The following is a 72,089-nucleotide window of genomic DNA, read 5'->3' as shown; positions in this document are numbered from 1 at the left end:
AATTCTTTGGATCACCAAAACAATGTGGGCCCATTGTATTTTATGCCGGCGGTGTAGCTTCACTTTCCTCATATATATATATATATATATATATATATATATATAGAGAGAGAGAGAGAGAGAGAGAGAGAGAGAGAGAGAGAGAACGAACTGTTGGTGCGCTTAAGCTCACCATTTTTTTGGTGCGCTTAAGTTGTTATAACGCCTCCCATTCGTTTAAATGTTTGGGTCCCGCTGGGTCCCGCTTAAGCGCACGAATGGGAGGCGTTATAACAACTTAAGCGCACCAAAAAAATGGTGCGCTTAAGCTCACCAACAGTTTTCTCATATATATATATATATATATATATATATATATATATATATATATATATATAGAGAGAGAGAGAGAGAGAGAGAGAGAGAGAGAGAGAGATTTGTATGGTGAATGGTCATGTAGCTACACGTGCACTCCCAAAAAGTATACTGAAGCCCACATACTTGAATGATCTGAATCATTAATTTGTTGGGACGTCCATGTAGCTAAGGTAATATTGAGTTTGCTCCCTCCGTCTCGATCCGTTCATCAACGGCAAGAATATTGATGCCTATGCTATTATTTGTGGTTGGTGTCTGTTGGGATTGATCGGTTTCAAGTTCACTTATAGAAATCGAGGTCTGGGATAATAGAGTTTGGAAACCAAGCCATAGGGTGGATGGTCGATTGTTGGGTGATAATCTAGTTAATTGAAGGAAAAAATCTCAATATAAACACATACCTGGCAAACGAGTCGAAACTAACATTTAGGCATTTCAGTCGAAATGTTGGCATGCTGACCAAAATCGTGAAATACTTATACTGCAATCGTAGTATTTCTGTTGACATGATCAAAACCCCAATAAAACGTCACCAAAATGATTGACATATCGACTGAAATTTGGCAACGATATAGCTTCCGATGAATTTTGTTATGGTGGGCCGGTGGCAACCAAAACCAACATGTTTCGACCAAATTTTGAAACCGTGATGCCGCATTTGTAGCGTTTCGGTTTACATAACCGAAACAACTCTGAAACATGATTTGATGCATATTGACTTAAATTACCTCATCGTTGAATTGACTCTCTTAATGCGATCAGATGGATGAACCTTGGGACCTCCTAACCTTGGAGGTTTGTTGATGCGATTGAAGAAATTCAGGAGTGCATTGAGGGGGCTTAGGATTCTATTTCAGCATGTGTGGTGGCCGTCTGCCAATAGTGATACCGATCGATTGGCCTACTCTGGAGTCGATAAGCCTTATCTCGATTCTTTTTTATTTTCTCCGCCCTTAGTACTCATCGGAATATGGTGTTTTCTAGCTTTGCCTTTTCCTTTTTTTGAATGGTCAAAAATTTCATCAAAAGACCGAGATGGTCAAAAGAAGATACAAAGAGAAAAGCAGCAAATCTATATAAAAGCAAATCTCAACGAGAAGAAAGGCAAAATCTAGGAGGAAGGAAATTGTATTGCTCCAACTCCTCCAAGCAAACCCCTCTCCTAGCCTTTGCTTTTTATTCGCCTCACTTTGTATTTTGACCATCTTGGTCCTCGGGTCTCTCTCTCATTCACACACACACACCCTCTGTTCTTTAGCTTAATAAAATCTCTCATTGCCATTCAAAAAACAAAACAAAAACAAACAGAAATGGACTGAGATCTAGAGGTGCAACTCGGGTCGGGTTGATGCCAACCCGACTCGACCTGATTTCCATCCCGACGAGTTTCAACCCGACCCGAGCTCAATCCGACCCAACCTTAGTTTTTAAGCCTACAAAAAACAAATTTCATAAAAAATGGGTTTCACTCGGGTCAGGTTGCCCAAACCCTCAACCCGAAGCCGACCCGAACTCAACCCGACCTCGACCCGAGTTGCACCCGTACTGAGATCTACTGAGTGTTCACATTATATTTGGTTATTGTAATGAGAACGGTAATGGTTGATTCCTCTTTAAGTTCAACGAATGAAACATGATCTATGATTTAGCCGACACTTAGACTTTATTGAAAGCCTTGTCGACACATATTGACATTTCTTTTGACACTTACAAGCGTACTGGTAGATGTGTAAAATGTAATGTGAGCATGTCGACATGTTTTTGTACCATGTCAAGTGTGATATACTGTTTTATTATTGAATATTGTGTTTACCTCCTCTTTTGTTATTAAACCTTCCATTTACTCTACTTTAATTAATACTTATTATATCCCCCCCCTAAAGCTAATATCCCAAACAAACTCTTCAAATATTATATTCATTGTATCCTATTGGTCTCTCTTTGTCGCTGCAGATTGGAGTCTAAAGAAAACTAGATTAGATTAATCAATGCATTGTTATTTCATCATATCATGTTTATTTTAGACTTATAGATGCTTAATCTTAAGATTTATTACTTTGTTAAATGAATACCATAATTATCATGTAATAAATTATGATTAGTAATCAATAATTTTATGTGTATGTACATGTATGGCAGTATGGGTGTTTCCCCGTTTCTATATTTTTAAGAGTTGCCGTGTTGATACCTCGTATCCATGTCGACACTTGACACATGAATCCGTATCCACAATTCATAGAACTCGATTCACTAGTTAAGTTCCAAAGCGGTTACATCATTACTATCAGAATATAGAAATCAAACCTAGTCATGAAACAAAATGACTTCAAACAAGGAGTTGCCAGTTTGTAGAGTACATCTTACCCCAACTAATGGGAGACAGCTTTTCACAGTTACACAATTCATCAGCTTTACTCATTGCTGTACATGCAGATGTTTGGGCGTGAAGCAGCGGAGATTGTGGACTACATTGAGTGCTTCCCCACAGGAGTCGGGAGAGGAAGAAAAATAGCCGAGGCATGCAAGGATGTTGGAATTGAGGGTTTCCCAACTTGGGTTATCAAGGGAAAGGTAGAAAATCTGTCTTCATGAAGATTTTATTTGTCACTATCACTGGCCAGTCTCCAGTCTCCAGTCTCCATTCCATTTCCATGGGTCGGAGATGTTATTAACAGATCTCACTGATTTGCTCTAAAAAATGCAGTCGTCTTTACTGGGTTATTTATTCTCTATTTTCGTGGACATATTCCTCACTTACTTCATCAGTTAGAAGTACCCAATTCTACTTATTTCTATGTACAGGTCCTCCATAAGATCAGTGCACATGCTTTTCTCGAAAGATTTTGGTTCTTTCTCATTTGAAGTTTTTTCCTTGCAGGTTTTGAGTGGAGAGCAAACTTTTTCAGAGCTCATTGAAGCATCCGGTTTTGTTCTTGAAGATTTTCAACCCATGTAAGCTTCCTGCCTGCTTCTAGTGTTAAATGGGAAGTTCACCATATTATTTTGCTGGTGCCAGATACGGAGTTTTAGAGACATTTACTTCAGTTCGGGTAGCCGTTTTATTCCATTCCCCGTGGCTTTTGCTACATGTTTGCTTTGAAATGTCTGTGCTGGATATTCATGTATAGCATTCAAACTTATGAGATTATGTATGACATTGATTGTTACTTTAGTAACAATGGGAGCTTTTATGTTCTATTACATATACAGTTCAAAGACTTGGGTTGGAGATCCCGATTCACCGGACGTTTGTGAGTGCCTGAGTGGACAATCTTCTCATTCTATATTTTCAATCTGTGTAGACTGTAAATGTGATTAGAGAGATGCAGTTGATTCCATTTTCATTCTGGAAAAAAGCACGTATGTATCGCCAGAATCAGGTGCCTCAATCAGCATCTTATTCTGATTCTGCCCAAGCAAACATAGATCAAAGACCATTGATTTGATAGCTCCTTATGAATTTTCCAGGGCATGTTTGACAACCATGAAAAATTATTCCATGAAATATTTATGGGCCCAATTGTGAAAGAAAAGCTGACAAGGAGAGGGGAGAGACTCAAAGAGTTAAGAGGTACATGTGGAGAGAGCCTAAAAACCGAAATATATGCTACTTCGGGCCGTTTCCAAACGCGGATTTTATAATCCAGGTTTTTAGTTTGAAAACATTGTAAAAGAGGGCCATCATCAAGCTGTTGTATGCTGTCCTGACAGAGTTTATTGAATTTTAAGCGAGAAAATCAGGTTTTAAAAATCTATCCTGCATCCTAAGATTTCTAAAACCTGGAAATAGGGAGGATCTGCTACTCTCTCGCTGACGGGAAGAATGGCGAGAAGTAAAAAATGAGTCAAAAACGACGGCCGGTCCGCTTCTTCTCGTCTCTTAGCTACAACTTTGAAGAAATCCCGGATTCTAAAATCCTCGTATCCAAATGGCCCCTTCATATTGGGGTTTTTTCCTTTGTTTTTTAGGGGCTTTTTTGTTCCCCTCACTCCCAACTTATCAAGCCTCTCCCCCTCATAGACCTGGCAAACGGGGTGGGCCGGGTCGGGTTTCACGCAACCCGTATGGGTGGGTGGTACGGGCCGGGTCATAAATGACTTAGAATTTTACGGGTCACAATTTGGTGAACCCGGACCCCACGGGTCACCTAGGGATTTCTTTTTTGTTTTTGTTTTTTGCTGTTTTTATTCCCACACTATAATAGGATGATCCAAACCGTCCATGTGATGGGCCATAACGAAAATAGGTTGTGCCCAAAAATTCATTTCCATAGGATGATCCTAGCCCTCTGATCTATGGAGGAATTGCATATTATTTTTTATGGAAACCTCTATAGATTAGAGGGCTAGGATAATCCTATGGTAATGATTTTTGCCTTTTTGGGGCACAACCATATACGTTGTGTTCCTAGACGGTTTACCTATTTATGTTGTGTTCCATCACATGTTGTGTTTCTATACGGTTTACCTATTTATGTTGTGTTCCATCACATGGACGATTTACATCATCCTTTAATGAGGTCTCTACAGACTTTCTGAAAAATATGGGACTATAATGTGGTTCGTACAGTACTTTCAATGGCTAAAAGTGAGCCGCGGGTCCGGGTCACTTTTAGCCAGGTCTACCCCTCAGCCCATCTCTCTCAACTGGGCCAACTAATATTCCATGGAATATTTTTTAGGCTTGCCAAACATGCACAAAAACCAATAGAAATCAAATAAATGATAAGCTTGGATAGTCACGGGCAGAAACCCCTAAGCTATTTAAGACCTTATCCATATATCGGGATTTACTGGGCAATTTCTTAAAGTCATTTCAAGGCTCACTTTTGCAGGAGAGAACAGCCACACAGGCTCACATTTTTGTATTATTCATTTAACTCATCTGAGGTGGCTGTTCTCTCATGCAAAAGTGAGCCGCAAAATCGCCTAGCAAATTCATAGTCCAAAGCTACTGGACCAGATTGATTCCAACTGAACTTCAACTTCTCTTCCCTTTCTTTACAGATAGTGCAGTGATGCAACAGACCATCCGTGAAATGCCTCCTGCGACGGACGCTAGCAAATCCCTCTTTAATATTAGTGGAAATAAATAGGGGAACAGCTTGGGTTACGGTGCTCACAGGCCCCAATGCTATTTAAAACTATTTACTTCTATATTATACATATAACTCAAAAATTATGGTCACGAACTTCACATGAGCAATCCTATAATCTTGAATACCAATGGAAATAAATAAACCAAAAGGCTTGATCTGTCATGCATTTGCACAAGCTCCTATGTCTTTTAAAACCTTATCCTGTACTACAAATAACTTGAATACCAATGTAAATAAACAAAAGGGAAGCTTGGGTTGTTATGCCCACAAGCCCCCCAGCTTATTTAAAACCTTGGAAATATAAATTGCTCTATGTGCATTAAATAGTTTATATAATAAAACAAGGTTACTCAAAACCTTATCATAAGGGCAGTGATAAATCGACCGCCAATGTGTCTTTGTCTCTCCTCTAGGTTAGAGGAGAGACAAAGACACATAGGGGGTCGATTTAAGATATTTGGCGGTCGATTTATCACTACCCTATTATAAATGTAAACTTGCAATAGATATTAAATACCCGGGATTTGCTAGCATCCGTCGCAGAAGGCATTTTGTGGATGGCCTGTTGCATCTGAGAGCAGCCACACGTGCTCACTTTTCAGCAGATTTTGTCTTCATTCATGAGATGGCTGTTCTCATATGCAACAGGCTCACTTTTCAGCAGATTTTGTTTTCATTCATGAGATGGCTGTTCTCAAATGCAACAGGCCATCCGCGACATGCCTTCTGCAATCGTGCAGACACCCAATTTTGTCAAGGTACCCGGCACCACAGATGGATGCTAGCAAATCCCTAAATACCCTACATAGCACATAATAAAAGTGGATATATATATATATATATATATATATATATATAATAAGAAAACTTAGATGCACAAAATCACTTATTTTTACATTGTATTACAATATTTATAATGGGAAAACATGGGTGTTCCCCAAGTTTATTCAATGTCAATTTAATTTTGGGAAGCGATATATCAGCCTCTTTTGATTACTAGGGACACCCAGCAGCAGAGTAAGTGGCAATCAGCCACATTGAATATTCTGACATGAAGTACATCAGCCCCTCCAAAGTCAATGATACAATGCTGCTGGGTGTCCCAAGTAATCAAAAGGGGCGGATATATCACTTCCCTTTAATTTTTCTTATGAATGTAATTTTTAAGTTATTAAATATCTTATAAAGATAAATTTTTTATAGGAAAACTTGGATGGTCCCTGAGGTTATTTAAAACGTTGTAAATATAAATTTTTTTATAGCTATGAAACATATTGTGAGGTTTTTAAAACCTTGGATGGCCCACTGTCGCATGAGATACCTTACAAATGTAAATTGTTGGATAAATGTTAATGCTCTGTTTGGTTGCTTGAAGTTGAGTGAGAGATTAGTAGAAGTGGTCAAAGGGGAGAAGACAAGCATGGAAGAATGGGAGAAGAGATGCGGAAGATTGGTACTGTGGTGTTTGGTTACGCGGCAATCTGCCAGAAGATTAGCAGAAGATGTAGCGTGCCATTACCAAAATGGGGAGAGAGAGAGAGAGAGAGAGAGAGAGAGAGGAGAATAAGACAAGAACTTCTTGAGATCTTCTCCTCAAAGAAATTTGGAGAGAAGATTATGGGGGGAAACATCTCCACCACGTAGGCGCCACCTAGGATGAAAAGCAATAATGATTTCTAGAAGTTGTCTAGTGTTCAAAGGTCTAAATGACAACCAAACATGCTCTGGGGAGATCTTTGGAAGATCTCAAGCATTTGAAACTCCTACAATCCCCCAAAATGAGCAACCAAACCGAGCATTAAATGTCTTGTACATAAGAGTATTCCCCCTATGGCTATTATATACACAGGCACACTGGCTCACACATAAAAGTATTCCCCCCTATAGCTATAATACAAACACAGCACACTAGCATTCTCGGCCCATGCTGTGCTTGGGTGAAATTGGTGGGCCCCATCCTATGCATGGGCTTGCGTGGAGATCATGGGACCCACCCAGCAAATCATGAGGTAAAATAGTAGGCCTCACACCATATGCATGGGTTTGGGTAGAAATGGGCACCCTACTATATCTAAACACTAGTAGGCCGTGCAATTTACAGGCGCGACAGAGGAAAACCCCCATTCATATGAAATGCAAACAAACAGAAACCCAATTCAGAGCAAAAAAAAAAAATTAAAAAGAAATCTATTTGCCCTGACAATCAATAAGAAAGAACAATTTAAATTACCATGTTGTATAAATACCGGTATGTTTTACATCAATATCATCCATGGGCAGCGTTTTCATGGATTATGTACAGTTAGTTCAAGATAAATTATACTGAGAAAAAACAGGAAATACATGCAAATCAATTCCAAACTGGATCTTCAAAAATGAAAACACAATTGGAGACTTTGGCCTCTTAGTGTTCGGATCATAGGGTGTAGAAGGTAGGGTACCTGCAAATCAATTCCAAACTGGATTTTCAGAACCTTTTATTTGGAAAAATATGCATACTGATTTTTCTTTGTAAAAAACTTGTTCTACTTGGAGAAACCTGCATATAATCTACGAAAAAAGACAGGAAAGAAAAGAGATTTGTTGTCCCAGTGTGGTAGGAGCGAATATGTATTATGCACACATAGCTCATTGTCTCCAAAGTATATCAAAGGACCAAGTTTTGGGTTTAACATTAATCCTAAGTGATTTAGATAATAAGAGTGATTAAGTGATTAGGTGAGATTAGTGTTTATTATTTGATTTATTTAATTATTTAAGCTAGAGAGGTATTTTGGTAATTTCACTAGTGGCACAAGTGTAAGGGAAGTGATATTTACGCCCCTTTTGATCACCAGGGACGCCCAACGCCAGTGTACGGGGCAATCAAACCCACTAAATTTTTCTGGATTTTTCTGACGTCAAGTACATTAGCCCCCTTTAGTCATTGATGCACTGGCACTGGGTGTCCCTAGTAATCAAAAGGGGCGTAAATATCACTTCCCCAAGTGTAATTAATAAAAGGCCAAGTCTAATAGTCAAGGGCATTTTGGGTATTAGATATTAGCATGACTGGGAGAGAGAGGGGGGAGTGATACTTGGAAGTCTAAGTGCCATCTCTCTCTCTCTCTCTCATGCAAGGTTATAAATCCATTTTAATTCATTATAGTTATGATAAAATCAAGAGAAAAATGAGGAAAATTCAAGAGAAATTCGTGCAAAAATTGGAGAAAATATATATGTTATTTAATTAGTGATTTGGAAGTGTTTGAGACTAAATATTGATAGCAAAGAAGTGGAAAAAGAGAAGAAATTTCTTAAAATTTGGAAGTTTAATCTTGTCTTTCTTGATTCTTTTGATTCCTGTGTGATTTACACTCATTTTTAGCAATTTTGATCAACTACAAAGTTGTAGATATTTTTGATCTAGTATGATTACATATAAATTTTTCATGATTTGGTTTTGAATTAAGAAAGTTATAGCAGTTTTACTAAACTGCAGTTTTAAAGACATTAAATGGTGATTTTCATATTTTTGGGTCACCTCCGGCGAGATTTTGCCTGAGAGATGAACATAAAAGTTCCTGGAAATAATATGTAGAATAAATTTTATGTTTATGACTTATCTCAGTTTTGAGTTTACAAATAGATACACTAATTTTAAGATTTCAGTTTTACTTGAAACCCTATTTCAAGCATCATATTGTAAAAGCTACTTTTCCGGAAAGATTTGGCCAGAGGTCTCAACATGAAAGTTTTTTAAAATGTTTTACCTAACAACTTCTATGTTTTGAGCTAAGCCCAATTCGAAAGTTTTTAAGAGTAATAATTATTGCAAAATTTCAGTTTTGGAACATTAAGAAAAGGTTGAAGGTCAGGAACAAGGAAAGCTTTGGAAATATCTTTCAAAAAGTGAAAGAAGTTGAAGATTTAGTCCTCCAAGCTGAAACAAAATTTGAAGTTTCTCCATCTGACGAAGGCCTTGAAAGAATGAAATATGCAAATGCGAAGTTAGATGAGGTGCTTAAGCAAGAGGAAATCTTTCTGAGGCAAAAATCAAAAGAAAAATGGTTACAAGAAGGTGATAGGAACTCAAATTTTTTTTCATGCCGCTAGTAAAGTTCAGCAGGCCATTGGTGGCATTAAAAGAATTTGGCATGAAGGCGAATGGACAGATGATATAAATATCATTAGTAAAGCTGCTAAAGAATTTTATGAAATCTTCTCACTGATGAAGGGGCAAATGAAGACAATGAGCTATTTAATCTTATACTGCCTCTTATCAAGGATGAAGATAATGAAAGTCTCCTAAAAGATCCTAATGAAGAGGAAATTAAAAGTGTTGTATGGAGCCGTCCTAAAGACAGTGCCCCTTGGCCCTGATAGATTTAGTGGATCCTTTTTCATTAGCTGGTGGGATATCATAAGCAAAGATGTAGTAGATGCTGCAAGAGAATTCATAAAAGGTGGCAAGCACACAAGGCACTACACCTCGACCTTCATAACACTGATCCCCAAAGTTGCCCAACCTAAACACTTTGCAGATTACGATCCAATTAGTTTATGTAACTTTTGCTACAAGATCCTTTCTAAGCTACTAGTTAGAAGGCTTGCCCCTTATCTTCCCAATATCATTTCTCAGGAACAAGAAGCTTTGTCAAAGGCAGAAGCATTACATAAAATATTAATATAGCTCAAGAAAAGATGCAATACATAGACCGGAAAAGTAGAGGAGGCAATATTGCGATGAAGACATGGAAAAAGCTTATGATAGGCTAAATTGGAACTTCATCCTGAAGGTTCTTGAGAGGTTTGGTTTCAATGCCAGATGGCGGGATATTATTAAAGAGACCATTCATGGCTGCTGGTACTCAATTCTTATTAATGGGGAGCTGACGCAGTTGGATCCGGAAGCGATATTCCACGATCTCGAAGATCGGATAGATCTGAAATTGTTCCTCTCTTTTTTTTATATATATTTTTTGTGTAGAATGATAGATCTCGATTTACGCCACGAGCGAGGGGACGCACGAGCTCGATCAAGCACGGAATCATCGGATGCTTTGATCTACGCCACGAGTGAGGGGACGCACGAGCTCAATCAAAAGCAAAATCGGAGTGATGGCATTCTTGCATTCAACAAGAAATTAAGAAATGAAAGATATTGAATCAAGGTTAGAACACTAATCTCTAAATCCCATGATCCTAAGAGAAAAGGTGGATGATAGAGAGAAGAGCCAAGCTCTATCTCAAATTTCTCCCCAAAGAGAATCTTTCCAAAAATTTCAATTCTAAAACTCATTACAAATGAGAAGTAAGGGCCTTATATAGGCAGTCCCTAATACAATATAAAATTCCTAAACTACCCCTAATGACACAAAAGATCATTAAGGACAAGTAAAATGACAAAACAAGACATCACATGAACAAGCAAAAACTCATATACTAAGATCCATGTAGGAACCGATGTGCATTAGGGGATGCTCCTGCATCAGGAGCCACATGGTTACTTTCAATCATCGAGGGGTGTTAGACAAGGTGACCCCCTATCTCCAAGCCTCTTCATTATAGCTAAAGAAATTCTAAGCAGAGGTCTTCAGGAGCAATTTCAAATAGATTATGCCCAATTCTATTTGTTACCTAGAGGTACACTCCCTATCACCCATTGCTTTATTCAGATAATACAATTATATTTTCTACTGGATCAAAGTCTTCAATTAGCGCTATCTTGAAGTTTGTGGGCAGATATGAAAGGGCTTCAGGACAAAAGGTTAATAAGAATAAAAGTTGTTTTATATGCTCTCATAAGGCATCTATATCTAGACAAAGAATTATTGCCAATGCCACAGGTTTTTCCCATAAGGACAGTCCCATCTATTATCTTGGAGCTCCCATTTTCAAGGGAAGGATGAAGATAGAAGACTTTGATAAGTTGGTAGGAAAAGTTCAGAAAAAAGTGGAGGGATGGAAAGCCAAACTTCTATCTAATGGAGAAAAGCTCACTCTCATCAACCATGTTCTGTCTAGTGTGCCCATGTACATTTTGGCAGCATTAAGCCCACCTAAAAAATTTTCAAAAGAATAAAATAGTATCATGGCCAATTTTTGGTGGGGTCATTCAGAATTTGGAAGAAAGCATCATTGGGTATCTTGGAGTGACATATGCAAGACTAAGAAGGAAGGAGGCCTAGGAACAAAATCATTGTATGATTATTGCATTGCTTATCGGCTAAAATCATTTCATAAGCTCCATGAGAACACTACCCTTTGGAGCAAATTCATGAACTCTATCTACACCAAAGATAGTCATCTAAATGTTGTGCCTACTAGAAAGACAGCATCTAGGCAACGGAGAGACATACTAAGCATCAGGGGAAAATGGCTAGAAAATAGTAGATGACTTATAGGGAATGGACAAATTCTTTTTTGGGCTGATAAATGGATAGGACATCAGCCTCTCATTGAATATATAGTCAACATAACAGGAATCAATATTAACACCAAGGTTATGGAACTTATTGATAATAGAAAAAACTGGAATTTGGGCCAAGTAAGGAACCTCCTTCCTCCCCAGGTATGCACACATATTATCAACACTCATATTCCTTTAAATTGTAGCAAGGATATGTTGGTATGGAGCCCATCTAAATGTGGAAAATTTCAAACTAAGACGGCACGGAAGGTTGTGTGTGAGTCAAGCTCAACTATTGAATGGGCGACTTATATATGGGATGAAATCCCCCCCAAAATTAGTGTTCATATCTGGAAAACATTCAAGGAAGCAATAAGTGTAGATGTCAGAGTTAAAAGTGCTCAGAGCCCTTTCGCATCCATGTGCAATTGTTGCAAGCACCCGAAAGAAGAAGACATAAATCACTTGTTTGCATGTGGTAACATGGCAATTGAAGTGTGGAAGGCTTTTGCGTCAATATTTCAGATTGATTGTGATATTTGTCATACAACACTTCATAGAGCCATGGTATGGTTTCGCATGGCAAAAAAAAAAACAGATACAAGAACATGGGAGTCATTGTGAGAAGCATTCCTATGTTCATCATGTGGGAGCTATGGAAAGAAAGGTGTGTAAGGAGATGGGAAGCAAAAGCTAAGAGTGCTAATTACATTATTTGGAAAGTCAAAGAATGGCTCACAAGCACATGTAAGAAATTTACATTACATCCCAATAACATGTTTGAATGTGAAGTTCTAAGATGGTTGAACATTACTCCCCAATATCACAAAGGTAATAAGATTAGTCTTATTCAGTGGAGGAGGCTAGAAAAAGGAAGGTTCAAGCTAAATGTTGATGGAGCATCTAAAGGTAATCCAGGAAAGTCGGGCGGAGGGGGCATTATCAGAAATGATAAAGCAAAGATGTGTGTGGCATTCTCACATTTTTTATGGTGAAGGATCCAATATGCAAGCAGAATGTAGGGCCCTTGTAGATGGATTAAGACTTGCTAAGTCTTTGGATATAAAACTACGTCAGATTGAATCTGATAGCAAAGTGCTAGTAGACATGGTCCTAAATAAAGCACAAATTCCTTGGGTCATTCAATACTATTGGTCAAAAATTTCCTGCCTAATGCAAGAGGTTACCCCCACTATTTCTCATGAATATCAAGAGGGCAATCAAGTTGCAGATGCTTTGGCTAATGAAGCATGCCAAAGTCAGACCAATCAACAATTCTTCTTCTGGAGGGATCTTCCTAAAGAGGCAAAGCGAGCATTGAGATGCGATAGTGTGGGGATCCCTAGCCTCCGTCGTAAGGGTTGATCATGTTTCTTGTTTTTAAGTAAGCTTTAGATGCACATGTCGTCATTGTTTTGTAAGCCTGTTTGGGCCTTGTTCTTTGGATTTTTCTAATAAAATCATCGGGTCCGTCCCGAGACCTCAGTGCAAAATTCCGGGCTAAAAAAATCCAGTTTTGGAAGAAAAAGTCAGATTTTCTGCGTTTTGAAATGTAAACTTTTTCGGCCATTTCTAGTAGGATTTGGCCAGAGTTTTCAACTAAACAGATGTTCTTTGGTTTATAATTTACAAGTTATATGTTTACAATTTTTAATAATTGTGGACCCTGATCTGAGAGATGATGAGGAACGAGTCCTCACCATACTCTAGACCTCCATGTGTGAAAGAGAGCTCTACCAAGGAACTCTCGAAAAAGGTGCCACCCTCATAGCATAGCACAAGTGACGATATAAAATGAGATACCTCTTGATCCGGAGATAAAAGCTTCGAAACCAAGACGTACCTAAAATAACTCAGAGTCGACATCCATGGATAGGCCATGGAACAAAAAATAAATGCTCTATGCAATGGATAACCAGACATAAAAGTGCTCGTGCCTGATTACGAATGGGGAAGGTGTTAAGCATCCCATTCGCTCGAGCGCACTCTGTCTCTTATGCCATTTTATATTATTTTCGAAGAATTTTTAGCAAAAATCATGTGAAATGGGAACGAATATCCCCGAGTAAATATCTACCTAAACATGCATGACCCGGGGATGAATAAAGAAAAATAAACATACAAGTCCTATGGAGAGTTGGTGTCAGTAATACCTAACATCAGAATAAAACACCAGAATCCACCGTCACTCAAAGAGGCAGGGGAGAGTAGAGCCAATCCAATGTAAGATAACCCTGCTACATGTTCTCCTCTAATCCTATCACATCCATCTAGCCCTAACTCAACTCATCTAGAAAGCAGTAAACAATCACATGCATAGCTACAGCTAAGCAAGTAATAACAATAATGATGAGCAAATATGATGAACTATAATAGCAGGAAAGCAGTAAATGAGCTACAGTTAAGGATGCGAATAACAATAAAGAAAGCAGTAAAGAGCTATAACTAAGCATGAGTATAAACAATAAGAAAAAACAATAAAGAACTATAAGAACTACAGTTAAACATGGTGAAGCTACAGCTAAACAGGTCTATGATAAACAAGTAGAAATTATAACTAAAACATGTGAATAACAAATTAAAAATAATCCAACCAAAGAATGAAAGCACACTAACATGATCTTATGCAAGAAACGATGTGGAATAACATACTCAAATCTCAAAATGCTAACATCAAACCCTAAAACTCTAAGTGTTTTCGCCTGAATCTTGAACATCCTTTCATCCATCCAAGCCGCCTCCGTATCCCCGCCTCTACAGGAATGAAGGCCACGTAGTTCTTGCGTGCCTATTCTAAACTATGATGCCTAACACATCTAAGACCGCTATCCTAGACTCGACTAATTGTTAACAGCTTATCGAATGCGATTAGTTAGGTTCAAGTGGATTGTAAATTTTAAGACACCTTATATGCCCTAACTAATGCAAGTTTAGCCTTAAGCTAATGCAGGTAGTTCCTATATCCTATGTGCAACTAGGCTGTGTGTCCTAAGAAAAATAATGGGATCACTAACACATCATATTCTAGCCATTAGTCGGCAATGTGGATCACCAACTGACCGGACAGACTCCTAACTCTAACACAAACACAAAACACCCAAAACACTCAACACGTCTAGGACCAAACTCCTAACTCTAGAGGAAGATCTTTTCGAAAACACGATTTTAAAATGGTTTGAATGATTTCTTTTTGAAGGTTTGACTGAACATGGGATGAAAATCCCAAGCTGCCTACGTACCTCGTGGAAGAGGATCAAGCCAACGTAGTCCAGAAACAGATTTTCCTAATACGCTCATAAAATCTTTTAAAGTATTTCAAATGTTTTGATGTTTTAAAGTTTCTAATGTTTTTAATTTTAAAATGTTTCAAATATTTTTAAATTTTCAAAGTTTCTGATGTTTTTGAGTTTTAAAAATGTTTAAATGTTTTTTATTTTCAAAATAAAAGTTTGACCTTTTAGCCAAAGGGAACATACAAAGCAACACACTAGGGCAAAATTCCTAGGGCTAAAAGGGAAACCCTAAACGAGTAAACTAGAGTCCCAAAATAAAATGAAAATGATCACAAAACAAGTAAACTATTGTCCCAAGTAAATGAAATGATATGATCCAAAGTGGTTAAGCTCTAATAAGACTAAACAAGTCTATAAGGAAAAGAAGAGTGACAACAACACTAAAGGACAAACGCTTAAGCTAGAGGACAAACTAATGGTCTATGAGACAGACTCCTAAATAATCAACACTAAAGAGGCGTGCAAATAAGTCAAAGTATGACTAATACTCTATAAGGGGGTACAAATAAGTCAAAACATGTTTAACACTCTATAAGAGGGAGTGCAAATAAGTCAAAACATGTTTAACTAAATGGAGACAAGATAAACAAGAGTGCTAGTGAGACTAGGCAAGTTTCCTAGACATGGAGGTGGGATCCAAGTATCCCTATCATTGCCCTTGCAATGATAAATAAGGGATTAGGTAACTAACAGACCAAGTTGGTCTCCAACTAGTACGAGGTACAAGTTGGGGTACAACTTAAAGAGGGTTCTATAAATGAGGCCAAACATGCCTCCTATGAGTAACTTTCTAATGTAACTGAGTTTGCTTCCTAACATCTTTTAGTTAATCATTTTCACATCTTTCATTTCAGTTTTGATTTTCATTTGCATGCATTTAATATTTTTGCATCACAAAGCATTACACAAAGCATGGAATTAAATGCATCCAAACATAGCAAAACTTAAGACAATTAACTTACGCATGAGTTGAAAGCCTATAACATGTATAATATCAAAAAATAAACTAAAAACATTCAAAGCATTTCATCTCATCCATCACAAATTAGGCTAAGCATGAATCAAGCATCAAAAGCATGCATTTGCATTCTACATGGAAGCTGAAAATTTGTATTGAAAATCACACTATTCATATGAAAAAACTAGCAAAAGTGATACACATCAAAGTTGTAGGGGACACATCAGGAAACATTTGATTACTTATGCACTTCGGCCGGTTCTTTCCAGAAGTGGCCAGAAAATGGCCATCTTTGAGCTGATTTCAGATTTCATTTATGCAGTTTTGTTTTGAAAAGTTCCAATTTTGTTTTGCAAAACCGAGAAACCAAGACGCATTTTTAGGAAAATTGTTTGACACCAAAGTTTCAGAAAATTCATTGAGAAAAACTTTCGGAGTTGACAACTCCAGCTGGATTTTGCCAGAAGTAGCCGGAAAATGGCCATCTTCGGTCAAGCAGCAAGTTGGAAATTGAGTCTTTTGGCTGAAATCTTAAAAATCTCATAACTTTTTCATTCCTTGGCCAAATTAGGGCCATGATATGTCAAATTGAAGGTCTTGGAGTGTTCTACAACCTTATGTAGTCCATTCCTTTCAGATTTGACCAAACAATATGAGAAATTGTGGAAAATAAATCTAGACATCATGTAATTTTGAGATTTTTCAAGACATTTCAAAGCCAAAATTCACATCTAAGAAGCCTAGCTCTAAACCTTTACATTACATATGTTTTCAGACTTGAATTAATGAATTTAGGCTCAAATTCCAAGCTTAAGATGATAGAAATGAAAAAAATTAAGGAGATTTTCCATTTGAGTCTTTGAAAATGGCTGAAATAGTAAAATCACCACAACTTTTTATTTCTAACCCGATTTTAGCATAAAATATGTCAAATCGAAGGTCTTGAAAAGCTCTACAACTTTTACAAGTATCACTTTTGCAAATTCTAATCAAAATTTAGCGAAAAAGCACAAATACAAATCTGGACAACATGTATTTCAAAATTTTCAACATCTTACAAGAGCATTTCACATCAAAACCTTAGATCTATCATGGATTTCACTAGATATTCACATTACACATATATTTTTGAATTTCAAAGCCTGACACATCATATCTAAAGATTTTCACAAAAATCATCCAAGAATTCATCATTTTAACCTAAATTTTCAGCTGAAATATTAAAATTGGCATAACTTCTTCATTTTTGGCCAATTTTAGTCCATAATATGCCAAATCGAAGATCTCAAAATTCTCTACGACCTTACAAGTGAGATTTTACTCAGATCTGGCAAAAAATTAATGAAAATGGGCAAAAACTGTCTAGACAATATGTAATTTCTCCATTTTTGCATCAAAATTCAACCAAAACTCAAAATTCATGGAGAATTCTCTTAGATCTTATTATAAAATATGATTTTAGACATGTTTTGATGAATTTTAGCCCTAGATTATTAGATCTAACCATTTCCATGCCTATTTAGCTTAGATTTGTCATTTTTAGGCCAATTTTCAAGAGACTTAAAATAAACTCAAGATTTGCCAACCTTGTGTCAAAAACTTCAAATTCTAGCAACTCTTTGATTCGTCTCTTGGATCTCTCAGTGAAAGCTTCTTCTCCTCCTTCTTTCTCTATCTCGATCTCCTTCTTTCTCTCTCTAAAACTCTTTCTCACTCTAGAATTCTCTCTCTCCCTCATTCTCTAGAATCTTCTCTCTCTCTAAAAAAAGATTAAAACCCTAATTTTCTTAAAATGAAAGCTCAAATGCTCTATTTATAGAGTTTTTCTTAGTTTCTGATCCCCATATGTTTATATGACAGCTCATTTTTAAAAATTTTGCTTTGATTTTGGCTGCAAAAGAGTGGTCATTTAAAAGAAGCTTAATGAAAAACTAACTAAAAGAAACTTTTCGCCCCTTATGTTACCTTGGACAACTCTTATTCTTGTATATGTTATATTTTAACTAAATGATGGGTATTTTCAAACAAAACTCTTCATGGGCGACATTTCTAGGATAATGAACCCCAGTCTCTGCTATAGTGTAAAAACTGGCTGGCTTACAGGATATTTCACTCCCCTTCTGCTACACTATATGACAAACTACACTCATTTATTGAACAAACCTCGACGAATTTCGACGAAATTTTAGAGGGACCTACTTGGGATCTTAACCTACTCTAAAGCACAATTTGGGACTCTAATTCACCTATTTGATAGGATTTTGAATCAAACATGGTTATTGGGGTTCGGTCAAAATGAGGTGTCTACAATCATTCATGCATTTGATTAGTGTTTTAGATGGTGCAAAAATCCAATAATATGAATTTCTACTTTAGGGCGGTATACTGATGTTACCAGTATACCACTACCCCTCTGAAGTTACATGGTGCAATTGTGGGGCCGGTACACTAGCAAGGCCAATATATCGTCGCCTAGTATAAGTGTAGTTTACACTTAAAAGTGTGTTTTGGGGTTTGAATCGTGGTTTCACCACCTTATATGAGTTGATGTTTAAGACCTACGAAAGGCATTGATTTGGAAAACCCCAATATTGTAGAGTTTCAAGAAGAAAGAGAGAAAGAGGAAAGAAAGAGAAAAGGCAAGGATAAAGTGATTCCCTGATATGTAACCTAGTATATTTCTGTGTTACATTATCTGTTATGCAAACCAAATGAATAAAAGACATTAGTGGATTGATTGAGATATAGTATATATACGTATATACATGTATATATGGGTGTACATGAATGTTTCCGTTTATGATTATTTATTTATCCAGTATGTATATATACATGTTATTATGTATTAATATGTGTTCTAACTATACTCGTATGGAACAACATAGTTAGGTTGTATATCATACCATTCAGCATGCATGGGTGTGTTTCTTCCCTCAAGAGTAGCTATTGGTGAGTTCTGTGCATTCTCACATACTTAGCCACACCAGCTAAGTCCTGTAAAAGATACTGAAAAGATAAGGATTCTGAAAGCCTATGGGCGCCAATTCTATAAATGCCTACGGACTCTGTAAAATAAGCGTACTCCCCTTGCACTCTTGGGTTGTGATTCTGATTATGATTATGAGCATACATATATGCATTTGCATCTGATTCTAATTCTGATTTCGATTCTGGTTCTGATTCTGATAGTGCTATATTATTGGCCCAATTCTAATATGTTATATACCATTTTATTTACAAGGAAATAAGTAAGCATATGATACATATATTATAGTCTATGATTTATGGACATGGACACAGGTGTGACGTGTCAACACGGACACGGAGAACCCCAAAATTTAGAAATGGGGACACAACTAAAATAGAGAGTATATATATGATACAGGAACAAATACTAGTTAAAAAATAGCTAAAAAGAGTTTATAATAAAAGAAGAGTTAATAATAAAACAGGTATATACAATATGCAATAATAAAACAGAATGCTATACTTGAAATGGAACAAAAATGTGTCCACACATCCACATTAAGTTTAACACTTGTAGCAGTGCATTTAAAAGTGTCCAAAGGAGGGTCGACACGGGTGGACACACGTGTCGTGTTGGACACGTCAGTACACATGTGTATGCAATAAATTCGAAGTGTCAGCTAAATCATAGATTATAGTACATATTACTGAAATTTATAGCATGTAACAACTTCTATTTATTTTTCCTTCTTTTCTTATTCTTCGTGCCTTTCTCTCTTTTAGGTTCCCCAATTGTTCGCTGGCGCTTCCGCCGGCGGTCCGGATGATACACTGTTAGCATACTTTGTTGCTCACAAGCTTTATGCTTATGCACGATTAATTTATTCTTTTCAGATAATAAGTAGCTAACCAGCTAGAGGAGCTGGTTCTAGTGTTGTTTCTTTTGAGATATTATTGAGACCATATTATAGAGTGAGTATGGGATTGTTTGTTTTTCTTCTTTTGTCAGATGTACTGTGACTCAGATGTTCATGTATACATTTGAGAGACGGAGAGTTTCCTTCATGTACTTCTAGATCACTGTGGATATTATGTTTGTTACCATGCTTATCTAGATAAGTTATTTGATTCGGAGGCCTTGCACGCTTGCCGGGTTCGCCTAGCGAGTGTGCGGTGCCTGCTACGTGCCTGGAGGGTCGGGTCGTGGGCGTGACAGTATAGATACATGATAGATATTTGAGCGGGAGAGAGTTTTGGTAAGGGATGGGGAGTAGAAAAGGAAAGCAGGAGCGCCAATTTTTGTAAAGCCTTTAAAAAACCTCCCTCTTGAAGATCATCATCCCCCATGAAGATCCAATAAGAGAGTGTAAATGAAGATGAAGAACCTGATTGAATTGGTGTTGGAGAAGGGCGTCTCCTTCTAAAAATGAGCTAGGCAACCTAAGAGGGGGGTGAATTAGGTTTATAAAAATTGTAGTTTAGAAAACCCTTGTTTTAAAACTCTTTTCTTCTTGATTTATAAAGCTATTATCTAAGCAAGTATTTATAATGTAGAAATGTTAGAATGTTACCAATGTGATTGCAATAAGGTAATGAGAAAGAGAGTAGAAGGCACACCACAAGTACACGGAGACTTATAGTGGTTCGGTCCACAAAAGAGACCTACTCCACTCTTCTTGAGGTCGCACTCAAGGTTGTCTACTATCCGAAGACCACACAACGCCTGGTGTCAAGGCTCCTCACAAATACGAGTCTTTAAACTGACCGAGTCTTTAAACTCACCAAGGGTAACAACCCTTCTCTTACAACGGTAGATGAAAGAATAAAAGCTCTCAAGCTTCTTGAATAGGCATATACAAATGTAGAAGCTCAATAAACACTCTTGCTTGTCACTCAATAACAACAACCCTAAAAAGATCTCTCTTGGAGGATTAAATGTAATGGCACACTAGAGAAATCAATAGAAAAGGAATCTCACATTCAAGTAGAAGATTAGAGTAGGTGAGAGTTATTTTTCTTTGGAAGATGATAGCTAGGGTTTTTGTTACAAGAGTTCTTGTTTTAGGATTTTCCAAAAAGTGTTTAAGTAGAGAGTCACAAAGGAAACCCTAATTTTTGGCATTTAAATGCGTCGCGGATGAAGTACCGGACGTCCGCCAATTATAGCCGTTTGAAATTAAGATGCGCGCCAAAGTCCGTCCACGGACGTCCGCAGGATCCTGGACGATCGCCGTTTTCTCAGTTATTTTTATCTACCCCATCAGGGGACAGACGGACGTCCGCCATATTCTCGGATGACCGCCATTTCCTCAGTTATCTGCTTTGAAAATTTTAAGTGCAGACGGACGTCCGCCAATATCCCGGACGTCCGTAAATCCCTCAGTTATCCAGATTTGAAAAATTCAGACGGATGTCCGCCATAATCCCGGACGTCCGTAATTCCACTAGATATTTTAACTTGTGTTTTATGAGGAAATTTACTAGGGACTTGAATCAACTAAAGGGAGTGTGATTCCCATATATGTCTAATGTTAGTTTTAGGACTCCCTAGGTGCCAAAAACACAATCACCAAAGAGAGAGCATACAATCTAATATTTCAAGTGCGGCTTCCCTTCTGGATGGCTTGATTCTTCAATCTTCTTGTTGGCTTCAATCAGTTTATCTTGAATCTTCAATTTGTGTTCACTTTAGTTTCGAAGATCACTTGTAATAACCACAATATCTTGCTTCGATGTCTCTCTTGCTTTCTTGAATAGAACCTGTTCAACTCATATATAAGCAACTTGCAATGTTCAATCAATATGGGTTTGGGTTCAAACAAAACAAGAGTGATCGATAGCCGTTTGGCTTACAATCTCCCCCTTTTTTATTGATGGAAAAAACCAAGATTGATTGCGAGGACGAGCTACACAAATAACATGAAGTATTTGTTCCCCCTCAATAGAATGTCCCCCTGAATATTAGCAACAATTAAGTATGTGATTTGGGAGACATATGTAATTTGGGAGACTTCTATGCAATATATGACAGGTGTACGCAATCAACTAATATCTTCTCCCCCTTTGACATAAGCAAAAAGGAAACATCGAATAGACAAGATCATGGTTTAGACGTTCAACCAAAACAGTTACTGACTACAATGCCTATCAACCATCTAGTTTTAATAGAAGAGTTATGTAAGCAACTCATTTAATCCATAGTGAAATTAGCAATGGTAGAGGCATTCATATCAAGTGTGCAACAAAATAAGCATTTAATATATCCATATCATCCACACAGTAAATATCCAAATATAATGTAAGCTATGGTATCCAACAAATCCATAGCGACCAAAATACGGAGCTATAAAGCCCTGAGAATAGTATCAAGTGCAGTGTGGAAAGTGTAAAAGTAGTATGGGAAACCTGAATAATACATGCCAGAAACATGAAAATGAAAAACACTAAGCAGGCATGCAAAAAGGACTCCAAGTCCTAAGCCTCTGGTGGTGGTGAAGACAACGACGCGGCACTAAAGCGTTCCTCGAACGCAGTGAACTCTTCATGAAGATGTGTCACGTACAGTGACAGGTCCGCGATAGAGCCAGTAAGGGCATCATATTGTGCCTTGTTCTCCAAACGAAATTGCTCCACAGAGTACCGGAGTCTATCATAGTGATGAATGAAGGAGCCCTGGAGACCACGGTAGAGGATGTTGAAATCACGTGTGGTGCCGGTGAAAGTAAGAGGAACAGGACCTCCAAGAGAGGGATAAGGATGTGGAGGTACTGGTTCAACAATAGGAGCATCGGGAGCATCGACACTGTCCCATGGAACATCAGGACCACCATGCGCAGGAATGTTCTCTAAAAATTGAGGAATGCGCATTTTACAGAGAGTAGTTTGGTCGATATCTATAGTGGCAGCAGAGGATTTGACATTCTCAATATGAATGTCAAGGAATTGAAACAACCTGTTCAAAAGAAGACTGTAAGGAAGATGAGTGTGTGCCTTCGTAGGGACCTTTGCCATATGTCGAAAAATGATATAGGCGAGACTCACATGGGTGTTCGTAAGGAGAGCAAATGTAAGAAGCACCTCTAGAGGGCGTACCTCATCCTTACACCCGGCCCGTGGGATGCTGTTATTGTAAATGATCAGGTGGGAAATACGGGCAGTCTCAGAAAGGTCATGGGTCTTGACTTGAGTGGATGGATCATAGGCTTTACAAATGCCTGAGAACACGGTGAGAGATGGGATACCGGTGGAATCAATGTCGTCATTTGGCCAAAAAAAAACTTGGGCTCAATCATTGGAAAGTTCAAAGACATTGGCAAATTCGTCTAGTGAAAGAGTTACCTTTTTATGACGAACTTTGGTAGTGAGGGTTAGGTTTTCAAGGGAAATCCTAAGGTGTGTGTAAAATTCGTAAACAAGAGCAGGGTAGATACACAAAGGACTGTAAGAGAGAATACCTTCCCAACCAAGAGCGGTAAAGTCGTTGACGAGTGGAAATCGTTCGTAGGCCTCAGTGTCGACTTGTCGTCCGCTCAAAATCTTTATCTTTGGGATTTGTTGAAGCATGAGCTCCACATAGGTATGAGGAGGCGGCGGCGGAGCAAAGGGAGATCGATCTTGGTTGCGAACACGTTTTCCTTTGTTTCTTCCTCGTGAGAGCCTTCGCCTTGAGCGGTGCGAGCTTTAGGCATCATGCAACGAATATAGAGCGAAAAAGGAGATGAAATACACGAAGAGGGGAAGAGAAATGACCACCGGATGAAGCACGCACGTCGGAGGAAGCAAAACTCTGGTCGAATCGGTGCCGGAAGGACAACATCTAGATGAAAGATAAATAGCCTGCACAGAAATACATTATCGTAAAAGAGTAAACACTTAAAAAAATCGCTAATGAATGAATAAATGTACGGGCTGAAGTCATAGTTACTCACCATAGTGTCAACGTAACCTTACTTACTCCGCCCTTCTCTACAGAAACAAAATCATTGCAGTATGTGAACATATGTTATACCAGAGTAGATGCATACTAAAGACAATAAAATATAGACACTTCCAACCACTAATTACAGATTTCAAACAATAAACCACTACTACACCATTAATTACAGATTCCAGCCACTAATTTCTCATTATATACAGTTTGCACAAGTATTTCGACACTTCGGACCACTACATTGACACTTTCAACCACTAATTACATATTTTAACTACTAATTTATCACTATAAACCACTATTACACCTATTTGGACTACTATAATAACTCTTAACCAATTACAAATAATAATTACAGAGTTCAACCACTAGTTGGACACTTTCAACCACTAAATAGAAGATTTCAACCACTATTACCCCTGGTTGTGAATTATCATACACTATTTACACACTGTAGAAGCACCAAAAAGACACTTTTAACAAGTAATTATAGATTTCAATCACATTTCAAACAATAATTACAGAGTTCAACCACTATTTGGACACTTTAAAGCATTAAAATAGATTTAACCACCTGATTTCACATTTTAACCATTATTTTACACACTATAAACAATTTGAATCACTAAAAGACACTTTCAACCACTAAACAGACACTTTCAACTACTAAATACAGACTTTCAACCACTAAATACAGAGTTTCAACCACTAAATACAGAATTTCAACCACTAAATAGACACTTGTAACCACTAACTTATAACTGTTAACCACAATATTACACCTGCTTTCTCATTTTCAACAACTACTGGACACTATAGATCTTTGAACCACTATTTACATATTAGTGGTTCAAACAGATACTTACAACCACTAATAACATTTTCAACCACTAAATAGACATGTTCAACCACTAATTACATATTTTAACCCGTAATTTATCACCATTACACCTATTTCGACCACTAAGGACACACACTTTGAACAAATTTCAACCAATAATTTAAGATTTCAACCACTAACTCCTCACTGGAAACCACTATTTCAACACTATAAACCACTATTGGGAAAAGTGAGCGTACTCGGTCGAGTAGATAAGCTTATATACTCGATCGGCTAAAAACAGTGAGGGCCCACAATGTTTGGGTGATCCAAACCAATCATTTGAAAGGTCCTGACCTAGATAGGGTGTCTACAAAAAATCAGCACCATAGGATCATCCTAACCCATCCAAAAGTGGAGGGAAAAAATGCTCAGATTTGTGACTGTCCATTTTTTTCATTTTCCCTCCATTTTTGGATGGGTTAAGATGATCCTATGGATCTGATTTTTTATGGACACCCTATCTAGGTAAGGGCCTTTCAAATGAATGGTTTGGATCACCCAAACAATGTGGGCCCGCACTGTTTTTAACCCGACCGAGTAGATAAGCTTATCTACTCGACCGAGTATGATCACTTTTCCAACCACTATTTTATAAATTGAACCACTATTTAGGAACTTTTAACATCTATTTGAACACTCTAAACAACTAGGATTTTCAAACGTAGAAAAATCATAACAGAACCCTAAACAGTGGTTGAAATTGGTTTTGCAAAACCCTAACAAAATCTTAAAAAGTGGTTCACATTTGCAAAACCGTAACAAAATCCCTACATAGTAGTTGAAATTGGTTTTGCAAAACAAAAATAAAATCCCATAATAACTATTGAAATTTGTTTTGCAAAAAGTAATAATAAAATAATGGATGTGATTGAAAAGGAAGAGAGATGCAAAAGAAGAGAGAGGTAAGTTTCAAAAAGTAAATAAAATAATAGATGTGATTAAAAAAGGTGAAGGGCATTTTTGTCCTCCAAAATCCATGAACAATGAAAAGCACTTTATTCTGGTCATATTCAACTTCCAATTATTTTTTCAGTAATAGTGCAAAAAATAGCTTTTTTTTTTTTTGTCATTTTCCCAAGAAACAGTAGACAATTTAACTTAAAAACACAAGGAAATGATACTCGCACTAAAATACCCTTTTGTGTTCAGTTGCGTGGATTGGGGCGGATTTCCGGTAGAAACGGAAAATGGTTTTCGTGGGTTCTGTTGCGATTTGGGCGTATGTAAAATGACGTGGATTCCGTTGAAATAAAAATCAGTCGGAAAAGGCGCAAAATCGGACGGATTTTAGTTTATCGGGACTCTCGGCTTCGCAGCGCCCAACAAAAAAAAAGTCGATCTCGCCTCTCCATCTTCAACCTTGCCCTAACCATAGAAACCCTCTCCATCTTCTTCCTCCTTTTATCCTAACCCTAGAAATCCTAAGTTGTCTCCCATATTCAACCTAGCTAGAGAAGGTAAGCATAAGCTCTCTCTCTTACACGTTCTCGTAGAAAACGAGTCTCTGTACAAGTTTTTTGATTTTTTCCTCCATTTTCAGATTTTTTGAGTTTTGAGTCTGTGTACATAGATCCTTTTTTAGGGATTTTACCTCTCTCTCTCTCTGATTGGGTTTTTTGGGGGTTTTCTTGAGATTTTTTTCGTGGCTACCGTGGGTCTTCCACCACATTGATTTGGTTGGTTTTGATTTGCTCTCTCTATCTCCCTCTGTCTTTTCTCTATTTTTTACCCATTTTCATGGCTTCCATTTTCGGGGTTTTTGGATTCACTCTCATGGATGCTTCAATCTCTCTCTCTCTCTCTCTCTCTCTCTCTCTCTGCATTCGAAATAGAATAGTGGGCTAAATACTGATGCTTTCTTTTCTTTTGTTTTGGCTTAAAATCCGAGGGTTTGGGGTAACAGTATTGGGGATCTTCTTTGGGGTTTTTCTGGTTTTAGTGTTCTTGTTTTGGGTTTTGGCTGAAAATCCAAGGGTTAGGGTTCTTGATATGGGGCTTATTGGTCTCGTTTGTTCTTCTTCATCCTTTCATTTATTTTTGCTCTCATTTGTTTTGCAGGTGGTTGGTGTCCTCATCTGAGCTTCCTTTTCAAGTTCAATATCCATCATTTGCAAGGTAATCAATATTAACAGTTATTTTTTCCTTCCATTTGTGTTAGATAAATGTATTTAGGTAGATGTGTTTGCATGTGCTTGGATGTATGAATGGTTTATGGATGGATGGATGGTTTTTGGAGGGAAGGTTTATGGATGGATGGTTTATGGAGGGAGGGTTTATAGATGTATGGATTGTTTGTGATTGTGTTTAAGATGCCTTCTTTCTGATTGTGTTGTATTTTCTATTGATTCAAGTTCAATATTCATCTTTTGCAAGGTAATCAATACTCACATTTTTTTTTTGTTGGGTTCTATTTGTGTTAGATAAATGTATTTAGGTAGATTTGCTTACATGTGCTTGGATGGATGGATGGATGGATGGTTTTTGGAGGGAGGGTTTATGGATGGATGGATGGTTTATGGAGGGAGGGTTCATGGTTGGATAGATTGTTTGTGATTGTGTTTAAGATGCCTTGTTTGTGATTGTATTTAAGATGCATTGTTTGTGATTGTGTTGTATTTTCCATTGATTCAAGTTCAATATCCATCATTTGCAGGGTAATCAATATTCACAGTTTTTTTTATTCTATTTTATCAGATAAATGTATTTAGGTAGATGTGTTTGCATGTGCTTGGATGGATAAATGGTTTATGGAGGGATGGTTTATGGATGGATTGTTTATGGAGGGATGGTTTATGGATGGATGGATGGTTTATGGAGGGAGGGTTTATGGATGGATGGATTGTTTGTGACTGTCTTGTTTGTGATTGTGTTTAAGATACCTTGTTTGTGATTATGCTGTATTTTCCATTTAGTTAACGACTTCTTATTTATACCAGGATGCCTCGTCGTCCTACAAAGAGGAAGAAAGAGTTGAGGCGAAGAGATGAGTTGACGCGTAGGAATGAGCTAATTGGGCGAGCAGTCGCACAACTAATGGCTGGTGCAACTGCTATGCTAGTACTTTGTAAAGTGTACTAAGAAAACTATCTTGTTAGAGCTCCCTATGAAAGCAATTACCTCGCGTGATGTACGTTCATTGCTTGGGTCATCAAATCAGACGATCATTGTCATAGCTTTGTATGGATGAACGTTGACTTCTTTCTCAAATTTGTCCAAATATTTAGACGGACAGGAACCCTCGAGGATACAATCCAATGTAAATTGGAGGAGCAAGTTGCAATCTTCTTGCATTAATGAAAGGTGGATGCCATATTTCAAGGATTACATCGGAGCTATAGACGGGACACACATCCGTACCAAAGTCCCAAGTGAAGAAAAAATTAGGTTCTTTCTCCGTAAGCATTTTGTGTCTTAAAATGTTTTGGCAACATGTGACTTTGACCTAAAATTTACATGTCCTAGCTGAATGGAATGTTCGACATCCGACTCGAAAGTATTAGTGGATGCTTTGATCTCAAGATTCCACTTCTTCCAGGTACCTATGTTTTCTACGTAGTCCCATTGAAATATTAGTGGAAGAACATATTATATGTTGTAAACTTCATTTCTTGGACTGGAAGTCCAAAAAGAAGTTGAAAAAATTTTACTAGCTAAAATTAAAACTAAGTGAATTTTTAGAATCTGAATACTTTCCGACAAATAATATCCCAGACCGATATAGAGCACAACTTTTTTAAAATATCCAAACCAGCAGCAAATAAAGAAAAAGAGGACACATCACAGGGCACGAATTGAAGAGGAAATGACAACATAAAAAAACAAAAAAACAAAACTAAGCGTTGGAAACTAGAGCAAAAAAATATATTACAAAATGTGAAAATAACTGTTACTGGAATCCATATATAGACCAAAATTGCACTACTACTTAGACTCAAAGTGGTAAATTACCCAAAAGCATCCCATTCTCCTCTTATCGTTGTTGTGCATCGCATCCTTCCCTTCATCAAGTCCAGCCTCGGTTGTGGACTTATGTATTGTCCCCAAGTTCATATAGATAGCTTTGCTTACATAGATGTGGATATGACCAGATCAGCTACTGACCGTAGAGCACCTTTGCTCTACTAGGATATTGTGCCTTCCTAAGAGGAACTTTAGTCATATGGAAGAACAAGTTACAGTCGGTTGTCTCTCGCTGTAATGTTAAGGCACGATACAGAGTTGCATTCCATGGCACATGTGAACTCCTATGGCCATGTTCCATAATCTCCAAGTTGAGTTTATCTACTAGTGCTCGAATGACATTTCATTGTGACAACAAAGCTGTGATTCACATTGCATCTGACTCGATTCTTCATGTAAGAATGAAGCAGATTGAAGTGCATGTTCACTTTGTCAGGGGAAAAGATATTTTATGGTTCCTCTGACGCTTCATTATGTATCCTCATCAAATCATTTGGCCAATATGTTACGAAGGTTTAGGGCCTTTTTTCTTTGGGATACGAGTACTAAGCTAGGCATGTTGGAATAATATATCCCATCTTGAGGGGGAGTGTTGTCATGTGATGCATGTAATTATTTTTACTATGTTCCCTTCACTAAGGGTACTTTAGTCTTTGTAACATATTCTTTCAAAGTGGAAGTATGCCCTTGATCTACCGAAGAATAGTGGAATGTTGGGATATGCACCCTTTAGTTCACTCATGGATCTAGAACACACTCGCATGCTAGTGTTCACCCATGGATCCAAAGCACTCTCCTCATCTTGATTGCTTCATCACGTTCAGCCCGAGCTGAGGACTTGTTTATCATCGCCATGGTCACCCTGATATACCCTGTGGGCCCCATAGGGTGCGATCATACCAACACAAATGCACTGGATCCCACCAGAACTCCAAAGTTAAGCCTGCTTGGGCGAGAGTAGTACTGAGATGGGTGATCTACTGGGAAGTTCCATGTCTCTTTTTACCATTAAAAATTAATGGACCCCATACAATAAAACATGGGATTCAAAATGATGGACCCAACCCATGCATACATCGAGTGGAGTGGTGGACCCTACTGTACAACTAGGGAAATTACAAGAACAACCCCAATTCGGGTAAAAATCACCAGTAGACCCAAAATCTGGCAAAAGTGACCAAAACATCCCCGATTCAAGGGAAATTATCAAAATACCCACAAATCCGGTAAAAATTACTAGGAGACCCAAAATCGGGTAAAATTGATCAAAATATCCCCGTTTCAAGGGAAATTATAAGAATACTCCCAAATCGGGTAAAATTAACCAGGAAACCTCAAATCGGGGAAAAGTGACCGGAACATCCCCCATTCAAGGGAAATACCAGGATACCCCCAAATCCGGAGAAAAATCACCAGGAGACCCCAAATCGGGTAAAAGTGACCGGAATAACCCAATTAAAGGAAAATTTCAAGAATAGACCAGATATGACAATTTAACAAGAATATCCCCAATTCAAAGAAAATGGTCAAAATACCACCAAATCAAGTATAAAAAGACCAGGAAATCCTCAGGTCAAGGAAAATTGTCAAAATACCACCAAATTAGGTTAAATGACCACAATACCCTTAGGTCAAGAAAAATAGTCAAAGTACCACCAAATTAGGTAAAATGGCCATCATACCCTCGAGTCAAGAAAAATGGTCAAAATATCACCAGATTAGGTAAAAAAACTACAATACCCTCGGGTTAAGAAAAATGGTCAAAATACCACCAAAGCAAGTGTAAAAAGACCAAAATACCTCGGGTAAAAGAAAATCAAAATTATTAAAATAACCTTTTATCAAAATCAAGTCTTGCAGGCCTTAGAACCCCTTCACTTACAAAACTTGAAGGGTATTTGTTGGACGCGAAATTTTACAAAAAAGGGATAATAGTAAAATCCCTTTGTAAAATAAGAAGAGAGAAAAAGGGTAGTTATACGTCATGCTAGTCCTAAAAGATAAAAGAATAAACGTAAAAGTTAAAATACTTTAATTTACGACCAAGGGAAAGGAAATTCCTAAATTTAAGGAAACAAAATAACTCTCTTGAAAAGGGAAATAAGTCACCCATGTTTCAAAAGGGGAGGTTACGCAACTCCCCATAAAATGGGAAGTGATCGTTGGATCCTGGATAAGAGATGAGGTGGCACTCTCAACGGTTCCAAAAGGAGAAAGTTGAGATCGTGAAATTTAAGATAAGGGATAAATTGGCAGTAACCAACTAGTCTAAGTAATCTCTATAAATGGAAATGTCCTTTTGAGAAAGGATCTAATCCAAATCTGGCGAGAAAAAGCTATGCAAAGGGGATCGGATCTTCGGGGAGAAAAAGCTACGCGAAAGGAGAAACAGAAGAAAAAGGAGGGAAATGTGAGAAAAGATTTGGTTTTTCCCCAAAAGATAAAGACGGCGGTTTCCCCAAAAGAAGGAAGACCTTTCTCTTTCATGAGAAGAATGAAGAAAATTCCTTTAGAGTTTCTTCCAAGGACTTTCTAAAGGTCTCTTTAGAATCTCTTCCCAGAGACTCCCTAAAAGGAGAAGGCGTTTCTCTTCCGGGAGAATGATGATAAAGACGGCGGTTTCCCCAAAAGAAAGATGACCTTTCTCCTTCGGGAGAAAGAAGAAAATCCCTTAAGAATCTCTTTTAAGAGACTCTCTAAAGGTCCCTTTAAGATTTCTTCCCAGAGACTCCTTAAAGGGAGAAGACATTTCTCTTGGAGGAGAAATATGATAAAGATGACGCATCCCCAAAAGAAAATGAAGAAAGTTTGAGAAGATGAAGAAAATCCCCAAGACAGAGAAATTCCATCCGAAAAGATCTATCAAAAAGGATAATTAACTAAAAGTTGTATTTAGATAGGGAACCTCTTTGATGGATAATTAGAGGTATTTTCTTTCTTCAAGAAATGTAATTAACGGGCAATAAAGCCGGAAGTGTACGATCCCTACCAAAATTAATAAAACCTCTTCTCGCAAGAGGGAAATTTGATCCTAATATATGTGTGATTTCCCCTTTCATACATATGAAATTTGTTGCGAACAATCACGGTGTAGGATTTATGTGAACAAGTATTTTTTTAGTTGCTCTCTAATAGAAAGTCTTTGTTTTGGTTTAGTCTTCTAACAAAAGGACTTTAGTTTTTGTTTTAGAAAAGGGCATTTGTAGGAGAAGAGGACAGAGACCAAGTGAACATTCTTTGACCCGAAGGGAAAGAGAAATAAGACTTAATATCTTTCTATTTTATTTGACTTGAGAAAATTATATAATAACTTTGATTTTTAAAATTGTGATTAATGGTTGGGAGTTGGATATTTGGATTTGCATATAATTTAATTTGGTAAAGTTGGTTGCCATTAGGGATTAGTATTTAATGTTTGTGGGAATTTTGATTCGTTTACAGTCGATTGTTTCAAACTGCTAATGTTTTGAATTTACCTAAAATTTTTTTCATTTCTTCAAAATTTTCAAGCTTCTCTGTCGCTTCCCTTCATTCTTCCTACTTCCCGTCTTCCTGAGAGCGTTCACTTCCCACACTAGCAACTATGTTCAACTATGATTCGAACCCTCTTTGGTGCTGAAACTAGATAAATACATGGTCAAATTTTGGGTCGTAGACCGTAATCTAGGTGGTACTTGAAATTTGGTTTTCTCAACCAGAAAACCACAATCGTTGGTGAGGAAGCCTACGCTATGTTATCCAGATATATATAGTCCAAACTAATCTTTTGAACAGGATACAACACCCAAACAAAAAATAGGGCGATGATACCCCCCCGCCCTGCAGTACGCATTCGCCCCCTTTTAATGTGATTTGATGTCAAAAGCGCTAAACGTTGCCCACTGTTCATGTTATAAGGGGGGTCGAATGCGTACTGCAGAGGGGGTGAAAATATCATCTCCCAAAAAATATTTCATGGATACTTTTTTTGTTTCAAATTAACTATCCAATTCAATCATATGGTGACATCATTAAATTAGCTGTAATTCTTCTCATTTGCTGTTTGTAATTTAAATTCTGAGCATGTGTCTTGTAGATATTATATTCAACATATGATCAATTCCATTTTCTAAAGTTAATTATAGGTGAAGTTTCTAATTTTGATTTATGCCTTGTTTCCTTTCTCAGAGTATGGGATAGTTGTAGTTGTCTTTGTTCCAAAGATTTCAAAAAGATTTTTGTTTGATTTCAAAAAGATAGTCGTATTTCCACTAAAATATCCATGTAAGTCTCTGTATCCATATCTAGATATCATAGGTTGTGGTATGTGGATCTTAATGAAAATTCAAGTGGTGAATTAGCTAGTTTTAACTGTTTGTAAATAATATCTCATATTACACCATTAGCTATAATATATGTAGAAAAATATTTCTCAACATTAATTAATTAGTTACAGTTTGTGAAGTATATGATCCAATGTAAAATTGCATTTGAAATTATAACATCAGTTCGATAAATCCATCAAGTTTGAGGCTGGACCAAGTAATGTCCTAATAGTTCCATAAGCATCCAATGAAACCATAGTTTCGGGTTCAAAAGCGTTGCATTGCTCCTTTTGTTATATTGTGTACTATCCTCAATCCAATTTACATTGTTATATATTATTTGAATATAAGCCATTGAGCCTTTCAAATTGCATCCAATGAAATAACATAAACCTATCTTGTATGTAAAGAAACAACTGAGCATTAACATTGATCGGTCCAGTTGCATTTCAAGCTCCTTTACATTCAGGAGATGCTAAAATTGACAACTTCCAGAGAAAAAATGTGCATTTTATTGAAGCAAGTTCCCCTGTTTTGTCAGTTGAAATTCACTAATTCATGCAATTTGAAACAACTATGTCACGTAAGGAAATAAATACAAGCTAATATGGTCAACTGGTAAACCATGAAAGGTAAATGCAATTAAATATGATAAAAACAATAAAAGGATGTCAAACATGACATATAAATGCATTCCAAACAATACCTGTCATTTTGAATTGCAGATAAAAATGTATTCGTAAATGGCGGAAGGAGCTTGGATAGGACAGAAGCACAGAGGAAAACAATGAGAGAAATGAAGCCGGATACAAGAAAAATCAATCCCCTAAGCGCACTTGTTTCCGAATCAATATGCTTAGGTGAAGTTGTCATGTTCAATACTTCCTTTTCATCCATTTAGTAACTTAGGTGGCTGAAGCAACCTGAAGACCCCAAGACCATCACAAGATTATACCATTAGTAGTGTTGATATTCCATGCCCTGGAGGTATAAGAGAAGTTATTGACATAACATTGTGTGATACAATTTTCAATAGTCCATCCCTGCTGGCAATAGGATGGACTTGGTATGCAGATATAATCAAAGTCGTAAGGAAAAGGAAAATAATTGTAGGTTTTCAAAAAAAAAAAAGTGTTTCATTGAACAAAAGCATGAAATATTTTACCATTAACATCATATAGTCTTACATGTTTCTGTCAAAGCAGCAATCTATCAAGTGAGAATAGACAAAGTTGCAGACATAATGAAATATCTTTCTCCATAACTAAATAGATATAAACCTACTATAAACATTACTTTCCATTATAATGTGGTACTTTCTTACCTTGGATGCTTTCAAATGCTTTGGTCATAACAATTTTATATGACTTAACCAGAAATAACCTTAATTGCAAATAAAGACCGAATTTGATGGAGTTTAATCAATGGAGTGCTTTGCAATCTTCCGAGGAGTTCAGAGGAGATTTCTCACGCTGGGCGAGATACTCGGGATCCCTAAAAAAGCATTCTAGAAATCAATTGATTAAACACTCGCTGAAAATTCTAAACTTTCAACTTCAACACCTAAACTTGTAAGTTTTAGGAGAGTCTCTAATGAATATAATCTTTAATAAATTTCAGGAATGTATGCAGTCTCACATTTCTGAGAAATTCTGAATTGAATAACTTCAAATGTAGGTAAAGACTTCAAAGGGAACAACTATGAAATTAAAGAGTTTAAGAGTGAATAATATTGAAATATCAGTGAAAGAAACATATTATTAGATGTTGGAAATTTCATTTCTTGGGATGGAAGTCCAAAATGAAGTTGAAAACATTTTACTAGCTGAAATTAAAATCACGTGAATTTTTAGAATTTGGATACCTTCCGGCAAATAAAATTCCAGACCGATATAGAGCACAACTTCTTGGTATATCCAAAGTAGCAGCAAATAAGGAAAAAGAGGACACATCACAGCGAACGAATTGAAGAGGAAAGGACAACATAAAAAAACAAAACAAGCATTGTAAATTAGAGCAAAAAAATATATTTAAAAAATGTGAAAAATAACTGACTAGAATCCATATATAGACCATCTTGAATGACAAGATCACATTTCCTTTTCTCCAGAAACCGTAAATCGATTATTATTATTATTATTATTATTATTTTTTAATAATAAACCTACTGACAGTGTATCTTGCGTGTGCTGGTGTATTCCCGTATCTTTGGTTTGTATCTTTGGTTTTCCAGGTAAGTATAATCTTTATTATTATAATAAATGCTCTTTAATTTATAATAATGGTTTGTATCTTTGGTTTTCCAGGTAAGTATAATCTTTATTTTTATAATAAATGCTCTTTAATTTATAATAAATAACACAGTTAGAAATCCACTCTGTTCATTTTAAATAGTGTGCGTCTCTACTTTCTGTTCATTTTACATAGTATGCGTCTCTCCTTTCTCCACGTCCTCATCTTCCGACCTTTACCATAGATCTCTGGTGTACTCCCTTTACTTGGGTCCCACCTTATGGCTCCAAGTAAGCTTAGCCACCTCTTTGCAAGTTTCTGCCAATGCAGATTTTTTTCAAAACGATCCAAATCTTCTAACCAAGTCATTAAAGATGAAGCTCTTATAGGACAGAGCCGAAGGTTCATTAGGAGCCCCAGGAAAAAACCCTTGTTGTATCCGTGCTTGATATGTAATAAGTTAGGAGGCTTCACCTCAGCTAAAAGTTTGGACATGCACAATAAGAAGCACAGCCATACAAAGTACAAGTACAGATGTGTTTGTTGTCGGAACTTACTGGAGTCTGTGCAAGATTGTGAGGTTCATTTTGGTCCAACAACTGTGCCCAAGTGGACTGAGAATCCACAATTTCAAAAGTCGTACGTTTTTGCTTGGGTCACGTCAAGTTGAGTTTTTGCTCAAAATTAAACTGGATTTGACCCGAATCCAGCCTCATTTAAAGCTTAAAGCTCAACCCAAAATTCAAAAAATTAGCTACCGTACTAAATAGGGTGATAAGATTAAAGATTTGATATACCTTTGTTAATCTTTATTAGCAATAATCAGTGCTTATATTTAAGCACTCACAGATAAACATAATAGAAGATAAGTGGGATTTGCTAGAGTCCAATGCGAAAGGCATTTTGCGGAGCATCTGTTGCATGTGACAGCAGCCACATAGGCTCACTTTCCACATATCTTGTCATTATTCATGAGGTGGCTGCTGTCACATGCAACAGACATTCCGCAAAATGCCTTTTGCGATGGACGCTAGCAAATCCCAAAGTATAAACATGATAATCCAGCCTCATTTAAAGCTTAAAGCTCAACCCAAAATTCAAAAAAATAGCAACCTTACTAAATAGGGTGATAAGATTAAAGATTTGATTAATCTGCATTAATCTTTATTAGCATTAATCAGTGGTTATATATAAGCACTTACAGATGAACGGGATAGAAGATAAGGATAAACATGATAATCCTAATCTAAACGTGCCTAAAAGAGTTCATTAATGTTGACTGGCACACACAAATGGGCTCAAAGAAACTGAAACAGATTCATTAAACAGTTGAAAATAAGCTACATAGGTTTGACCCAAATACCCACAAAAAAACTAAATTAAAGAACAAAGAGAAATTCAAGTAGAATCATTAAACAACTGAAAACAACCTACAACATCCTAAACCAGACAACATCTCAATCCGAGTGTTCGGAACGAATAGTGTCGTCATCCTCGTCATCCCCTTCTGGCTCCTCAGCACCATCCAGTTCTGGCTCTGCTTGTGGTAGTTGTGCTTGCGATAGCTCTGGAGGTGCGAGTCCCCGTCTTCTAACCTGGATATCACCCCAGGTGACTATTACCAAGGATTCTCTTCCTTCAAAATGAACAAAATATTAGATCAAGACGTTATAAAATAAAATAAAAAATAATAAAAAATAACAAAAAAAAAACGTACGACTTTTGAAATTGTGGATTCTCAGTCCACTTGGGCACAGTTGTTGGACAAAAATGAACCTCACAATCTTGCACAGACTCCAGTAAGTTCCGACAACAAACACATCTGTACTTGTACTTTGTATGGCTGTGCTTCTTATTGTGCATGTCCAAACTTTTAGCTGAGGTGAAGCCTCCTAACTTATTACATATCAAGCACGGATACAACAAGGGTTTTTTCCTGGGGCACCTAATGAACCTTCGGCTCTGTCCTATAAGAGCTTCATCTTTAACGACTTGGTTAGAAGATTTGGATCGTTTTGAAAAAAATCTGCATTGGCAGAAACTTGCAAAGAGGTGGCTAAGCTTACTTGGAGCCATAAGGTGGGACCCAAGTAAAGGGAGTACACCAGAGATCTACAGTAAAGGTCGGAAGATGAGGGCATGGAGAAAGGAGAGACGCACACTATTTAAAATGAACAGAAAGTAGAGACGCACACTATTTAAAATGAACGGAGTGGAGTTAAAGCTTCTAACTGTGTTATTTATTATAAATTAAAGAGCATTTATTATAAAAATAAAGATTATACTTGGAAAACCAAAGATACAAATCATTATTATAAATTAAAGAGCATTTATTATAATAATAAAGATTATACTTACCTGGAAAACCAAAGATACGGGAATACACCTGCACACGCAAGATACACTGTCAGTAGGTTTATTATAAAAAAATAAAATAAAAAATAATAATAATAATAATCGATTTAGGGTTTCTGGAGAAAAGGAAATGTGATCTTGTCATTCAAGAAAAAATAATCGATCATCTTCACATCATCACAGATGCAGAGAAAAAAGAGAGTAAACTCATAAGAAGAGAATAAAAAGAACCTCCATTTAAAAAAAAAAAGAATAAAAAGAACCCTAACCCTAGCCCAAGATCAACAGGATAAAAATCACAACACCAAAAGAACCTCCATTTTAAAAAAAGAATAAAAAGAACCCTAACCCTAGCTCAAGATCAACAGGATAAAAATCACAACACCAAAAAACCTAGATCTTACATGGCTTACAAACCCTAAAAAAATGAGAGAGAAACCGCTTTCAAAACCCTACAATTATAGAACAAAGAAAGAGAAGGCAATTATAGAACAAAAGAACCTCCATTTAAAAAAAAAAGAATAAAAAGAACCCTAACCCTAGCCCAAGATCAACAGGATAAAAATCACAACACCAAAAAACCTAGATCTTACATGGCTTACAAACCCTAAAAAAATGAGAGAGAAACCGCTTTCAAAACCCTACAATTATAGAACAAAGAAAGAGAAGGTTATGAGCAGATCAGATGACCAAAGCCGCCTCCTATTTATTATTTACAACTACTCTGAGTCGGTGCTGATTTCCTTTTTTACCGTATTTTTTAAGATTTTTTTGGGGAATGTTATCAGCACTACTGTTTTTTGATGAGGGCACTCCTCACTTTATGAAAAGTACGGTATGGTCCGCACCATAGGATTATTCAAACCGTCCATTAGATGGGCCATACCCTAAATAGGTTATGCCCCAAAATTATTTCCATAGGTTGATTCTAACCCTCCGATCTATAGAGGGTTAGGATCAGCCCTCTAACATTCAGATTGGAGGGTTACGATCATCCTATGGAAATGATTTTTGGAGCATAACCTATTTAGGCTATGACCCATCTAATGGTCGGTTTGGATCATCCTATGTGTGGGCCATACCGTACTTTTAATAAAGTGAGAGTGCCCTCATCAAAAAACAGTAGTGTTGATAACATTTCCCTTTTTTCTTTTTTTTTATAGGAATTTGCTAGCAAACTTCTCCTATGCCACTTCTCGGCATGTGGCCCATCCTGCACATGGGGCAAAGGTTGCTAGCAAAAGCAAAAATAGTAATCATTACAAAAAATAGTAAAATAACAGAAGTTATAAAGTTTTAAATGAAAAATTACGGAGAAATGGTTGTAAAGTTGGAAAATTACGAAAATAATACAACAACAAAATATAATAACATATGACAATTACGGAAAAAACTACAAGTAATTATGACAATTACTGGGAAAAAGAATTTGCCTGAGAAATTCTCCCATTTTTCCTTCGATTCTGAGAAATTCGTCCGGCGAATTTTGGTGATCTGGCGGTCGGAGTCAATTCCGTTATGAGTTTTGTTGGAGGGATGAGATCTGTTGAAAGTCTAAACACGGAAGTTATATATTCGCCCCTTTTCTTCCATCGAATCTGCTCACAACCCTTTTGTTTAGTGGTCCTTGCACACAGAAAATAAAGTAATGATGCAGTTATGTCACTTATGTGAGGATGTTGACGTTTTGAGATTTGAAATCAGACACTTATTAACTCTACAAGTATACAAGCTAGAGAGAATTAAATAAGGAACAATTACCAATGGGGGACAAAAATTAGGAGGAATTATCAACATGACCCATACTTTTCTAAAATTATCAACGAGGGACAAAAAATGTCTTGCAAGTAAAAACTGGACGAAAATGCCCTTTTCTTAAGCAACACGTTTTGTTTTTCCACTTACCCCTCTTTTCTCTTCTTTACCTCTTTTTTTTTTACTTTTCCATTTTCAACTTTGCTTTTTTAACCCTACCAGTCATCTTCTTCATCGTTTAGCCACCATTGGAGGCGGGAAAGTTCGAAAACTTAAAACGTGAGTTCATTCCCATCTATCTCTCTATATCTAGGTTTTGTTTTTCATTTGTTTTAGGGTTTTGCATTTCTCCTTCTCCCTTTCAATGGAGGATGAGGAAGATGAATCGTAGGGTAGAAAGAAAAAAACGGAGAAAATGAATGAGTGAAAAAAATAGGACCTAAAAACGTGTTCATAAGGGACTTGATAAGCCCATTCAGAATTTGGTAACCCCATTTTTATACTGGATAACCCAAATCCCAGAGACTTGAAAATCCCCTTCCAAAACTTGAGTACCCTCAGCCAATTTTAAGGGACTTGAGAAGCCCATTCGTAAGTTGGTAACCCCATTTTGTTATTAGATAACCCTAATCCCAAATACTTGAAAACCCCCTTCTAAAACTCTAGTACTCGTGGCCAATTTTTAGGGACTTGATAAGCCCATTTGGTAATTAGTAACCCCATTTTTTATTCTAGATAACCCCAATCCCAGAGACTTGAAAACCCCTTCCAAAACTCTAGTACCCTCGGCCAATTTTCATGGACTTGATAACCCCATTCGGATATTGGTAACCCCATTTTTTATACTAGATAACCCCAATCCCATATAGACTTGAAAACCCCCTTCCAAAATTCCAATACCCTCGGCCAATTTTCATGGACTTGATAACCCCATTCGGAAATTGGTAACCCCATTTTTTATACTAGATAACCCCAATCCCAGAGACTTGAAAACCCCCTTCCAAAATTCTAATACCTTCGGCCAATTTTTAGGCACTTGATAAGCCCATTCGGAAATTGGTAACCCTACTTTTGAGAGTTGCTAACCCCCTTCGAGGGAGTCGATAAACCCCTTCTGCTACAAAACCCCCTGCCTATAGCAACTCTTCTAATGGCATTACAATTCTGCTCATGATAGAAATAACAAAAGAAATTGATGTTGTTTTCATTAAATGTGCTTCATGTATTACATCCCAATTTGTGTATTACAAAAAAAAAATTAAGTATATCAAAAAATGTGTAGCCATCCATTCATGTATTACATCAATTTTTTCTTATAAAACTGCTTGTCTTCCAAAAAGTGAGTGAAGCCATCTATGCATTATCTCCAGAACACACCCTAAAATACAAACCGCTTAAACCCTAAACAAGATAAATCAGAAACAGATGAATGAAAAATAGTGCAAAACCCTAAAAAAAGAAAAACAAAACCTAGATATAGAGAGATACATGGTAAGAACTCAACATTCGAGTTTTCAAGATTTGCCAGCAACAATAGTGGTTGAACAAGGAGGAAGATGACTAGTAGGGTAAAAAAATCAAAAAGTGAAAATGGAAAAGTAAAAGAAGAGGGAAGGAAAAAACAAGATGAAAACATATTGTAAATGCCAAAGGGCATTTTTGTCTAGCTTTTACTGACAAGACCTCTTTTGTCCCTCGTTGATAATTTCTGAAAAGCATGGGTCCTGTTGATAATTCCGCCTAATTTTTGTCCCCCATTGGTAATTGTTCCATTAAATAAAGAATCCAGGATGTTGACGTTTTGAGATTTTAGATCACACACTTATTAACTCTACAAGTATACAAGCTAGAGAGAATTGAATAAAGATTTTAGAAGGTAATTTTTGCCTTTTCACTTATAAGGACATTTTGGTCCTTTTATGAGTAAAAAACATTCCAAATTCCAACGTAGGTATTTTGGGTCACAAATATATTGCATGACCTGATTTTCAAAATTCACCCAAACGAAACTAGAAGGCTCTTTACGCAAATAAAGCAAACTTCTTTTGCAAAAATCTATTGTTTTTTTTTAGGTAAGCTGGGATTGAACTTCCAACCTTGAAGTTGAAGAACAAGGTCTTAACCAATTGAGCTAGAGGCTCAACCCCAGCTTTTTTTAATCTTTGGTTATATTTAGGAAGAGAATTTATATGGTGGTCGACCGTCCAAATGACAAGGGCAAGGTGGCAAAACCTTGACCAGATCAAAAATCAATGGGTAGGGTTTTGCCACCCTGCCCTTGTCATTTGAATGGTCGGCCACCATATAAAAACTCATTTAGGAAAACCATTCAGACAATCTCGGATGCCTAAATTCATCGGATGTGATAATTAGATACTTAAAAGTATAAGGTAGAAACATATGTACTAGAACAGGAGAAATTGAAGTTGGAAGTCGAAATTGGTCTGATTCCCTATTCTTGTGATAGGGTTAGTCTTTTGTATGTTGACTGTAATATCTTTATCTTTCAAATAAACCGGCAGGGGTCCTGCCAAACCCCAGCTTACCTATAAAAAAAAACACTCATGTTTTCTAAATATGAGTAAATATTAATAAAATTGAAGATAAAGTTCGAAAAAGGTTGTTTTTATGGCTGTTGAAAATAAGAAGTCATCCATCTTTGTGCTACGAAAAGGATAGGCATGGGCCATGGGGTGTCCCATGCTCAACAATTCAAGTTTTCAAACTGAAGCAATGGAAGCTTGCATAAGGTAGATAGAGAGAGGGGCAGATTATACACTGAATCTCGGTGTATAAGTTTAGCAATAAGTTAAACGATAATAAATAAGTTTAGCAAACACCGGAATTTGGACAAATATCACTTGAAAAAAAAATAAGTTTAACAATAATAATAAATTTTTTTTTAGCAAACACTCGAAAATTCATTTCCAATGAAAAAAATCCAAAACAAGCTTTTCCTTAGGGGTGCAAGTTTGGCCCTGTCGGCCCCGACCCGCCCTGAGCCCGAACAGGGTCTAGGCTGGATTTTCCAACCCTGAGGGCGAGCTAGGGTTCATTTTTTAGGCCCTGACTCAAGGTCGGGTCGGGTTCAGGGTTAATACCTCGGGTCAGCCCAATATCCAAAGATCACGTCAAGGTGATAGATGGACGAAACATTATTAGTAAGGAGCCAAGTTGGGTCAAAATAGTAATGATATAAGTCCAAAACTCATTACTAATCTTAAAAATGCCTATAGTGACGAACACACTACAATAAGATAAAAGTACGGAATGCAGGCTCATGTTTTGAGGAATTATGGATTATGGGCACCTTTTAAGACAAGAATGAAACACGGGCTAATCTTCAAAATCAGGTGGTCAAAAGACCCTGATACCCTTGACATCGCAGAGTCGTCCTTTTTCATTACTGCCTCTTAAATTGGCGCGCTTCATGAGGCTTCTTTTGGTTCGTTTGAATGTGTATTTGAACCGACAGAACCTTGGGCCCCCACTCTATTTTATGTTAGTGTGTAGATAACTTATCTACACTAGTGTGTAGAAACCGTTTTCTCGTCTATGTATAATAAAGAGGAAGCGGGGTTTATTGTTCACGGTATATATATGAGAAAAAGGATTGTACGCTCGAGTGTACCAAGCTTATGGTACGCTCGAGTGCCCAATCACATGGGTCCCACATTTTTTGTGGTGATCCAAGGCATTCATTTGCAAGGCCCTATGATAGATAGGGTGTGTACCAAAAATCAGCTCCATTGAAATCATCCTAACCCCTTCAAAAGTGGAGGGCAAAAATGGGCAGATTTGTGGTATGTCCATTTTGCCCTCCACAAATAGATGGGTTAGGATGATCCTATGGAGCTGATTTTTGGTATACACCCTACCTATGCAAGAGCCTTTCAAATGAATGCTTTGGATCATCCTAACAAAGTGGGCCCGCATGTGATTGACCCCATTCTCATATCGTTGTTGTGTCTCGCATCATTCACTTCATCAAGTCCAGCCTCAGTTGTGGACTTATGTATTGTCCCCAAGTTCATATTGATAGCTTTGCTTACATAGATGTGGATATGGCCAGATCAGCTACTCACCGTCGCTCCACTAGCATATTGTGCTTTCCTAAGATGAAATGTAGTCATATGGAAGAACAAGGTAAAGTCGGGGTTCTCTCACTGTAATGTTGAGGCACGGTACAGATTTGCGTCCCATGGCACATGTGAACTCCTTTGGCCATTTTCCCTAATCTCCAAGTTGGGTTTCTCTACTAGTGTTCCAATGACATTTCATTATGACAACAAAGCTGTGATTCACATTACATCTAACTCGATTCTTCATGTAAGAATGAAGCATATTGAAGTGCATGTCCAATTTGTTAGGGGAAAAGATATTTTATGGTTCCTCTGAGGCTTCATTATGTACCCTCGTCAAATCATTCGGCCAATATGTTACGAAGGTTTAGGGCATTTTTCTTTAGGATACGAGTACCAAGCTAGGCATGTTGGAATTATATATCCCATCTTGAGGGGGAGTATTATCATGTGATGCATGTACATTTGGTATTATGTGTGAGTTATGTATGTATGTAATTATTTTAATTATGTTCCCTCTAAACTTTATTCTTTGTAACATATTCTTTCAAAGTGGAAGAATGCCCTTGATCTACCTAAAAATAGTGGAATGTTGGGATGTGCATGGTTTTAAATTTCGGCCAAAACGTTTCTGCCGAAATATTTCAGTTTCGGCACTGACCAAAACAAAATTCACACGAAGTCGTTTCTTTACAAGATTTCGCCGAATTTTTTCTCAAATTTCACTGAAATTCTGAAATTTCGCCAAAATGTCATTAACAGAAATTTCATTTTTGGATTTTTTTACAAAATTTCCACTGAAATTTATGAAATTTCCCCTGAAATAGCTGAAATTTCAATTGAAATCGCTGAAATTGTAGACATTTCGGTCGAAATTAAAAAATTAAACGAAATCATAATCATATTTTTGCATAATTTTGGCCGAAATTTCGGCCCGGAACCGATATGTATCGGTTTCGGTGGTGGCTGAAACCGACACCGAAACCGAAATTTAAAACCTTGGGGATGTGCACCCTCTAGTTCACCCATGGATGCCGAGCACTGTCGTATGCTAGTGTTCACCCATGGATTCAAAGCATTCTCTTCGTGCTAGTAAGGGGGATCTCCTTTTCCCTCCTTAGCCTTTGCGGTCAACATACTTGGCCAGTTCATGCATGCTCCTCGTTCTCCTCATCTTGTTTGCTTCGTCACGTTCAGCCTGAGCTGGGGACTTATGTATCGTTGCCATGGTCACCCTGATATCTTTGCTTACATATATGTGGGTTGGGTCAGATCAGCTACTAATTGTCGCTCCTTGACTCTCCCAAGTTATGACTACATCAACCGAGTACTCAGCTGCGTCAACCGAGTACTTGACCTTGTCTTGCCGAGTTGACAAGGATTTTCTTCAGCCGTGTTTTGACCCACATCCGCATTTTGAAATTGTGGTCATCAATTCCATTTATCTTCGTAGTCTTTTAGCAAACAACGAACATTGAATTGCCTTCTATAATTAAATCCATAGTTTCAGAACTCCTCTGCATCATCATTGACTCCCCCGAGTCGACTCCATTTTACCTTGACTGCGTTCTTGTCCGAGTCCACTTTTCGCCCTACAAAGTCAATCAAAACTATTTTGACTCTCCCGAGTTATGACCACATCAACTGAGTACTCAGCCGTGTCAATCGAGTATTCAACCGCATCGTTCCTAGCCGTCAATTTGACACCGGAAACCATTTAGACTAAAAACTTATTTGGATTGACAGGCATCAAAGACAAATGTAATTGGCCCAAGTGTTTCACACTCAACTATCACCTGGGAACCATGGGTACTCTCCGGAGGCCCACGCACCCGTATCGGGTGCGTATTGGGTGCGGGTGCGGGTGCGTCCGTGTACGCCCTTGGTGCATACTGGCTACGCACCCAAACAGCATGCACGGTTTGGTACGCACCCAAACCCTACCTCTATAGATTGGAGGGTTGCAATCATCCTATGGAAATGATTTTTTGGGGCGCAACCTATATACTTTGTGGCCCATTAAATGGATGGTTTGGGTTGTACACCAACATTAAGGCCCAATCGTAGGCCCAATCGTAGGCCCTACTCATATTTTTCAAACTGAATTGTACGGTCCATTCCATAGGATGATCCAAGCCATCCATTTGATGGGCAACAATGTAAATATGTTGTGCCCCAAAAATCATTTCCATAAGATGATCGCAACCCTCCAATCTATAGAGGTTTCCATAATATGCCGTTTCTATTTAGATCGGAGGGCTAGGATCAGCCTATGGAAATGATATGTTGGGGCACAACCTATTTACTTTGTGGCCCATTAAATGGACTAATTACTTTGTGCGCCGTACAATACATTTTGAAAAGTATGGGTGGGGCCTACGATTGGGCCTTAATGGTCCCTCTAACGAGGAACCTCACTCCACTCATAGATTCATTAGCACTACCGCCCTTTAGCTCATATAGTCAAGCCTTACTCCATTCATTATGCTCATGGCGGCCCGTTAGGAAGGAGAGGAATGAGATTGACGTGGTATTTCTGTTAGTGACGATCAAGGAACTATCATATCATCTAAAACAGCACGTGCATACAATAGTGGAGTCGTTCAGTCCCTCATCTTAGGGACCTCACTTCACTCACTTTTTTATTTCGCAGTGGAAGTTTTTTAAAAAACAAAAAATAAGTTAATCCTAATTTATATTTTTTAGAAACTCGGGAAGTAAGAGGTTAAAACGAAAGATTGAATTGCGTATAGAAACAAAACGAACCACTTCTATTCTCGGAGCCGAGGTATATGAAGAATGGCTTTTTGGTCCCTTTCGTCCATCTCTATTTCTATAGGTTACCAGAGGTGAATCAGAGCTTCGGCAGCCCTCAAGGGGTTTAAACTGTACGGCCCACACCATAGGATGATCCAAACCGTCCATTTGATGGGCCGCAACGTAAATAGGTTGCGCCCCAATTGGTGATGTTATTGTTCTTTGAACTAGAACTTATTAAGTACTATTAAATTTTAGTGATGTTATTGTTATTTGACTGTTCTCCAATTAAATTGTTTGAATTCTTTCAAAAAATATTTAAATTTTTAATTTTTATGAATATATAATAAAATATAAAAATATATTATATTCAGCGCACCCCCAACATACCCTTATTCTATTTTTATTTTTTTTACGAAAAATCACGTATCCACGTACCCGTATCGTGTCATTCCCGCACCCCGTACGCGTATCCGTGCTTCATGGACTATCACTCTATTACACAGAGTTGTATTTGAATATATAATAATTTTTGTAAGTATTATTATCTATATTATAGTGAAAGTAAATGTATTCATAATTTCATACACAATAGACCACCCCATCCAAAACTACAGCTTATTGTCCTTCATCAAAGAATGTTCTCCTTATATATGTGCATCTTGTTGGAATCGAAATGAAAAGAAATTTATACGCAATTAATGATGGTGACGTCTTGTTGCTACCTATCTTATTAATGACGTTCAATGTTCCTACAACCTTAGACAACAATTCGGGGGAGAAAAACTAGTGGGTCGTAGCTTAAATCCCACTATAATTAATTAGAAAATAGAAGCAATAAGCATTCCTATGCTAGCCAAATGGAAAGATGTAATTGATGAGTGCACTATTTCAATGAAAACTAGAATAAAATCTTAATGGCATGTAAGTCAATTATATTAATAACATATGAAACTAAAAATCAATTTATTGACAAATTAGAGTATGGAATAATTAGCGCATAATAGCACTTACATATGAAATTATATAATTCCTTGACTTCAAAAATCTGTAACAACATTGTAAGCAAATGAAGATTCTCCAATTAAAGAGATGATGCCGATTTTTGCCACAGCTAAATAATAAATCAAGACATCCAACCCTAATATATAACAAAAAAACCCTTCTTTAGCTAAACTTTCAAAGGAAATCATTGAGAAGACATTTTCACCAATCAAATTGATTTCCCACGGATCAAGAAGAAGGCGGGAGATTATTATTAAAATAAGAAATCCACAGGAAGTTATAATAATAGGCGAAAATGCTCGAAAAAACAAATCAAAGTAAGAAAATTGTTTAATAATATAAAACATAGCTGAGTCTAGTATCTCAATATCCTGGGACAAGAGTAGTGCAAAAATGCCAGATAAAACATTAATCCATTGAGGAAAATGCAAAAATGAATGCAATACCAATTATCATCCTAAAATCCCCAATCTAGGCAATTTTAGGGCAAATAATTCAAAGTAAAAATAGAACTGAAATGCATTGAAAGGAAATAAATGCTGATTTGCTAAGTATTGAAACATTAAAACTCTAATCTAAGGCAATATTAGATTAAATACCTCGAGTTAATACAGACACCTCTTTTTGATGATATGGGAAAAGCGAAGAACACACCCAAATCAGAGACTCAAAAGAAAAGGAAAAAAAGAGTTCTATTTTTGGGACATGTGATTAAAGAGACAGAGGCAGGGAACACCAAATATAGTGCAAAGTTTTGGTTTTACTAAAATTTTCAAAGTAAAACCTAAGCATATCTCTTGCAGATTGATGCAACTAACAGTAGCAGAAGTCCAGCCAATAAGATATCGGAGGAAAGTCAAGACAACAACTTTCGGAAAACAGATCTAAAATCAAATGTAAATATTAGAACGATTTTTCAATGGCTGCTGGACCACTTTTCGTCGGTTGGATCTTTCTCCGACGTCATATTGTCTGGGCAACCATACTCATGACCACCAGCAACCCTCTCTCTCAACCCTTGGGGCCCAACAAATGATATTCACCACTTAGTCTGGCCACCCCATTTAAATGTATTATGACTACTCTTTTAACACTAAAAGGGGTAACCTTGGAAAGAAATGGGAGTGGATATATTAATTTCCTTCGTTTAGATTTTTAAACTATGGAGGCTCATCATATTTTTTAAAAAATACCTACATCTTTGAGTAGATATCAAATATTGTGTTAAAAAAATATTTAGGCCAAATATACATTATTTGATATCTACTCAAAGATGTAGCTATTTTTTTAAAATATTATGAGCATCCATTGTTTAAAAATTTAAACGAAGGGAAATAATATATCCGCTCCCATTTCTTTCTAAGGCCACCCCTTTTAGTGTTGAAAGAGTAGTCATAATACACTTAGATGGGGTGGCCATACCAAGAAAAGTGCGTGGTTCATATATCAGTTGTTGGCCCCCAAGGGTTGAGAGAGAGAGAGAGAGAGAGAGAGTTGCTTGTGGTCCTGAGAGTGTTTGCTCAGACAAGATGACTTCGGAGGAATATCCGATCGACGAAAAGTGATCCGACGGCCATTGAAAAACCGTTATAATATTTACATTTGATTTTATATCTGTTTTCCGAAGGTTGTTGTCTTGACTTTTCTCCGATATCTTATTGGTTGTACTCCTGCTAGTGTTTGTTGCATCAATCTGCAAGAGGTATGCTTAGGTTTTTCTTTTAAAATTTTCCTAAAATAGGGCACTATGTTTGGTGTTTCCTGCCTCTATCTTTTTTATCACATGTCCCGAAAATAGAACTTGATTTTTTTTCTTTTGTTTTGAGTTTTTGATTTGAGTATGTTCTTCGCTTTTTCCAGATCATTAAAAGGAGGTGCCTGTATTAACTCGAGGTATTTGATCTAATATTACCTTAGATTAGAGTTTTAATGTTTCAATAACATATCTTACTAAGCAAATCTACATTTATTTCCTTTCAATGCATTTCAGTTCTATTTTTGCTTGGAATTTTTTGCCATGATATTGCTTAGATTGGCGATTTTAAGATGATAATTGGCCTTGCATTCATTTTTCGGCATTTTCCTTAATAGATTCATGTTTTGTTTGGCATTTTTGCACTACTCTTGCCCAGGATATTGAGATACTAGATTGATCTATATTTCATTCTAACAATTTTCTTACTTCGATTTTTTTTCCTGGCATTTTCGCATATTATTATAACTTCCTGTGGATTTCTTGTTTTAATAATAATTTCGAGCCTTGTTCTTGATCTTTGGGAAATCGAATTGATTGGTGGAAATGTCATTTCTCGAATGATTTTCTTTGAAAGTATAGCTGAAGAAGAGTTTTTTGGCTATACGTTAGGGTTGGATGTCTTGATTTTTTATCTAGCTGTAGCAAAAATAGGCATCATCTCATTGATTGGAGAAGCTTAACTTGCTTACAATGCTGTTGCAGATTTTTGAGTTAAGGAATTCAACAATTTCAGATGCAAATGCTAATATCCGCTAATTATTCAAACCTCTAATTTGTCCATAAATTGATTTTTAGTTTCCTATGCTATTAATATAATTGACTTACATGCCATTCGGATCTTATTCTATTTCTCATTGAAATAGTGAACTCATCAATTCCATATTTCTATTTGGCTAGCATAGGAATGCTTGTTGCTTCTGTTTTCTAATTAACTATAGTATGATTTAAGCTACGACCCACTAGTGTTTCTCCCCTGAATTGTTTGTCTAAGGTTGTAGGAACATTGACCGTCATTAATAAGATAGGTAGTAATAAGACCTCACCATCATTAGTTGCTTATGAAGTTCTTTTCATTTTAATTCCAACGTGGTTGCACTTATATAAGGAGAACATTCTTTAATGAAGGACGATATGTTGTAGTTTTGGATGCGGTCTATTGTGTATGAAATTATGAACACATTAATTTTTACTATAATATAATTAATAATACTTACAATAATTATTACATATTCAAATATAACTCTGTGTAATAGAGTGATAGTCCATGAAGCACAGATACGGGTACGGGGTGTGGGTATGACACAATATGGGTACGTGGATACGTGATTTTAAAATAAAATAGGATATGGGTATGTTGGGGGAGTGCAGTGAATATAATATATTTTTATATTATATTATTTATTCATAAAAATTAAATATTTTGTTAAAGAATTCAAACAATTTAATTGGAGAACAATGAAATAACAATAACATCACCAAAATCTAATATTAATTCATAAGTTCTAGTTTAAATAAAAATAACATCACCAATTGGGGTGCAACCTATTTACTTTGTGGCCCATCAAATGGATGGTTTGGATCATCCTATGGTGTGGGCCGTACGGCAACATTAAGGCCCAATCGTAGGCCCCACCCATACTTTTCAAAATGAACTATACGGCCCACACCATAGGATGATCCAAACCGTCCATTTGATGGGCCACAACGTAAATTGGTTGTGCCCCAAAATATCATTTCCATAGGCTGATCCTAGCCCTCCGATCTAAATAGAAACGACATATTATGGAAACCTTTATAGATTGGAGGGTTGCAGACATGCAGTCATCTTATGGTAATGACTTTGGTGGCACAACCTATTTACGTTGTTGCCCATCAAATGGACGGCTTGGATCATCCTATGGTGTGGACCATACACTTCATTTTGAAAAATATGAGGGGCCATGATCGGCTCTTAATGTTGTCGTATGACCCAAACCATAGGATGATCCAAACTATCCATTTAATTGGCCACAAAGTACATAGGTTACTCCCCAAAAATCATTTCCACCGAATGATTGCAACCCTCCAATCTTCAGAGGTAGGGTTTGGGTGCGTAGCCGGTACGCACCCGTACCCAAGATGCACCCGATAGGGGTGCGTGGACCTCCAGAGAGTACCCGTGCTTCCCAGGTGATAGTTGAGTGTGAAACTCTGAGCCAATTACATTTGTCTTTTATGCCCATCAATGCAAATAATTTTTTAGTCTAAATAGTTTCCAGTGTCAAATTGAATGTGTTCCTCATATCAATCCTAGATTTGATCAGCGTTTCAAAATGCCGATGCGAGTCAAAAAGTGGCCAAAGCAAATCCTAGTTAGCTCGGCATAGCTCAGAACGATGCGATTTAGTACCTGGTTGACACGACTGAGTACTCAGTTGATGTGGTCATAACTCGGAAGAGTCAAAGGAGTTTTGATTGGCTTTATAGGGCAAAATGTGGACTTGGACAAGAACGCGGTCAAGCTAAAATGGAGTCGACTTGGGGGAGTCCATGATGATACAGATGAGTTTTGAAACTATGGATTTAATTACATAAGGCAGTTCAATGTTCATTGTTTGCTTAAAGACTATGAAGATAAATGGAATTGATGACTGCAATTTCAAAATGCAGATGTGGGTCAAAAGGTGGCTGGAGAAAATCCTAGTTAACTCGGCATGACGCGGTCGAGTACTTGATTGACGTGGCTGAGTACTCATTTGATGTAGTAATATCTCGGAAGAGTAAAGGAGTTTTTATTGACTTTGCAAGGAATACTCGTATCACAGCCAGGGCAAAACGCGAAATGCAGCGAAGGAAAAAGGGAGTCGACTCGAGGGAGTCCACGATGGCGTAGGGGGAGCTTTGAAACTATGTTGATGACCACAGTCCCATCAACTGGCAAAAAGGCCCAAAACCTTTTCGGTTTTTCAATTGTTGGCTTTCAAATTCATCTCTAAACTTCGTTATTGAAAAAGCTTGCAGTATAAAGGTTAAGGGGAACACCATCTTCAAGGTGCTTAGGAAACTCATAGTAAGTCAAATTCATTATTAAAAAGTAGAATCTTAATCATTTTCCGAGTTGATTCAGTTCTTGTTGAACTGAAATAGGAGCTCAATCATGTGCAGACCAGGCTTGCTCGACCACCAATGAATCCTTGCCTTATGCAATAAGACCATGATCTTAGGAATAAAAAGTTATGTTTGTAGCAACTATTGAGGAAAGTTCTACACGGAAAAAAGCTAAAGCGAGCTGGTAGAACTTTTGTGACTCCAATTCAAGTTTCTTTCATGCTTCCTAAATTTCTAGAAGGCATACCAATTGGTGCTTGATGGAATCAAGAGTATAAATGGAGAAAGAGACAAGGAAGAAGAAGAAGATGATGATGATGATAGAGAAGAGAGAAATAATATGCTGAACGAATAACGAGAGGAGAGCTCCCTTTGCTATATTTTTTTTTTGAAAGATGACAACTTTCGTTAATATTCAAATAGCAATTGGGACCAGAAGTCCCATCCTGCAATTACAAAGTATTAAGGTGAATTAGCACGGGCATTCCCGAAGCCAATTCAAAAGCAACCATAAGTAATTACAAAACTCAACTATTCCTTTCCTCTATTATAATGCCCATATTCATGTACCTATACGTGATTCTAATGTACACATAATCCTTTCCTCTATACGTTCATTTCTTTCCTCAAACCTTTCACCTGTACCTTTTTGGACTGTACAAAATTCTAGTTTTCCTAGGTTCTTCTTGAGATTATATGAAGTTAGAGTTCATGAATACCACCAGTGCTACATGATTCTGAACGAGTAGACGAGCCATCTGAAGTTCTAAGGCTCAAGATTTATCATAGAATTTCAAGGGAATCAGCTGACCTAGCGCATTCAGACTAGGTAACCTTAGCGAAAGAACGTGTCTCTCAAACTCTGGCTATTGGAAATAAAAAAACTCTTGGATAACGATCGGCAATCACATTGATTTTGAACACGAAATAGTGGTGTTGGGGGATTACTCCCTACCATCCTACAACTCAGATCCTGTAGTTTCAACCAGAGCGACCAATCTAAAACAATACTGCACTACCTCCTCAAACACTTTACCAAGGGGAAGTCCTAGGGGTGGCAACGGGGCGGGTCGGGGCCGGATGTTGGGGTCCCCTTCCCCTTCCCCTCTGCGGGGAATTTTCCCCCTCCCCTTCCCCTTCCCCTCTGCGGGGATGGTGGGGAATCCCCCTCCCCTCCCCGCGGGGAATATCTAATCCCCTTCCCCTTCCCCTTCCCCTTCCCCTCCCCGCATCTTTCGGGGACAAAATCCCCGCCCCGCCCCCTCTTTGGAACCCAATCAAACCAGCAAACAGAGCTTCTTTCTTCTACGTCCATTACAGGTAATATTGTGATGAATGCTATGATTCTATTCATGTGATCAACAAACAGATGGACAAAATCAGAAATGCATGGATGAGACAACAAACATAAATAACAACAGGACCTCATCTTTCAGCAATTTTCTGCATAAATTATGGAATGATAAATAGGAAATGAGCACCAAGATTACCTTCATTAACAGACAGCCAATGTGCAAAAAGTAACTATTTCAGTATTCACAATGAACTTTAAAAGTCCATAAGTGGGCGCTCACACACGCAAAATAATGTTCATTAGTTCATTCTGTATAGCATGTTAACCCCCAGATGAGCATGAGAAATGAGAATGGAGAAGAGAACAAAATCAACAAATGACTTATTTCTTTAACTGCAATTCAGTCTAGTGCTGACATGAAACAAATTTCTAGTAGCTAAATTTTTCTTGTTGAAAATTAAAACCTGCAATCCAACCCTAAAATTTTGTTGGCACTACGATTTTTTGATAATTGCATACACTCAGCGTCTCAGGCTCTCAGCTTGTCTTTATTATTTCAACATCTGTGAAAAGGTTATTATAGTTCCCAAAATGCTCTCAGAAGCTAATTAAAAGGAAAAGACAAGCTAAGTTTATGTTTGGGGGAATCTTGTAGCCGATCCACAGAGTTTCTAGTAGTTTTCCTTAAAAAAAACACTTAAAAATTTACAAAAAAATGGCATTGATTAGCGGGGCGGGTCGGGGTGGGGCGGGGCGGGGCGGGGACAACTCCATCCCCTTCCCCTTCCCCTCCCCGCACCGGGGAATTTTTATAATCCCCTTCCCCTTCCCCTTCCCCTTTCAAATCGGGGAATCCCCTCCCCAAACGGGGCGGGGCGGGGCGGATCCCCGCTTTTTCGAGTGAAATTGCCAGCCCTAGGAAGTCCACACCCATCTCTCAACCTAACTTATTTAAACATCTACTCCAAACTTGTTTAAAATTTCTTTAACTCTTGCCTTTTGTTCTTCCTTATCTCTTTCCTTCATTGCAAGGGAATTTTTTTTGGTTACCCCAAATCTTCATCATATGTAATCCCGAAAACATCCCTTACTGACAATAAGTCATTGAACTCTTCTGAGAATGATTCCCTACTCCTAGAATCGGCAGAGCTATTATCAACCTGTTTTGCCTTACCTTTAGAGTCCTTTGAGACTTGGGGCTCCCCAACTCGCAAATCTTCAATCCGCCCTGAGTTGCCCGGTGCATCAGCTACCCCCAGAGTCAAGCTGGATCGATTGTTTTCCAGGTTTCTGATAACAGTTTTTGTTTCCTCCTCCCAAAGACGCCGCCGAGTACGTCTTTGCTTTTCTAGAACTTTACTGAAGATGGGGAGATTAGGGAGAGGTACATGCAGTTCCTTATTACTAGTCGATTCCGAATTAGGATCCAGATTATTGATGGAGGATGGGTTTTACTTTAACTGAGCCAAACGCTTTTTTAGCGGGTTAAGAGAAGTCTCACAGGGGGTCGGAGATTCCTTCCTAGCAAGTTTTTCGCTGTAGCGAAGGTCTTTCAGCAATTTGATATCTCCATCCTCAAACGAGAAGCCCTGAATGGGCGGAGAGCTTCCATCGTGGGCCGATTCTTTTCCTGACATAGCTGGCGAACTGATTGCGTCGAAATTTTGGAGAAGTTTCTGAGATTCGACAATTAGTTTCCTCCTCCTGTGATTTTCTTTCCTAACAATACCTTTCAATTTTCTCGTAAAGACTGAAAGACCCCCTCGAGTAGCTAGCACCTGTAATTCTGAGTTAGTATTTCTCCGATTTGCATTAACTTTTCCTGTACACAGGCTACTTTAAAATTCTTATTATTATCATTATGGAATCTAGTTTTAATCTTTAGTGCCTTTTTGTCATTTACCGAGGTCAGAATACAGCTATCAACAACATCTTTTTGAGAGGCCTTTCCTTTCTCGCCACGAGACCCTGTATTTAATGTACTCTGTGTTGAACCACTTTTAGCCTGGCCCCACTTTCTAGTCAAATCAGCTTTCCTACTCTCCGACATTCCAGATGAGATAATGGCGGTAAGCTTGGGGGATTCAAAATTCAAACCGGGTTCCACCAACAGCTTCCTGTCAAGGTCGCAGGTATCGGGATTAGACCTTGTCACCCTTTCCGGTGAGTCAGCCATCGCTGGTATCTGGGAATCGAAAACCTGCTCAGGGTCCTCACATAAGTCCGAATTATCTTTACTAGTTGATTCTCCCATAACCGATACCGCCATACTATTAATGCCATCCTCAGAGATCATCTTAACTCTAATAGAATAAATGCTGGACTCCACTCTTAAATTAATGGATGAGGGTATAGATTTCCACACGGGGTTAATACCAATGCTGAGCAAAAGACATGCAGTGATCGTGATTTCCAAAGAGCTGGGTTTGGATCACCTGACCCAGATGCTGCCCAAGGTATTCCACAGTTAACGTTGACCAGGCGTGAAGAGGGATATCATAGAATCTTATCCTAATGGTTCTAGCTCCCGTGTTATAAGTCGGGAACCATGGTTGAAGAGAAGAGAGAAATCCTCCCAAAAGGTCACCTCCATGCCTGAGGATTGCAGTCGCGTGGGATTCTGACTCAAAATGGAAAATGATGTCAACTGAATTAATAGCGAAGGGCTTCTGCAGCTCCGGCAAACCCCAACAACTTTTAGCCCACTCCCAAACATCTTCCAACAACCATGATGCAGATTTTAGACTCCCAATGAGACAACTCTTTAAATACTTCTTTCGTTCCTCCACCAAAGTGATTGGGACCTCTAGGGGTAAGGGGTCGGCATGAGTGTCAGCCTGAGAGGGACCGAATTTAGGTCTCCAAACCAGCCTGAGAGGCGTTACGCATTCCGAAATTTTTATATTCGCATTTCGGACACATCCAGTCACTGCCATTGGAAGGCAATTGGCGGTTAAATTCAAAGGCTCTTTGGCCAGGATTCTTCTGGCCCCAAATTCCAGTCGTCTTGTTCTAGTCTCCCTGTCCTCGATACTACCCAGTGACCCTGAATGGGATCTGGGAGGAACCCAGTGAGATCTATTAAGCTCGCCACCTTGCCCAAACAAACTGAGAGTTCTCCGACAGCAAATATTAAGGATCCCCATGGATTCAAATACTTCCAGAGCAGGATATCCTGCTTCCAGGAAGTTTTGGAAATGAACCACTGTAAGGTCCAGGTTGAAACCACAAGGGCAAATTAAAGGATCCACCGGAAACCCAGATACCACTCCCGCCGTAGGAGGAGACCCACAGCATCTGAAAACGTCTCGGATAGTCATCTCTTATTCAAAATCCTTCTCGCTTTGCTATATATATATTAACCTCAAATATATGTATATATAGATATATATTGTTACAATGACTAAAGTACTCTTAGTGAAGAGGAAATAATAAAAAGAATAACACATACATAACTCACATATAATAATAAATGTACATGCAACATTTGACTGCACTTCCCCTCAAACTAGGCTATATGAATTCAATATGCCCAGCTTAATACTTGTTTGCTGATGAAGAGAAGGCCCTACAACCTTAGTTAAGATATTAGCCAATTGATGTGACGAGGGAACATAAGGAAGCACAAAGTACCCATCACAAATCTTTTCCTTGACAAAGTAGACACACTTCAATGTGCTTCGTTTTTTCATGAAAAATGGAGTTAGATGCAATGTGGATAGTAGCTTTATTGTCACTATTTTGTAGGATTGAACCAATAGTAGTAAAACCCAACTCAGACATTAGGTAACATAGCCATAGAAGCTCACATGTGCCATGGGATGCAACTATGCATTCTTCCATTAAAGCGAGAGACAATTGACTATTTCTTGCTCTTCTTAGTAACTAAATTTCCTCTTTAGAAGACGCAATATCCTGATGTGGAACGACAATTAGTGTGGAGCGACAATTAGTAGCTGATCTGACCCAACCCACATGTATGTAAGCAAAGATATCAGGGTGACCATGGCAATGATACACAAGTCCCCAGCTCGGGCCGAACGTGATGAAGCAAACAAGACTTCCCCTCAAGATGGGATATAATAAAAATAATTACATACATACATAACTCACACATAATACCAAATGTACATGCATCACATGACAACACTACCCCTCAAGATGGGATATATAATTCCAACATGACTAGCTGGGTTCTCGTATCCTAAAGAAAAAAGGCCCTAAACCTTGTAACATATTGGCCAAATGATTTGACGAGTATACATAATGAAGCCTCAGAGGAACCATAAAATATCTTTTCCCCTAACAAGTGGACACGCACTTCAATGTGCTTCATTCTTGCATGAAGAATCGAGTTAGAAGCAATGTGAATCACAACTTTGTTGTCACAATGAAATGTTATTAGAGCACTAGTAGAGAAACCCAACTTGGAGATTAGGGAACATGGCCATAGAAATTCACATGTGGCATGGGATGCAAATCTGTACCGTGATTTGCACCGTGCCTTAACATTACAGCGAGAGACAACCGACTGTAACTTGTTCTTCCATATGGAAGAACAAGTTACAGTCGGTTGTCTCTCGTTGCAATGTTAAGGCAAGGTACAGACTTGCATCCCATGGCACATGTGAACTTGACTACATTTCATCTTAGGAAGGCACAATATTCTGGTGGAGCGACGGTCAATAGCTAATCTGGCCATATCCACATCTATGTAAGCAAAGCTATCAATATGAACTTGGGGACAATACATAAGTCCACAACCGACGCTGGACTTCATGAAGGAAGAATGCGATGCACAACAACGATATGAGGAGAATGGGGTCCTTTTGGGGAATTTAACACTTTGAGTTCGAGTAATAGTGCAATTTTGGTCTATATATGGATTCTAGTCACAGTTACTTTTCACATTTTTTTAATATATTTTTTTGCTCTAGTTTCCAACGCTCGTTTTGTTCTTCAATTCAGAATTTCTTAGAAATGTGAGACTGCATACATTCCTGAAATTTATCGAAGGTTATATTCATTAGAGACTCTCGTAAAACTTACAAGTTTAGGTGTTGAAGTTGAAAGTTCAGAATTCTGGGCGAGTGTTTAATCAATTGATTTCTAGAATACTTTTTTGGGGATCTCGAGTATCTCGACCAGCGGGAGGAAACTCCTCCTAACTCCTCGGAAGATTACACAGCACTCCATTGATTAAACTCCATCAAATTCGATCTTTATTTGCAATTAAGGTTACTTTCAGGTTAAGTCATATAAAATTGCTATAACTAAAGCATTTGAAAGCATCCAAGGTAAGAAAGTACTCCATTATGATGGAAAGTAATGTTTATAGTAGGTTTATATCTATTTAGTTATGGAGAAAGATATTTCATTATGCCTGCAACTTTGTCTATTCTCACTTGATAGATTGCTGCTTTCCAGAAACATGTAAGACTATATAATGTTAATGGTAAAATATTTCATGCTTTTGTTCAATGACCACTTATGTTTTTCTTCTGAAAACATGCAATTATTTTCCATTCCTTATGACTTTGATTATATCTGCATACAAAGTCCAAAAATGAACCGAAATTTCAACGACATTTTGGCAAAATTTCAGAATTTCGGTCAAATTTCGACGAAATCTTGTAAAGAAACGACTTCATGTGAATTTTGTTTCGGTTTGTGCCGAAACCGAAATATTTCGGCGGAAACGAAACGTTTCGGCCGAAATTTAATACCATGCACATCTTTCGTTTCGGCCGAAATTTAATACCATGCACATCCCAACATTCCACTATTCTTCGGTAGATCAAGGGCATACTTCCACTTTGAAAGAATATGTTACAAAGAATAAAGTTTAGTGAAGGGAACATAATAAAAATAATTACATACATAACTCACACATAATATCAAATGTACATGCATCACATGACAACACTCCCCCTCCATATGGGATATATATTTCCAACATGCCTAGCTTGGTAATCGTGTCCTAAAGAAGAAAGGCCCTAAACCTTCGTAACATATTGGCGAAATGATTTGACGAGGGTACATAATGAAGCCTCAGAGGAACCATAAAATATCTTTTCCCCTGACAAAGTGGACATGCACTTCAATGTGCTTCATTCTTACATGAAGAATCGAGTCAGATGTAATGTGAATCTCTGCTTTGTTGTCACAATGAAATGTGATTAGAGCACTAGTAGAGAAACCTAACTTGGAGATTAGGGAACATGGCCATAGGAGTTCACATGTGCCATGGGACGCAAATCTGTACCGTGCCTTAACATTACAGTGAGAGACAACCGACGATACCTTGTTCTTCCATATGACTAAATTTCATCTTAGGAAGGCACAATATGCTGGTGGAGCGACGGTGAGTAGCTGATCTGGCCATATCCACATCTATGTAAGCAATGCTATCAATATGAACTTGGGGACAATACATAAGCCCACGACCGAGGCTGGACTTGATGAAGTGAAGGATGCGATACACAATAACGATATGAGGGGAATGGGGTCCTTTTGGGTAATTTAACACTTTCAGTCTGAGTGATAGTGCAATTTTGGTCTATATATGGATTCTAGTCACAGTTATTTTTCACATTTTTTAATATTTTTTTTTCTCTAGTTTCCAATGCTTGTTTTGTTTTTTCTATGTTGTCTTTTCCTCTTCAATTCGTGTGCTGTGATGTGTCCTCTTTTTCTTTATTTGCTGCTACTTTGGATATACCAAGAAGTTGTGCTCTATATCGATCTGGGATTTTATTTGCAGGAAAATATCCAAATTATAAAAATTCATGTGATTTAACACTTTGATGAAGTGAAGGATGCGATACACAACAACGATATGAGGAGAATGGGGTCCTTTTAGGTAATTTAACACTTTCAGTCAGAGTGATAGTGCAATTTTGGTCTATATATGGATTCTAGTCACAATTATTTTTCACATTTTTAAATATTTTTTTTGCTCTAGTTTCCAATGTTTGTTTTGTTTTTTGTTTTTTTGTCATTTCCTCTTCAATTCGTGCGCTGTGATGTGTCCTCTTTTTCTTTATTTGCTGCTGCTTTGGATATACCAAGAAGTTGTGCTCTATATCGGTCTGGGATTTTATTTGCCGGAAAGTATCCGGAGTCTAAAAATTCACGTGATTTTAATTTCAGCTAGTAAAATTTTTTCAGCTTCATTTTGGACTTCCATTCCAAGAAATGAAATTTCCAACATCTAATAATATGTTCTTTCACTGATATTTCAATATTATTCACTCTTAAACTCTCTAATTTCATAGTTGTTCCCTATGAAGTCTTTACCTACATTTGAAGTTCTTCAATTCAGAATTTCTCAGAAATTTGATACTGCATACATTCCTGAAATTTATTGAAGGGTATATTCATTAGAGACTCCTAAAACTTACAAGTTTAGATGTTGAAGTTGAAAGTTAAGAATTTTCAGCGAGTGTTTAATCAATTGATTTCTAGAATACTTTTGTAGGGATCCTGAGTATCTCGCCCAGCGTGAGAAATCTCCTCCGAACTCCTGGGAAGATTACAAAGCACTCAATTGATTAAACTCCATCAAATTCGGTCTTTATTTGTAATTAAGGTTGTTTTTTGGTTAAGTCATATAAAATTGTTATGACCAAAGCATTTGAAAGCATCCAAGGTAAGAAAGTACCACATTATAATGGAAAGTAATGTTTGTAGTAGGTTTATATCTATGTAGTTATGGAGAAAGATATTCCATTATGTCTGCAACTTTGTCTAGTCTCACTTGATAGATTGCTGCTTTGCCAGAAACATGTAAGACTATATGATATTAATGGTAAAATATTTCATGCTTTTGTTCAATGAAACACTTATTTTTTTCCTTTAGAAAACCTACAATTATTTTCCTTTTCCTTACGACTTTGATTATATCTGCATACCAAGTCCATCCTATTGCCAGCAGGGATGGACTATTGAAAACTGTATCCCACCATGTTATGTCAATAACTTTTCTTATACCTCCAGGGCATGGAATATCAACACTACTGATGGTATAATCTTGTGATGGTCTCTTGGGGTTTTCAAGTTGCTTCAGCCACCTAAGTTACTGAATGGATGAAGGAAGTATTGAACATGTCAACTTCGCCTAAGCATATTGATTCAGAAACAAGTGCGCTTAGGGGATTGATTTTTCTTGTATCTGGCTTCATTTCTCTCATTGTTTTCCTCTGTGCTTCTGTCCTATCCAAGTTCCTTCCGCCATTTACGAATACATTTTTATCTGCAATTCAAAATGACAGGTATTGTTTGGAATGCATTTGTATGTCATGTTTGAAATCCTTTTATTATTTTAATCATTTTTAATTGCATTTACCTTTCGTGGTTTACCAGATGACCATATTAGCTTGTATTTATTGCCTTACATGTGATACAGTTGTTTCTGATTGCATGAATTTGTGAATTTCAACTGACAAAACAGGGGAACTTGCTCCAATAAAATGCACATTTTTTCTTTCGAAGTTGTCAATTTTAGCTTCTCCTGAATGTAAAGGAGCTTGAAATTTTGGGTCAGATCACCCTGCTTTTTTGGGTCTTTCTCACATTTTTTCTTTCGAAGTTGTCAATTTTGGGTCAGATCACCCCGATATCTTTTCAGTTTGCTTTTGTTAGCAAACGTCTAATTCTTGATTGTTCCCTTATAGCTAATGAGACTATTGACTTTTATGCTAAGTGCGGAAGAAGTGGTGTTGTATGTAAGTTGGATATGGAAAAAGCTTATGACCGGGTGGAGTGGCATTTTCTGGATTATGTTATGGGTAAAATGGCCTTTGGTGGGAAGTGGAGGGGTTGGATGGCAAAGTGTATATCTTCCCCATGGTTCTCTATCCTTATCAATGGTGCTTCTTTTGGATATTTTAAATCGTCTCGGGGGCTAAGGCAAGGGGACCTCCTGTCTCCTTTTCTCTTTGTTTTGGTAGTGGAAACTCTCAACGGTTTGATCATGAAAGGGAGTGCTAATAAGCTTATCCAAGGATTTTATGTTGGACAAAACGAAGTGGAGGTTACTCATCTTCAATTTGCGGATGATACCTTGCTTTTTTGTTCGCCGGAGGTTGAGTCGGTTCTTTATCTTAAAGCTATCGTTCGGTGGTATGAGTTGATTTCGGGCCAGCGTGTTAATTTTCATAAGTCAAAGTTGTATGGTGTTAATATGGACTATGAGTTGTCTCTTGGTTTGGCGGGTATTATGGGCTACTAGTTGGATAGCCTCCCCTCTTCTTATTTGGGTTTACCATTGGGTTCTGGGAGACCAAGTATTGCTAGTTGGGTGTCCATCGTTGAGAGGGTGGAGAGGAGATTAGATTCCTGGAAGAGGAACCTTGTCTCTCGGGGTGGTAGACTTACGTTAATTAAAGCGGCGTTGGCAAGTATTCCGGTTTATCAGTTGTCGGTTTTTTGTTGCCCGGTGAGTATTGCGAAGAGAATCGAACAGATTCAGCGGAGATTTCTTTGGGGGGGTCCTGAGAAGAAGCAGGGTATTTCATTAGTGGGATGGAAAAAGGTTTGCTTGCCGGTTAAGGCGGGTGGATTGGGTATTAGAAGAGTCAGAATTGTGAATCAGTCTTTGTTAGGTAAGTGGTTGTGGAGGCTTGGAGAAGAAGAGAGTGCTCTTTGAGTGAGAGTAATTATTAGTAAGTATGGATCAGATGTGTCTCGATGGGAGTCTAAAGATAGTTTTTCGTGTAAAGGTTGTACGTTATGGAGGGATATCTTGGGCTTTTCCTTGGAGTTTCTCAAGGGTATCAGATACACAGGGTGCATAGTGGTGATCGTGTTAGATTTTGGTTGGATTTGTGGTGTGGCAAGGTTCGATTGAAGGACTCTTTTCCGGATCTATTTTTTGTGGCGCCAGTTAAGGATGTTTTGGTCAAGGATTGTTATGTGCGAATGGAGGGGAGAGTTATATGGGTTCCTTCTTTTGGGCGCAATTTCTTTGATAGAGAACTCATATCGGTTGCCAGGCTTTTTGATGTTCTTGAGAGGTGTTATATTAAGAGGGATGGGGTGGATGCAAGGGTATGGATTTGGACCACTTCAGGTGAATTTTCATCCAAATCTTTCTATAGCCATTTGTTACCCTTTCATGTTGTTCCTGATATTGCTAGAGTGTGGTCTATCCCAGCCCCTCCCTCGGTTGTTGTTTTTGGGTGGGCGGCTATTTTGGGGAGAATTCAAACGATTGACTTTTTGAGGGCTAGAAATATGATCTTCATTAATTTTTGCACCCTTTGTCATGAAGATGGGGAGTCCATAAGCCATTTGCTTCTTCATTGCAACTTTGCTAGAAAGGTCTGGGGATTGGTGTTGGAAAGGTTTGGTGTGCGATGGGTGTTTCCGAAAGACATCTCCCAGGCTCTTGAGAGTTGGCAATACGCTCCGTGGGGATTGAAAGGGAAAACTCTATGGAGTCTTTCTTTTCTTGCCATTATATGTTCGTTATGGAGAGAAAGGAATGCTAGAACTTTTAGAGAGGTATTTCTAAAAGTGCGGCCTTTGTTGCTTCTAAAGCTACGGCATTAACAATATCTTAAGCCAAGTCATTACCTCTTTTTAATTTTGTATGCGCCTATGATTTATGGTATGGGTGGTTAATGGTGTGTTCAAGTGTTGAAAGATCTAATAATATTGTTCAAGATTGGGTTCCGCCGGAGCATGGCTCGAGAAAGGTTAACTTCGATGGATCAAGCTTAGGTAATCCTAGTCCGGCGGGTATCGGAGGGGTTTTAAGGGATGATAGAGGTGAGGTTATTTGGTCATTTGCCGGTCCTATTGGGATTGCCGATTCAAATGAGGCGGAAGTGCGGGCGGCTCATCAAGGAATCAAGCTTCTTGTTGAGGATCATCTTAGTAATATAGTGGTGGAAGGTGACTCCATTAATGTTATCTGGTGGTTATCGGGTTCTTATAAGTTTCCATGGAGATTCACGAACTTTTTTAATTAGATTTTTGATATTATAGGTGAGAACCATGTGGCTTTCAAGCATGTTAGAAGGTCGGCTAATGAAGTGGCGGACTCTCTAGCTAGGAGAGAGGTTGGTTTGGAGTCGGTGGAGAAATATGATTTTCTTCCTCGTTGATGTTGTTTTTCTTTGATTTGTATATGTAATTCTCCTTTGTATTCTTTGTCCATCTCGGTCTTTTTTAATGAATTCTACCATTCAAAACAAATGTGGGACTAAAACTCAAGTAGGAATTCATCTTCAACTTGATTCAATCTGATAAGAATAAGTTTTTGTATAACTAGAAACATCTTTGTAAACATAAAGAAATTTCGGTTTTCATCAATTGTTTAGTTCAATGATAGTTTTAAGTACAAAGCCCTTATCTCTTTAGAGGTTTAAATCAATTAGGAACATGTTTTGGATTCAACTAGAATATTTTGGAGTTGGTTCGCTTGTGTTTGAATGCAAATCAGGACTTCCTGTTAGTTCAAAGCGGTCCATGCCATCCCTCGACAGGGGTCCGCTTCATGCACCGCCGAACTTCTGATCAATCAGATACTTTCTACGAATGACACATTCTTGTTTTGATCTGCTATTTGATTCAAGTGAATTTAGTTTTACTCGGATTGATTACCATTCCGAAGATTAGACTAGTTTCACATGTTATTGACACAATTTGATTCTATTTTTGCTGTTTACCACAGTTGCTGTTACTGAATTTTACTGTTCTATTTGTGGTTATTGGTTCCTCGCTGACAGGTATTACTGTTTGCTGGTGCCATTGACTCTTCCTGTTCTTGTGGTTGCTGTTTACTTCCATTGGCTCAGCATGAAACTCTTCAAACATGCATGAATTTACCTCTTCGGGTCAAAGAATTGCAATCTAATTTGTAAGTTAATCTTGTTTGTTTTTCTCTTCGGTTTTTTCAAATCTTCTCAGGCAGCATATTTGTGTAGTTGCCCGTGCCTTTATAGGCCACTGTAAACCTTTTGAGATCTTTTGGGTATTGCTTAGTACAGATGCACTACAATTCTACACTTGAGACTGATTTTGCACCTAGAAACCATTTTTTTCTGAAATATAAGCTTACCTGATCGGTCCCTATGATTTGGCCAGTTTCCTTCATGAGATTTTGCTTGAAAGTTTGCAGGCATGATTAGCTACAAAATCAATTTTTTTTCCTTTTGGTGAAATTTTATACCTGTAATGTTTCTTATACCTGTAAAGTGTAAACATTATAGGTATAAAATTTCACCAAAAAAAAGGAAAGAAATAAGGGCTATGCTTTTTTAATCCTGGGAAAATTCTCAATAAAAAAATTGCCTTTAAGGGTTTGTATCTAGGTTAAAACACTTTATGGAAAAGAAAAATACATGGAAACTGATATTTCACTGGAAAAAAGTTATAGGGTTCAGCAGTTTTTAAAATTTTCCTACAAACTGAGGAAATTCTGTTATTGTAGGAAAAAAATAAAAGCCATAGGGACAGCCTAACATAAGAGAAAGATGTAAACGCCGCATACTTGTCAAACACAGCTGTCTAACTGGTGATCTGTTAATGGACAAAAAAAAGAGAGAAAATATTTGGTGAGAAAAAAATTTATACATCCATTTTGAGCCGTGGACTAAAATCTACCGTTGTCAGGTAATTCTCTGTCTCTAATTTTTTTATGCTTTTCTTGTCAATATAAATTGTTGTTTTTTTTTTCTCTTAATCATCCATTTAAGGGTCACATTATAGACTTAGAATTGTTTAGGTTCTGTTTTTTTTTTTCCCCGGTGTAAAATGGGCGTAAAACAAAATTTACACCCATTTTATGTCAAAAGAAACAGAGCCTTGAAGACAACTTTCTCATTTGCGCATGAAATTAGTAAGTTTTATTGTGAGGAAGTGTCTTCTTCCTCGTTTCTCATCTTCTTAAACAATTCTCAGCCCTCTTTCAGGTCCCATGGAGGTATTCCTGTTTCATGCCATGCAATGATGGAGGAGTATTAAGGAAAACTGTTCGAGGATGCCTGGGAGGGAGGGTGGCGTCCCCAGGACTATAACTGGTAACTCGCACACTTTGCATGTGGGCCAGACAATTCCTGTGTCGGCCACGTGCAGGAAATTTGGGGAGTGGCAGTCCTGGGAATGCTGTTATATTGGTGGGTGGTGAACTTTATGTTAGCAAAACTTTGTGTTTCTTTTTTCAGTATCTACATTTCCTAGTACAGTATTATTGATGTTTTTTTGAAAAGTTTCAGACATAATTATCTGGTTTTTCCTATTATAAAGCTTGTTGTAAGTTTTAATTATAGCATATTGATGATTATAGTTGGCATCGGTTTCACTTATATTGGTATATCTACTAATGCGTTTCTCAGTTTCATTTTCTCCCCACCAGGCTATGAATCCTAATTCCATTGTGCAATGAGTCATGCGTGTCTTATTTTTTGGAGTTCTAAGAACTATTACAACTTTCCAATGTGAAAAATCCTTGCACTCAATGACTTTGATTCGTCTAGATCTGAATTTCAAGTCGCATCATTGTAGCTTTCAACCACAATGGGATATCTCTAAAAACATAATCTGTAATACAATGTCTTCAAGTATGGCATGACTCTAATAAGTGCATTTCAATGCATCTTTCCAGGGTTACTAGTATACTCTTATTTTTTTCAACTTCCCATTTGATGTCTAGTCTTGTAAATGACATAATATAGATTAGACTTGCTATCATACTAAGAGTATTTGAGCTGAGCGATCGGTCGTTCTATGTTCTCATTACTCATTAGTTTGACATTTGAATTATATGAAGGGAAAGTTAGTTTACAGTCAAATGGAACAAACCTTCTTAGAATTTTCAATTTTTTGCTCGATTGTATCAATACAAGTCTATTATCTTTTCTAATGATCTTGATTTCTAGAGTTATTTCAAATTTACCAAGATTATTTATTTCAAATTTTGACAAATGGAAACATTGTGTCTAGGATTCAATCAATGTTGGTTCAAAAAATGAGCATGTCATGCACATATAGATAAATTATCACTCTCGAGTTTCTATTGAATTTACTGTACCCAAATGTCTCCACCGATGAATTAGGAGGTTGTGGATAGATGCTATAGCGATTGGTAATCTAATAGTGAAAAGTCTTGCAACTGGAGCACATGTGTCGAGGAAGCAGAATCACTCTTATTTACTTGAATCTTCTGGCCACTAGTCTTGCTTTGTACTTATCGAACTACCAATCAATCTTCATCTTTATTTAGAAGATTTACTTGCATCCTATGGTTTTACATCCAGGTGGCAAATCAACTAATATCCAGCTATAGCAGGACACTATGCAGTGCATCTCATTTTCTATGTTTTCTTTCCATTGCGGTGCATCATGGCTTGACAAGGCTTGTATATAGGATTCTTCTCAATTGTGTACATTTTAAAATTTGGACCAAATTTACTTTTTCTTTTTGCAAACTTTTTTCTTGGTTCAACATCTTAAATCCCTTGAGGATCTTTATTTTTACTATTTGAAGATGATGATTCGTCAATCTCCTTTTCTCTTCCAATTTTAAAAAAGATTTTTTTTTTTGAAGAAATTCATATGCACAACTCTCATAAGCGATGTAGATGAGGATGTGTTAGATTTCTGTATAAGGCTTTGGCTTCATCAAGATTCTAGGTCGTACTAGATTACGCGAGTGGAAGGTATTAGGCACCACTCTTACCCATTGATTTAATGGTTCCTCGTGAATTGTCCTAGGCTTGTTTGGCAACCATGAAAAATTATTCCAAGAAATATTCATGGGCCCAATTGTGAAAGAAAGCCTGAGGGAGGGAGGGGAGAGACTTAAGAGTTAAGAGGGTACATGTGCAGAGAGCATGTGGAATCCCTAAAAAACAGTGAAAATATATACTGCTTCATATTGTGGTTGTTTCCTTTGTTTTTCAGGAGCTTTTTATGTTCCCCTTACTCCCAACTTCTCAAGCCTCTTCCTCTCAGACCTTCTCTCACAACTGGCCCCACTAATATATCCATGGAATATATTTCAAGCTTGCCAAACATGCCCAAAAACCATTAGAAATCAAATAAATGAAAAGCTTGGGTAGTCATGTGCAGAAACCCATAAGCTATTTAAGACCTTATCCATATATCGGGATTTGCTAGGCAATTTCTTGAAAGCCATTTTGCGGCTCACTTTTGCATGAGAGAACAGCCACACAGGCCCATATTTTTGTCTTATTCATTTAATTCATCTGAGGTGGCTGTTCTCTCATACAAAAGTGAGCCGTGAAATCGCCGAACAATTCCCATATCTTTTATGTACAATAGTAGAAAACTGGGGTTGCCGTGAACATCCCATAATCTTTAACATTAGTGGAAATAAATAAAGGGAAAAGCTTTGGTCGTGGACCTTGTGGGGCTCGCAGGCCCCTATGTTATTTAAAACTATATTATTCTATATTATATATATAACTCAAAAATTATGGTCACCAACTTCACATGAGCAATCCTATAATCTTAAATACCAATGGAAATAAATAAACCAAAAGGCTCGATCTGTCATGCATTTTCACAAGCTCCTAGGTTATTTAAAACCTCATCCTATACTACATATTACTTGAATACCAATGTAAATAAACAAAAGGGAAGCTTGGGCTGTCATGCCCCCTAGGGCTACACATGGTCCGGTTCGGTTTAGGGAGGCTTTTTTGAACCGAACCGATCCTATCGGTTTGGAGAAAATCCAAGATTGGGGGTATAACCGAACCAAACCGAACTGATTTTGATAGGTTCGGTTTGGTTCTGTTCACAGTTTATCCGGTTTTTTGTTCAGCTTTAATACAGATCCAAATCAAGTATTTAAATAAGTTTATCTTCCCTTAACTTCTCTCTCTCTCTCTCTCTCTCTCTCAACTCTTAATTCTCTCTTCTGCTCGTTCTCTCTCACACTCCAATACTCTCCTCTCTCTGCAATCTGTAGCTTTCCACCTCTTACCCTAGCTCCAAAAAAAATCCTCCCTCAAATGAGGCTTTTATGTTGCATTTATATCTAGGGTTGATACCCTTAGGATGACTACAATGACAGAACTACTCCTAGACTACCCAAAATGGTAAAAATGCCCCATAATAAGACAAAAGAAAGGAGGTGCAATTTTGAGTTTGGGGGGGGGGGGGGGGGGGCAAGGGCAAAAAATGGGCGTCTATAGGGGGTGGCCAAAATGAGGTGTCTACGGTTTCTCATCGGTTCGGTTCATTTTCGGATTAAAACTCAAAAACCATCAACCGATCGGTAAAGTCTTAACCGTAACTGAACCAATGCCTAGAAAAATTGAATAGAACCCAACCAAAAGGTCCGGTCCGGTTCGGTTCGGTTTAACGGTTTGGCCGGTTTTTTGTGCAGCCCTAATGCCCACAAGCCCCCCTAGCTTATTAAAACCTTGGAAATATAAATGGTTATCTATGTATTAAATAGTTTATATAATAAAACAATGTTACTCAAAACCTTATTATACATGTAAACTTGCAATAGATAATAAATACTTATATAGCAAATAATAAAATGAGAAAACGCATTTTTACATTGTGTTATAATATTTAAGGAAATGATTTATGCGCCCCAATGTTTTGATAAACAGGCGCTCCCATATTTGTTGTGTAGTATTTAAAGGGCTGTCAGAGGAATATTACGGTTCTCAAAAAGCTCTTAAAGCCCTTTAAATGCTACACGACAAACATGTGAGTGCATGTTTATCAAAACATTGGAACGCTGAAATCATTTCCCAATATTTATCTAATGTAAATTTAATTTTTCTTGTAAATGTAAACTTTTTAGCTATTAAGTATCTTATACATGTAATTTTTTTTTATAGGAAATCTTGAATGGTCCCTGAGGTTATTTAAATCCTTGTAAATATAAAATTTTTATAGCTATTAAACCTATTGTGTACATTACATACCTTATAGATTAAATTTCTATATCTAGCTAAATACCTTACATTTTTAAAGTTCATCCTCTATTTTTACCTCATTAAAGTGATCCTAAAGACTTATTTTTTGTGTCAATAATATTTGTGCATAATGCATGCTGTTTTCTTGTACTATATACAATGTTATAACTTTGGTTGCCATCGTGGTTATTTAAAACCATATCAATTTAAAGTTTCCTTTAACAATTAAATACCTTACAATTGTAAATTGTTGGTTAGATGTGTCATAAATAAGAGTATTCCCCATACGGCTATATAATACAAGAGATTTTACATGATGTAAGCTTGTATAGTCCAGTATTTTTCAAAAAGTACTGTGGCCAGACAGTTGAATTATCCTAGCCCTCCGATCTGCAGAGGAACTGCATATTATGCAAATCTCTATGGATCAGAGGACTAGGGTCATTTTATGGATATGATTTTTGGGCTACAACTTATTTCCATGGTGGCCCATCAAATGGATGGTTTGGATCATCCTGTTTCACTCGCCTTAACTGACTAAAAGCAGTCGAATGATCAAAGCAAAATGCTTTAGGCATCTTTGGATACTGGGCTACGAGATTTTATATGGTGTTAGGTCTTATAGTCGCGTATTTTTCTAAAAGAATTGTATGGACCGGACTATAGGATGATCCAAACTGTCCATGTGATGGGCCACAACGTAAATAGGTTGTGCCCTAAAAATCATTTCCATAGGATGATCCTAGCTATCCAATCTATAGAGGTTTTCATAATATGCAGTTCCTATATAGATCCGGAGTGTAGGGAAGGCTTACACCGTATAAAAACTCCCGGACTAGAAGGGCTTACACTATACAAAAACTCAATATACACAGGCACTCAAATAAGAGTATCCACCCTATCTATAGCTCTACAAGACGCTGGTACTAGTACCTCTTTGTCCACTTTTGGGCCCCATAGTGCCATACAATGCCTGGGGGTCATGGGCGGAAAGACCAACGGACCAACACTACAAATCATCAGTTAAAATGTTTGGCCCCACCCCATATGGTATGTGTATGGGTAGAAATAGGGTTCTACCCATTCCTTTTAAGAAAGTTTAACAAATAAAGAATTGTAGGGCTTTACCCTTGATTAGAGGGAGCCCTTCCAGAAATTCTCGAAGGCCAAGGACAAGCCTAGGCCTAAGAGGGGGTTTGGAAATAGTTTTCAACCAGCAATTGACGCGCCTCGGTTATAACCTCACTAGCTGCGTCATTGCCCCAAGCGCAAAGATACTTCTTCACACCCTCCTCAGTCCCCTTTTATAGCCCCACCTCTCTCACTGCCCTTTCTCTCATCTCCGATGTGGGATTACTTATCTCCTCTTATCTACTTTTTTGCCTCCCTACCGACTTAGATATTCACTTTGAAGACGGATTTCCTATTTAAGGAACTGAACCCTTTATCCTTATCACTTTATCAGTGGGCCCTGTACGAAGAGCATCTCATCTCGGCCTTTTATTCTATAACAATCCATTTGAATCGGAGGGTTAGAATATTTTTTCATCATGGCCCACTGATAAGAGACTGAGTTGGATCATCTAACAAGTGGGCCCTCTTTCAGTTTCTATGCAGATGAATTGAAATTTTCATTTGAATTGGAGAGTTAGGATTCAAATGGACCACCTATAATGATCGAGGGTTAGGATTTTAGCATCATGCCCCACCGATA

At 37.6% G+C, this 72,089-nt stretch overlaps 1 protein-coding gene, 1 long non-coding RNA gene, 1 other non-coding gene and 1 pseudogene across 18 annotated transcripts in view; 3 read left to right on the top strand and 1 right to left on the bottom strand.

Moving 5' to 3' along the window:
* Window positions 1-3,575, top strand: part of LOC143854393 (thiol-disulfide oxidoreductase LTO1-like) — an 11,781-nt gene extending 8,206 nt beyond the window's left edge. For all 4 annotated transcript variants that reach the window (XM_077364351.1, XM_077364350.1, XM_077364349.1 and 1 more), the window contains 2 exons: window positions 2,791-2,928; window positions 3,236-3,575. In XM_077364351.1, coding sequence (XP_077220466.1) covers window positions 2,791-2,928; window positions 3,236-3,313 — 216 coding nt within the window. In that variant the 3' untranslated portion in view covers window positions 3,314-3,575. The remainder of the gene's footprint in view (window positions 1-2,790; window positions 2,929-3,235) is intronic.
* Window positions 3,576-26,010: 22,435 nt separating this feature from the next.
* Window positions 26,011-67,961, top strand: LOC143854146 (uncharacterized). Of its 13 annotated transcripts, none has more exons than XR_013237430.1 (9): window positions 26,011-26,335; window positions 26,937-26,993; window positions 27,815-28,413; window positions 60,229-60,327; window positions 61,464-61,738; window positions 65,201-65,331; window positions 65,905-66,086; window positions 66,386-66,589; window positions 67,730-67,961. It is a non-coding gene; the product is annotated as an uncharacterized LOC143854146 (long non-coding RNA). The 13 variants fall into 13 exon arrangements; XR_013237436.1 differs by lacking the exons at window positions 27,815-28,413; window positions 67,730-67,961 and adding exons at window positions 33,868-34,002; window positions 49,189-49,221 and having other exon boundaries at window positions 66,386-66,778; XR_013237428.1 differs by lacking the exon at window positions 67,730-67,961 and having other exon boundaries at window positions 27,815-28,005; window positions 28,103-28,413; window positions 66,386-66,778.
* LOC143855317 (5S ribosomal RNA) lies at window positions 29,725-29,842 on the top strand (annotated as a pseudogene).
* Window positions 67,962-71,495: 3,534 nt separating the features above from the next.
* Window positions 71,496-71,651, bottom strand: LOC143855354 (U4 spliceosomal RNA). Its single transcript, XR_013237848.1, has one exon. It is a non-coding gene; the product is annotated as a U4 spliceosomal RNA (small nuclear RNA).
* Window positions 71,652-72,089: the final 438 nt, after the last annotated feature.

Source organism: Tasmannia lanceolata, unplaced genomic scaffold (genome assembly GCF_043159265.1).
Source record: "Tasmannia lanceolata isolate RefF3 unplaced genomic scaffold, GAP_Taslan_0.1 ptg000020l, whole genome shotgun sequence".
NCBI lineage: Eukaryota > Viridiplantae > Streptophyta > Magnoliopsida > Canellales > Winteraceae > Tasmannia > Tasmannia lanceolata.
This window is presented reverse-complemented; position numbering and strand designations above follow the sequence as displayed.